Source organism: Macaca fascicularis, chromosome 9, assembly GCF_037993035.2.
Source record: "Macaca fascicularis isolate 582-1 chromosome 9, T2T-MFA8v1.1".
Classification (NCBI taxonomy): Eukaryota; Metazoa; Chordata; class Mammalia; order Primates; family Cercopithecidae; genus Macaca; species Macaca fascicularis.
Window position 1 is genome coordinate 128,583,365 of NC_088383.1, and position 59,793 is coordinate 128,643,157.

The 59,793-nt window shown below is 42.7% G+C and overlaps 1 protein-coding gene, 1 long non-coding RNA gene and 1 pseudogene across 7 annotated transcripts; 2 read left to right on the forward strand and 1 right to left on the reverse strand.

Moving 5' to 3' along the window:
* Positions 1 to 225: 225 nt before the first annotated feature.
* On the reverse strand, positions 226 to 23,353 carry TIAL1 (TIA1 cytotoxic granule associated RNA binding protein like 1). Of its 6 annotated transcripts, none has more exons than XM_005566574.5 (13): positions 23,109 to 23,353; positions 20,076 to 20,137; positions 14,869 to 14,965; positions 9,213 to 9,311; positions 8,923 to 8,977; positions 8,678 to 8,765; positions 6,687 to 6,762; positions 5,484 to 5,592; positions 4,383 to 4,478; positions 4,193 to 4,277; positions 3,824 to 3,947; positions 3,354 to 3,493; positions 226 to 2,556 (listed from the first exon to the last, which is right to left on the reverse strand). In XM_005566574.5, exons 3-13 carry the CDS (start codon positions 14,878 to 14,880, stop codon positions 2,430 to 2,432), a joined length of 1,011 nt encoding a protein of 336 aa, XP_005566631.1. In that variant the 5' UTR covers positions 14,881 to 14,965; positions 20,076 to 20,137; positions 23,109 to 23,353; the 3' UTR covers positions 226 to 2,429. The 6 variants fall into 6 exon arrangements, with proteins under 6 accessions (XP_005566631.1, XP_005566630.1, XP_005566628.1 ...); XM_005566573.5 differs by having other exon boundaries at positions 9,213 to 9,362; XM_005566571.5 differs by lacking the exon at positions 20,076 to 20,137.
* Positions 22,604 to 24,214, forward strand: LOC107130903 (uncharacterized). Its single transcript, XR_001493644.4, has 2 exons — positions 22,604 to 22,677; positions 23,289 to 24,214. It is a non-coding gene; the product is annotated as an uncharacterized lncRNA (long non-coding RNA).
* A 27,795-nt stretch (positions 24,215 to 52,009) lies between these two features.
* Positions 52,010 to 53,273, forward strand: LOC102138460 (cell cycle checkpoint protein RAD1 pseudogene; annotated as a pseudogene).
* The last annotated feature ends 6,520 nt before the right edge of the window (positions 53,274 to 59,793 follow it).

The following is a 59,793-nucleotide window of genomic DNA, read 5'->3' on the forward strand; positions in this document are numbered from 1 at the left end:
GCTACTCAGGAGGCTGAGGCAGGAGAATCACTTGAACCTGGGAAGTGGAGGCTGCAGTGAGCCAAGTTCTTGCCACTGTAGTCCAGCCTGGTGACAAGGCAAGACTCTGTCTTAAAAAAAAAAAAAAAAAAAAAAAAAAAAAACTTAACATGAAATAACTTCCATTAACTGATCATGAAATTTTGCCCTCTTTCAGATTAAGATGAAGGACACTTCAGTCACATGTTTACTGTGGCAATATAACTACTCTGGATAATTTTTATTAAATCATAGAATATACAGTCAGGAAACACTACAGCTATATTTAGCTGTTAGTTATCTCAATAAGCTACTTAATTTACTGGCAGACCAAAACAGGCATACTGAGCATTTTTAATTTTATCAATTAAAAAAAGTCTTCAGCTGTTCGAGTTTCACATATATTCATAAAATTTTTAACTCGGGGGCACAGTTAACATAATTTATTGAGTGTTCTCCCTATAAAATATAAATTAACTTTTCCAAAAACATTCCTCAAAGATACTATAAACAAAAGAAATAAGGGTATGTTTTATAACAGAAGAGTGTAATAGATGACCATTATGGTAAAAACTAAGGTGCCTTAAAAAAATTTGGCCCAACTATGAACTTTAGACCCTATGAATTTTTATGTTGAATACATTTGGCTATATTGCTAAGTGGGAAAAGGAGGAAAGTAATACCAAAATTATTGTGATCATCAATTTATAAAATCATCATTATTTTAAAGCTAATTGTAAGACTTCAAATGTTTAGAAAACAGTAATTTGTAGGTACCAATTGCATCTTACTACGTAACTGTAAAAGGCACTCTTTGGTGCCCAGGCCAGTATTTTGAATACATTGCCAAGACATTTGCACTCCCTAGCTCTGACAATTCAAATACATAGGATTTTATCTATTTTACATTCCTGTTTGATAGAAATTTGAGGCAAATTTTACCCACACAGCCTGAAAAATACCTTGAAAGCAAACCTCAGTCTTCTGCATCTTCCAACTGATTCCTTTACAAACTCTGCACACATACAACTTAAGCCTCTGCTCAGGCTTGTGATACCATGCACACTGCCCACAAGGAAAAAATTAATTGAAAATAAAAGCCACAACTCTGTGTACTATTTAAACTGAATGTCCAATTATAAATTGGTACATTGAAGTGTCTAAATAAGATGTTTTTAGCAATCTTGTTAAAAAAATTATTGGGCAAAATATATCTTAATTTTTAAAAACACCCCAAGATTTTTAAAAAACACTTGTACTATACAACTTATAGTAACCTTGAAATTGGTTTATAAGGTTTTAATCAAGGTATTTACATACCAAGTGATGTAAAGCAAAAAACAAAACAAAACAAAAAAAAAACAAAGCTAATTCCCAGTGACATTTTAGAACATACTAATGCATCAAAGATTTGTATGAAATTAAAATTAAGGCTTTTTCTGCACAATTTGTGTAATTTTAATTTTACATAGTAGCCAACCTTGGAAATGTCAGTCTTAACATTCTGATCAATCCACTGCATTCAATGCAGTGGAGTGTGTTAAGTGTTACTTCAAATAATTACATTGCTGCTACTTCTATGTTGAAGCATGCTTTTTAAACACTGTAGTTATTGAATATTTACAATGTGTATCATTTAAACTTCATGTAAAAGCACAAGTATGACTGTCTGACTTTAATACAAACACCATACTTGGAATTTCCCCCCAAAATGAAATGTAATATACTACAATTTTAATAATCGACACTTTGGAAGTTTTAAAAATATGTTTAACGTGGACCACCGACATTTGCTCAAGTAACTCAAACAATGCTGTTCCTTTTTTAGGGTGCAAAACTTCAGTCTGGCTTCAGTTTCTTTAGGCATAGAGAAAGAAAATATTTCCTCCAAAGCGACTCCAAAATCACGCATTTCTTCTGAATATCACACTTTTTCTCTGCTGACTTCAAATGTGGTCCACCTCAGGGAAGGGGAGGGGAGTATCAAGATTCAGGATGAACTTATATGTGATTCCCAGGTTTTCACGATCCTCCCTTTTTTGCTCTTTTAAAAACACAGTGAGTTAAAATACTGAACAGCAAGATAAAAATGGAATAGTATCTAAGAATCAAAATGTATTAGCCATTTTTCCTATTATATCAAAATTTGTAGTCAGAATTGTCTTTATTGACTTTATTTTAGTTTTTGTACACAAAGAAAAATCATGTTCATATCCATCATGAACAAAAACTTAAAAAGGCAGAACTAGAAGACATGTGTCCTTCACCAAAGCAAATCTGTGCTAAAGGTTCCAAACATTTCAATTTTTAAAATAAATATTTTCATTTTCCGATGTCTACTTTCATGTCTTCAGAGTGTCACAGGGAATCGAAGCCTATCGTGAATTACAATTTTTTTTAAGAGTCCCGGCTCACTGTGTTTGGTAACTTGCCATACCATATCCAGCTTGGTTAGGAGGAGGTATTACAGGGGGAGGAGCTTGTCCTTGGGGAGGCTGAGCACCAAATCCACCCATCCAAGCAGCAGAAGGTGATTGACTTGGAAGAAAAAAAAAAATCTTCAGCAAACACAAGAAAGAAAAAATCACGTATGTATTTACACAAAAATCAAGCAGAGCCTAATCACAGAATAGAAAACCAGAAATCAACACACCTACAACAAATAGATCAAAGAAGTCAATGATATATGTGTTAGTCTTCGATATTTTTAAGATAACCACAACTTAGCACAATGATGTCTAAGGAGTATCTGCAAACTAATTTTTTAAAAATTGTGAATGATTCAATACATCATCTATTACATAACAAATTTTAAAAACACAAGTTCATGTTGGAAAGACTCTCAAAGGAAGAAATCAGAAAATAAAGGTATGGGCTGGCCCTGGGTGGTGGAATTACAAAGGAGGAACCCACTCTCATCAACAAAAAGGAAAAAAAAAAAAAAAAAAGGCAGTTACTTTGTATCACACAAACCTCAGATTTCTCACACATACCACATAGGCATAAAACCATCAAACTTCTGCGTATACCTGGACAAAGATCTTTCACATGCAAAAATAAATAAAAGTATATCACAAATGTAAATCAAATTCTACCAACTGCTTACAGGGATCATAGAGGACACACTAAATGTTATCCCAATCCCTCCTTTCTACCTAGGTAATGAGAAGTAATTCCTTAGCCTCATAAATCATATTTTGTTAGATTTGTTTCTATAATGCTCATAATGCCAAATAGCTCAATGTATATAATTAAAATAGATTCTCCTTAGGAAAACACACTTTTATTTTTTCAGAACCATATGTTTCTATACTGGAAAAACCCAAACAACTTACTCTACTCCAAATCCTTGTTGATTCCATGGTTGCCCGTATACTCCATAAGGCGGTACTTGCCACCCATTTGCCATATACTGTCCATACTGTTGTGGGTTTCCATACACTTGGCTCCATTGGCCCCACTGACTATAGTCGACCTAGGAAAAAGCAAATTATTGTTTTAGGGAACACGTAAGAAACACCGTATATGAAGAAAGAGTGGGAGACAAGGAAGAGAAAAACTAAGTAAGCACCCTTATGTGAATAGGACTCTGTTATTTATCATTGTCTAAGTTTATTGGGGTGGTGACACCTGTGAAAAGAAAGTATTAAGATTCAGTTAATACCGCAAATAATCAATTTTGAAATACAATCAACTGAAAGTAGCTATATGCTTTATTTTATTGTTTATTTTACAGAGTTTCCAAAGCTTTTTATGTGATATGTAAGATGGAAACCTTAAAAAGTGCTATGAAAAATCGAATTACCTGTTGGAAGTTTTTAGTCATATCAGGAGATTCTTTACCCCAATAGCATTTAACCACATGTCCTTCAATCGTAGTACCGTTCACCGAAACAATGGCATGGGCTGCACTTTCATGGGTTGAAAATCTAAGAAAGAAAAATGATAGGTTTTGTTTTTTATTTTTTAAGAACCTAACACAGTAAGTAATATGGAGACTCATCAGTTTATACCTGCAAGTTGGTACTTTTTTCTAAAGTACATTAGGTAGGTAGCTTAAACTTCTATATTGCAAAGAAGCACTAAAATAACAGACACTGATACCCTGGGGAACGTAAGTGAAAAGAACGAATCAAATGTAAGAGTAATAATGATATTTCAAGTAGAGTGTTACCTGACAAATGAATAGCCCTTTTCTGGGAAAACTCTTATTTCCATAATTTGTCCAAATGGTGAGAATGTCTGTCTCATAAGCTGATCTATAAAACAAAACATACAAATAAAACATGGCTGATGTGTATCATGAAATTCATAAGAATAGTGATGAAGCTCCTCAGAGGTGATTAGAAAACCAAACATTGTACCTGTTAACCCAGACGCAATTCCTCCACAGTACACAGTACAATTTTTTGGACTTGACTGGTTTACTACATCTTCAAATCTCAACTGCTTAGTGTTGTCTGTATGCAGAAACAAAACAAAAACGTTGACTGTTACATGGTACTATAAAACTGTCTTTTGTTAATTACTATATACTATTAAGATATGCATAAGGCTGGGCGCAGTGGCTCACGCCTGTAATCCCAGCACTCTAGGAGGCTGAGGTGGGCGGATCACGTGAGGTCAGGAGTTCGACACCAGCCTGGCCATCATGACGAAACCCTGTCTCTACTAAAAATTCAAAAATTAAGGCAGGGTGCAGTGCCTCACACCTATAATCCCAGCACTTTGGGAGACTGAGGTGGATAGATAACGAGGTCAAGAGCTCGAGACCAGCCCGACCAATACGATGAAACCCTATCTCTACTAAAAATACAAAAATTGGCTGGGTGTGGTGGCACACGCCTGTGATCCCAGCCACTCAGGAGGCTGAGGCAGGAGAATCGCTTGAACCTGGGAGGCAAAGGTTGCAGTGAACCGAGATCACACCACTGCACTCCAGCCTGGGTGACAGAGCGAGACTCCGCCTTAAAAAAAAAAAAAAAAAAAAAAAGATATACCTCAATGGGAGAAAATATAATTTTTATTGATGCTATGATTTGACACAGACTTGATCTATAAAATCAGGTGATTCACAGCTCCAAAAATACTTATATCATAGCCCAATTATTTTCAGATAACGAAACATAAAATGAAATTAGTGTCTTGAAACACTAATTAAATACTAAGTCCAGCCTGGACAACATAACCAGACCCTGTCTCTATTAAAAATTTAAAAATTAGCTGGGCATGGTGGCATGTCCCTGTAGTCCCAGTTCCTCAGGAGGCTGAGGTGAAAGGATCACTTATACCCAGGAGTTTCAGGCCACAGTGAGCCAAGATCACACCACCGCACACCAGCCTGGGCAACAGAGCCAGATCCTGTCTCTTAAATAAATAAATCAGAAATTGAGACTAGATGAATACATGATACATGATTTTGTGAAGAATCTATAATTTTAACACATACAGTAGATATATCTTACTTTCTTGTGTACTTTTAGGTGCAGGTGGTTTACGTGTGGCCCAGTTGGTTCGGATTTGACGACCACCCAACCACTGACCTCCCATATGCACAATCGCATTTTCTGCATCCTATGGATAAAAAAGAAAGAAAGCACAATCACAAAGAAAATAGTGATAAATAAGACTCAGCACGATTAAATAAAGCATCGGCACTGCTGGATCCAATACAAATCAGCAGATGAATTCACTAAACATCCTAAACAGAACAAAACTGAACTATTACCAACTAGAAAATGATTTGAACTTGAGTGATTCAATCTAAGCAAAAACAGATACTCTGGCCCTTTATCTTACCACTTCAATAAAATGTAGATGACCTGTAATCCCAGCACTTTGGGAGGCCAAGGCAGGAAGGAGGATCACTTGAGGTCAGGAGTTTGAGACTAGCCTGGCCAACACAAGTGAAACCATGTCTCTACTAAAAATATAAAAATTAGCTGGGTTTAGTGGCACACGCCTGTAATCCCAGCTACTCCGGAGGCTGAGGCAGCAGAATTGCTTGAACTCGGGAGGCGGAGGTTGCAGTGGGCTGAGACGGCGCCACTGGACTCCAGCCTGGGCAACAGAGTGAGACTATCTCAAAAAAAAAAAAAAAAAGGTGATTTAAGTTATTGAAACTGCTTTAAAATCAAAGCCCACTTTATTATTTAATGTTACAGTTAACACAAATGCTTAGTTTGGTACCTCTTTTACAAAGAATATATGCAAAAATCAAGATGAATTGCTTAAATTTTTATTTATATAATTTGCTGTAGTCACTAACATCCCAGTCATATAAGAGTATCAACAGTAATTTAAAAGGAAGAGTTAGAACTGAGATTTTCACGGTTAAAACTGAATATAATTTACCTACTCTCTAAATTCTCAGATTAGCTCATCTGTCCTAGACTTGGGCTTTACTTCTAAATCCATCTGACCTTTACCAATGTACAAACACAATTTTAATAATCTTCCTTATAGTATAATCATTCTTTTTCTAGCTATTTATTTTCGAGTTTATGAAAGAATGAAATTATACTCTATTATTAAAACATACATAACATTACATAAAAGTTGTGTTTGCAGTTAACATTCAAGTATATTCAAATTTCAGATTCAATACATTAAGTAACTAATGACTGAATTTAGTATTAAAAAATATAAATTGAGATGGAAGAACGTACCAGTTTGTTATAAAAAGATACAAAACCATAGCCTTTGGATTTTCCAGTTGCCATGTCTTTAACTACCCGGGCATCCCTGTGAAAAGAAGCACAGCTAAATGAGGGAAGTAAGAGCCACCCTCAAAATAAAAACTAAAAGGAACCACACACACTGTATTGTGAGCATTTTTAAAATAAAATTCCAGTTAGCCCTAATTAACTACAACCATTCCTGAACTCTCCCTAATGCTTCTTTACCTGTTAGAAAAAAGCAGTAGGACAAAAACATGTAATAAACATGCAACCTAATCAAATAGCCTGTGCTTTCTAAACTAAATGCTCAAATTTGAAGATTAATAGGAACAACAGTTTCCCTTTCTAATATTCTATTTACTAGTGTCCTCTAAGGTTTACTGATTCTATAAATTACTGTAACAATACTAACTACTTTACCATGCAATCTCTAAATAGTTAAATGTCTTCTGCCTAGTGATACAAAATATATGAAATATTAAAAAATTGAAAAAGAGGAAAAAATAGGAATTAAAAAGGCATACATGGCCTGTTAACAGATTTCTTTATTTTTCTTGGTCAATTCTCTACCATCATTTTGGAGTTTGGGCAGCTGTAAATTTTGAAAAATTGACATTTTCAGAAATTTAAGAAAGGAGAATAAAAAACTAACAACAATGCTAAGCACACCAGTACGAAAACAACAAATTTACACAGAAATTTTAGTGAGTAAGTTAAATGATTGGAAATATAGAACTCCACTGAATATAGAATGTTAAAATGTAAATACTAAAATATGTATATATAAATAATGTATAATAAGAATAAATAGAAATGAGAAAAAAAATCTACAACTGAGTTCCAGTGTGCACAGTTCCTTGCAGTTAGCCTTCAAGATCCTGTCCATTCTTATGAGCAATTCTGCAAAATAACCAGAATGCTATTACTTTTAATTGTGACTTGGACTTAAGAAAAACTGCAGGTCTCAGGTATAAATAAAGATTGAAAAACAGCAACCTGTATTATTTTTATATTGATTTTTAAAATAGTACTACTTACCACATTTAGATTAAAAAGCAAAGCAAATATCAAAACAGAAAGTTAAGAATTAAATCTTTTAAAGAAATTAAATCTATAGAACAACAAATTGAATAGAGAAAATATTGTTGTTCTTAGTTGAAACACTTTCCTGTAAATAGTACTAAGATGTTTAATTTAAATCTACAGGAAATATACAAAATAAACTGATTTTAATCAGAAAGATAAATTATGATAAACATTTTCTACAATTCATAATCATTTTTAGTTTTCCAATATATTTTTTTTTACCAAGTAACAACAGTAAAATCTGAGCATAAATGTTGTTAAAAATCAAACCACATTTGCCTCTTAACTAGTAGAATCAAATATCACTAACAAAAAACATCTACTAATTAAACCCACATTTATGACTCATACATTGAAACATTTTAATAGTATAACAGTACTTTTCACTTACAGCTAAAATATCAAAAACACATTTATCATAATAAAACATGAACATTTCCAATTTAATCACAATATATTCAAGGATTTACCTACTCTCCCATTTATAAATTCCTCCTATAAAAGTTATTCAACTCTTACACAGTATAAATCACATTTACTTTTGATTAACTCATTATCCTAAACCACCAAATTTTGAAAACACATGACAAAAAAGCTAGACTTTATAAGTTTTACCATTCAAACATCTGCTTCAAAGATAACAAACAATCACTTAAATTTTTTTAACATATTATACACAGGATTAGATGAAAACGAGACCCCAAGACACTGAAATGACATTAACATTTTCAACAACATCCACTACTCAAAACAAACCAAAATAAATAAATAAAAAATAACAAAACAAAACAAAACCATACTAACTAGAGAAAGAAAATCTTAATTCAATTATAAGTTAATCATATACAATTCTGCCTATCACAACTGAGTGTAGTACTGATTATGATACTTACGATATTTTACCAAAGGGGGCAAATGCTGATTTGATATCTTCTGTTGTAATTTCTGGACTCAAATCCCCAACAAACACATGGAAGTGATCTGAAATCAGAGCATTTGGTAATCAAATACTTAAGAAGTCAGCCACTAAAACCTTTTTAAGGCAACTCTAGAGGAGGGAAAACCCCTATTTAAGCTGGTAATGCTTCCTGGATAATTTGAGAACTCTTCCACAGTAAAATGCAGCAGGAGTACTTACTGGAAGTGTCTTTTTTCTGGCTACTTGGTGTGGTTGCCCAGTTTACTTTGACCTCCTAAAAATAAAGATTATATTTAATAAAATTATTAGGCATGTCATGAGTTACAACACTTACCACTTATCAAATCATTTATCAAGCAGGGTTATTTTTGTAAAAGCACTAAGCTGAATAAAGCAAAACCATCACTCAGCAGCCGAGTATCTGTTCAAAAATTTGCCTAGAAAGAATACAAACTAGTTTAACATGCAAATATATGTACTCATAAGGTGCCATCATCCTATTATCTTACCTTTCCCAAAATTTTTCTCCCATTCATAGCAGCTAATGCAGCAGCTGCATCTCTGTGTTCATAAAATTCCACAAAGCAATATGGGTCATTGCTTGTATGCTGCAAAACAGAAAATCCAACAGAAGAGTTGACCCTTCTGCTATCGGGTTGCTGAGAAGAAAATCCAGGAAAAAACATTACTGATAGCTAGGAATGTACAAGGTGAGACTGCATAAGCTTATGAAAGCCTAATACTTTTAAAATAAGATTTAAAGCTAAACCTGACTTTGCACCTCAGAATACTACTGAACTCAAACGGAACTATAAAAGCAGTTGTAGAATTATGAGCATCAGTATTAAATGAAAATAAAGAATTCTGATGAAGTCTGTTAAATATAAAATAGAAGCTGATATTAAACCAAACAAAACCTCAAACTCAGATCTGATGAGGACCACTCCTTACCATTGCTTTCCTTCTCCAACATTATTTTTAAAATATGTTCTACTTATGCATCATAATCCTCTGTAAGTGGTATCCCAGGATACAGAAATACAGAATGAACCAACTTTATAAACTACTCCTGATCAAAATTAGGATCAATACTACAAATGATGGAATTCTATACTGCTACAAAGACTGAATTTTATTGATTTCTTTTCTGGATATGGAAAGAATGAAAATAAAAACAGGAAAATTTAAGCTTTACAACCAGCGACTGAAATGAATTCCCTACCTTCCAAAATAGTCTAATGTACTGAAGATTCTATATACTTTGAATTTGGTCTTCCAAAGATCAGAGAAACAACAGCGGTGATCAAGAAAAGAGGTTCTGAAAATGTATCTGAATAAAATATTCCAAGACAAAGCTACAATTTTACATAATAAAAACACCATATAAAAAATCTATATTAAATATGTTCTGCAACCCTATGCTTGACAGTAGTTACCTAAAACACATTTATAAAGATGTGAAGAAAGTAGTACTACCCAAGCTATAGCAACATTCTCACCTGACAACCAAACTGGAAACGAATTTCTATGAAACTGCAACCTATACTGAAGAGCTGCACAACTGTACAAGTATATATTTTTATGTAAGGCTACAAACAGTTATCATTATTCAATGTAAAATGCCCTGTAAGAATAATATTTAAAATGTGGAATTCTAGTTGGACTTACAAGGGATAAATATACCAGATAAAATAAAGATCTTTTCAACAACCACAGTTTTTCATTCCAGGAAAGTTTTAGAAGAAAAATCCAAAATAAGATGTCTAAACAACAGTGGCAAAGGAACCAGAAGGCATTTCCTTGAGGGAAAAAAAGTGGGATCGTTAATACTGACAACAAAAATATGGGCTCTCATACAAAATCCTACTGTTGCAGCCACGTGAATGCTGTTCTTAAGAGGTAAAGAAAGGAAATGGGGGAAGACTTCAAATTAAAACACACATGTAAATTCTTCTTGTAAAAGAGTTATTACATTTACCATAAATACTCATTGAAGAAAGGACATCAAAATAAATAAGAGCCTAAAATTGTGCCAGTTGAGTTTTCCTTTCACTCCTATCTCTTTTGCCCCAATGATCTCGAAGGAAAACATTGATAATCACAGCAAAACATACAGGGGTCCAACGGTAGATCTATGACAATCCCATACACTTTAGGAAACTAGTCTACTCGTGAACACCAATTTCAAATCTATCTAATAGCAGGCCAGCTCCCAATCAATGTATGCACGTGCATGTACATATACACATATATTCATTGATATCACATACTTCATATATTCACATCACACTGCATTTCACCTAAGATACCATTTATTTCTAAGTCACATCCCAACTATCAGAGATAATAAAACTCTAAAAAAATTTGACTTAGAATCAATAATATATATTTGTATTATATAAGGAAAGCTAGAATCTATGATAACAAATCCAAAGTAAAAAAAATCATAAAACTATGGGGAAAAAGGATTTCTCACATACTGAAATGAAATTTATGAAAGAAAAATAAATAGCTGCTAGATACTCTGTATTAGAGTTTATACCCTTTGGAAGCTTCTTATTTACACCACCAAGTGACATCCTAAAAATCAATTATGGGCTGGGCACAGTGGCTCACACCTGTAATCCCAGCACTTTGGGAGGCTGAGGTAGCTGGATGACTTGAGGTCAGGAGTTCGAGACCAGCCTGACCAACACAGTGAGACCCCATCTCTACCAAAAATTCCAAAAATCAGCCGGGTTTGGTGGTGGATGTCTATAATCCCAGCTACTCAGGAGGCTGAGGCAGAAGAATCGTTTGAACCTGGAAGGCAGAGGTTGCAGTGAGCCAAGATTGTGCCACTGCACTCCAGCCTGGGCGACAGAGCCAGAATCTGTCTCAAAAAAAAAAAACAAAAACAAAAAAAGTGCTCCTGCCTGTAACCCCAGCACTTTGGGAGGCCGAGGTGGGCGGTTCACAAGGTCAGAAGATCAAGACCATCCTGGCCAACATGGTGAAACCCAGTCTCTGCTAAAAATACAAAAAAAAAAAAAAATTAGTGGGGCTTGGTGGCACGCACCTGTAGTCTCAGCTACTCAGGAGGCTAAGGCAGGAGAATCGCTTGAACCCAGGAGGCTGAGGCTGCGGTGAGCCGAGATCATGCCATTGCACTCCAGCCTGGGCAACACAGCAAGACTCCGTCTCAAAAAAAAAAAAAAATCAATTATGGCTGGGTGCAGTGGCTCATGCCTATAATCTCAGCACTTTAGCAGGATAAGGCAGGAGGATCACTTGAGCCTAGGAGTTCAAGACCAGCCTGGGTAATATGGTGAAACTAATCTCTACAAAAACATTTAAAAATGAACTAAGTGTGGTGGTGCTGTCCCAGCTACTTGGGAGACTGAGGTGGGAGGATCGCTTGAACCCAGGAGTTGGAGGCTGCAGTGAGCCATGATGGCACCACCGCACTCCAGCCTGGACAACAGAGTCAGACCCTGTCTCTTAAAAAAAAAAAAAAAAATCAATTATGTCCCTACCTTATTTAGTGTTGTCACCAATTTTTGTTGGATGACATAAATGTCAAGACAGAGAAATATGAGACTTTACAAGTTCAAATCTAAGAGTTCTAGAATACGGAAGTCATGAAAATTCATTTTGAGTCCCTCTACCCTTCAAATAGCTATATGTATACATGGGGTTTTAAAAAATACTGTTAAAATAAATCTTTATCAAATGTTTCTCAAAAATTTTCTGGTGACTCTTTCCCCACTTTCTCACAACGCGTTCTCTCCTAAACCTACTTCTGTCGGCTTCTAAGCCAACCATGCCACTGAAACTGCATGTAGAGCTCAACAATGACCTCTCTGCTGCATCTGTGATCCCTTTTCCATCCTAATCTTTACTTCCAAGCAGAATTCACTACAGCTGACCACCATCCTCCTTTAAACATTCTCTTCTCTGTATCCTACCACACTCAGGTTTTCCTGTTTCCTCACCATAGGATCTTTCTTCCTTTATGCAAACTCTAAATGTTGAGCTGGTCCAGGGCTCAGACCTCATGGCCTCTGTGCTCTTCTTCACCATCATTCTCTCTCTGTGAACTCACCTAGTCCCATGGCTTCAAATACCACTGCAAGCTTCAGCATTGGTCTCCAGAATTCCAAACTACTTTATCCAACTGCCTAATCTAACGTCCACTTCAATGTCTAACTCATGCTTTAATCTAACATTGCCAAAACACAATTCCTGATTAACACCACTCCCTGTGGTGACATCTAACACATCACCCCCATTTTAGCAAATAAATAGCATTACCACCTATGCAACTGCATTAACATGAATCTTAGGGTATTTCCCGATTTCTTCCTTTCCCTATGTCCCACAGCCAACCTAGTCCTATCAATTCTACCTCCAAAATATACTCCAAATCTATCAACCTCTGTCCTTATCTTGACTTCGGCTAGCACGTTTGAGACTAAGCCTCCATCATCTCTTACCTAGACTAGTGAAGCAAATCCAGATGGTTTTTCTCCTTCTGCTCTTGCCCGCTATAATCTATTCTCCATATAACAGACATTCTCTACATAGAGTAGTAAGCTTAAAAATACAAATCTTGGCACCTCATCCCCCTGCTTAAGCCCCTCCACTGGTCTGCCACTGCGACCAGAGTAAAACCCAAACTATGTCATGGCCCATAATGCCCTGTGATTCTGAATCCTGCTGTTAGTTAGACTCATTTCCCTCCATCCCTCACCAGACTCTAGTAATCAGCCTTTGATTCCACAAACACAAGTTCATTACCAACTCAAGACTTTTGTATTTGCTGTTTCCTCTGCCTCCAGCTGTTACCATAGATAGCACCATCTTGTTAGTCGTCTCAGCTCAAAGAGGTGACATCTCTCATCACCTAGCCTATATAGCACCAACCCTCCAATCATCACAGAACTTGGTTTTATTCTCTTCATGGCTTACATCCCCATTTGCTTGGGGAACTCATTTGGCTGTCTCTCCATTATATCTCCAGTACCTTGTATAGTGCCTAGTGCAAAGGAAATTTCTGATCGATGAAAGCACGAATAATTAAAGGCAGGAAAGAAAAATATAATACACCAGAACAAAATGATGACTGTCATTAGTTGGGAAAGATAATCAAAAGGCCAAAGCACTTTAAAGGTTTTTAACAGCTCTCCGTTTCAGAACCAAACAAACTTCTCAGCACAGTTTCTAGCCCTTTCCATACACTCCTGCCATCTCTTCTGACTAATCCCATTTTAAACTACAACAATGCTACAGGTTCTATTTTTCCCTCTCTGCCCTAAGCACTCCTGCTCTCCCTACCAACCTGGATCAAAGTTCCCTTTATTTGGAATCCCTTCTTCCCTCAATTCCTTTCTAGCCAGTATGTACTACTATCCTTTTAAGGTTTCCGCCTAGGCAGTGACTCCTCCAACAAGCCACTCGCTGACCTCAGGCTGCGCTGGATACCCATTTGCTCCCACAGCACTTTAAGTTGTCTGCTTCTGGAGCCTTTATTATCCTATATCCTAAGTGCCTGCTAACTCCTTTGTCTCCCTACTAAACTGTAAAATTCTATGGGACGAGGAATTATCTTTATTCACCAGCGTATCTCTAGCACTTACTGCAGTATCTAGTATAAACAGACAAAAAGAAAAAAAAAAAAAAGCTGATCAATGAACAAAAAGACAAGGAAAAAAAGCCTAAAACATGACTCATCGGGTGCTGCTACAGTCTTAGCAGGAAAGCATAAAAAGGTTAAGTATTTGCTACAGACACAAGAGACAAACAGTCCTGCACACTACACATATAACCTCGCGTTCTCGCACACGAACATATACTGTCCAAATCGTTAACATTCTTATTGGAATTGTATGAAATACTTTCCAGTTTTTCACCACTCTGAAATGAGCTCTAATAGTGTTCTAAAAGCAGAATCACTTCAAGATAACCACAACACAAAGAATGACCGTTTGAGATTAACAGCACAGAAACTTTGCCCTCTCAAATAAAACTCCATCCTAAGCCTAGTTTGTGAGCCAAAGCAAAGTAATAAGTCAACACAACACAAATCTCTCCACCAGAATAACTTGAGGCTTATAACGCAATTTTAAAATCATGCTAATCAACCCATCATGCTAATGTCAGCACATGGAACTGGGAAGATCTTACCTCTGTTATCATTTTACAGCTTTTACAGGGTCCAATCTGACTGAACAACTGAAGTATAAGGACTTCTGTCACATCTCTGGAAAGGTTACCTACGTATCTGCACAAGAAAAAAATACGTTATCAGCAATTTTTCCTTTAGCTCTGGCTCTAATGTGTTATCATTTAATTCATCACCTTTTCTTTTTCTTTTTTTTTTTTTTTTTGAGATGGAGTTTTGCTCTTGCTGCCTGCCCAGGCTGGAGTGCAATGGCATGATCTCAGCTCACTGCAACCTCCGCCTCCCAGATTCAAACGATTTTCCTGTCTCAGTCTCCAGAGTAGCTGGGATTACAGGTGCATGCCACCATGCCTGACTAATTTTTGTGTTCTTAGTAGAGACGGGGTTTCATCGTATTGGTCAGGCAGGTCTCGAACACCTGCCCTCAGGTGATCGGTCCGCCTTGGCCTCCCAAAGTGCTGGAATTACAGGCGTGAGCCATCGCGCCCGGCCACCTTTTATTTCACTTTAACTTCCTCTGTTTTCAATAAAATTTCTCCAATTAAACCTGATCCTATGAAAGTAAGATTAACCCTTATTTAGGAAAATAACAATTGTTCTTAGGCCACTAAAATACCACTCTGAGAGACATTTAAAAAACAAATCAATGTGATCTTGTATACCCCAATGGCATTATTATTCTGTATCCTGGATATAATTTTCTCATCTTATTCTAATTGTTAAAATTTTAAACCGGTCTCAAGATAACTACAATTTCTAATTAAAAATAATTTATAGCACACACACACACACACACACACACACAAATACAACAAATACTAATTCATTAAAACACCTGACTGTAATAGGATATTAAACATAAAGTGAGTTTATCTTAGACTCCCAACCAAAGCAATTACATGAACAAAGAACAGAATTAGAGTAAAGTTACAGTAAAACATACAGAGGGTGGAGGGTTTTTGTTGTTTTGTTTTTGGCTAAGTAAGGTTACTTGCAATGATGTCTTCACTACTTCATTTTAGGAGAGCAGGGAAAAATATAAAATTTCCTAGTCTATAATGCATCAGAATCAACAAAATATATATGCATTTTTCTGAGATGGAGTCTCACTCTGTTGCCCAGGCTGGAGTGCAGTGGTGCAATCTCGGCTCACTGCAACCTCCGCCTCCCAGGTTCAAGCAATTCTCCTGCCTCAGCCTCCCAGGTAGCTGGGACTACAGGCGTGCACCACCACGCCCATCTAATTTTTGTATTTTTAGTAGAGACGGGGTTTCACCATGTTGGCCTGGCTAGTCTCAAACTCCTGACCTCAAGTGATCCACCCGCCTGGGCCTCCCAAAATGCTGGGATTTACAGGAGTGAGCCACCATGCCCAGCCAACAAAATATATCTTAATGTAGATAAAAAAGCAAATACAAAGATTTCTTAAGAAATTCAGAGAAAAATTAAGACAAATCCAGGTATATTTTTGACTATGGACATTTAAAAATTTGGGTTTTTTTTTTCTAATTACAAATTGAATGTATATGTTTTGTGTAAAAGATTTTAAATACAGGAAAGTTTAAAAAAGAAAAGAAAAAAATGCTACTTCACCACGCAGAGATGACCACCTTGGTTTATGTCTTGTTCTATCGATTTATCTTAATTTAGCTCAATAAATTGCCAAACACTTAAGTCTTTCTGGTATTCTATGCATAATTCCTCAAATTTGCATCCATTATGAACAACCTCATAAACCAAACAATATCTGTAAAATTTAACAAAGTTCATTCTGGAAAGTAAATTTCTTTTTCTACTTGTAATATATTACATCTGGAAACTGAGTATTAAGACCAAAATAAGACTTGCAACATAGTTGCCACATTAAATACACAATATGCTTTAAAATGGAATACTCAAAGGGAAAAATAGACTGAGAAAGCTTAGGTTAAGTAAAAAACTGAAAAGATCCAATTAAGAATTAGTAGCAATTTTCCAGTTAAGAATTTTATTGCAATGAATACTAATAACCTTAGTGTCCCTGCTCTAAAATTGAAACACACATCCAATATTACTTAAATAGAGGACTAAACAAGTGACAAACTGGTTTACGTTCACTGTGCCACCTTTTCCTCCTAATTAAAGAGCCGATCCATCAGCAGGCAAATGTAGTGAAATACTTTTTCCAGCAGGAGTAAAAGGTTATTGGGTTATGAGCCAGCCATAGACTGCTTGCCCCTTCTTAACTCGTAGGCGTTTGTAAGCCTGTATCTCTGAAATGATTTTTGTACAGAGTAGACCTACCTGTAAGAAAAATGAACAATTGACCGGGCACGGTGGCTCATGCCTGTAATCCCAGCACTTTGGGAGGCTAAGGTGGGCGGATCATGAGGTCAGGAGTTTGAGATCAGCCTGACCCACATGGTGAAACCCCATCTCTACTAAAAATACAAAAATTAGCCGGGTGTGGTGGCGCACACCTATAATCCCAGCTACTCGGGAGGCTGAGGCAGGAGAATCGCTTGAACCTGGGAGGCGGAGGTTGCAGTGAGCCAAGATCGCATCACTGCACTCCAGCCTGGGGGACACAGTGAGACTCCATCTCCAAAAAAAGAAAAAAAGAAAAACGAACAAGCGATCTTGAGCTTCTAAACATTAGGTTCCTTGCCTAAAGGGCTAGTTGGCTCATTTCTAAGAGAAAAGACGGATGGATAAAACTCAATTTCACATATTGAAGCTAGCTAATAATAAAATTAAAATAGAATTATCACTTTAATATAATACATTTTAAATCGTTTTCTATTTCCATTACTGTTTAAACATCGATTTCTTCAGGAAAAACTGTATGGGCATTAGTTACCTTCTGTATCTAATAGTCACAATAAAAGCTGTCACTGCTTAATAAGATCTTTATTCCGCCAGGTGCGGTGGCTCACACCTGTAATCCTAACACTCTGGGAAGCCATGGCAGAGTGGATCACTTGAGGTCAGGAGTTCAAGACCAGCCTGGCCAACATGGTGAAACCCCGTCTCTACTAAAAATACAAAAAATTAGCCAGGCGTGGTGGCAGGCGCCTGCAATCCCAGCTACTTGGGAGAGGCTGACGCAGGAGAATCGCTTGAATCCGGGAGGCGGAGGTTGCAGTGGGCTGAGATCATGCCATTGCACTCCAGCCTGGATAACAAGAGCGAAACTTCATCTGAAAAACAAAAATAAATCCTTATTCCAAGTCAACCTATTTCCTGTCAGTTACAGATCTTAAAGAATTTCTAGAGGCATATTTAGATACATTAATTTACATTTCTAGCACTGAAGGCAAAGATGAAAATGTTAATATCTAAGTTTAGAATGTCATGAAATATTTATTAAAAGATCCAGTGTTAAGGTTTCCTATTTTTCAAATTATCTTCACTCAAAGTTAAGTGTTAAGCAGCAAATTCAATTTCAAAAACTAACATGAAAGGCCTTCCATAACAACACACACAATATTTTAATTTACCAGGATTAAGAGGCCATGATTCACTATATAATTTCACCTAAACTTTACCCAAATTTCAGACTCCCTTTTCTTTTACTGAGTTCTTGTACCCAAATTTCAGATTGCTTTTTCATTTACATTTGCCTTCATGCATCATAACACTTGAGACGTATTGTATAGCTTTTAAAGTACTGTTCTATTCTGTTGTAAGTACCTTTACATTATCATAAAATAATCTGTCCCAAAGTAAATACTAACAAAAATATTTAAGACAAAGTTCAATGCCTGACCTAGTAAGATCATCTCTTGGTAGTTCATTGAAATGATATCTTTATTCTTTCCAAATTACAGCTTCTACACTTCACTTTCTTTCTGCTCTGGTTATGAAGTAGTCAACCTAAAGTTCCAAGTCTTTAAATATATAATTTCTACCTAAAGAACATATACGAAATAACAGAAAAAAGACAAATGGCTCCAATTTTTGTATTGAGAGGTCAATTCAAAGAGTAAACACTTAGGAAATACCAGAATGATTTTTAACTCAAGGAAAAAATTTAAAAGAGGCATACCTTAGAGTCTATTTTGTCTTCTAAGAACAGGAACTGTAGGAACTGAAGCATTAAAAACTGAAAATGACAACTTTATCCCTAGCATCAGGGTTAAAATCCAATTTGAGGCTAGAAACTTAGCAGTTTCACAGTAGGCAGAAGTTCACATTGCCAAACTACTACTTGTGTCTGACTGGGCAGAATTTTAAGTTAAGAATATCATGCCTTTCAGAAGACTAATGACACTTTTCAACACTGAATGTGCTCTCACTCTGAAAAGAGTAGCCCTACCAAGGCTGAAATTATCAGCATTTTCACACAAAACACTATACCTAAATTTCCGTAACAGTTCTGCTTTTGTTCTTGACAAGTCCTATACAAGAAGAGATTTTGCAATAATATTCTTCAATAGATCTCTAATTAATTGTTCGTCAGTACAGTATTTCATTTTAGGAAGAAGGTATGATGGAAGAGAGTTGCAGGAGGTACAACTAAATTGACCAACTATATATATGAGATATTCACATTTACACACACACACACACACACACACTCACTCTCTTACTTTAAAGAAACAAAGAATATTATTAAATTGAATTTGAATGAGGGGCTTGATTATAGCAACAGTATAGACAAATCCATGGTATAGCCAGTCAATTTTGTAATATTTTATAGAATTTTCTTCTGCTTTGCTCTTATTCAGATTATACTCTAAATCATTAGCTTATTTCCAGGAAGAAAGAATTGCCTTAAAGGAAGGGATTGCATAACATGGTATTACATGAATTCCTAGCAATTTTGGTGCATCAGATAGACGAAGAAAATAAGCTACAATAAAACACTATTACAATTTAGTGTCATATTGTAGGTTCAGATATACCATGGATCAAATCACTGCACTACAAAGCTACACACAACCCAAGCCTGAAACGTGTGTCCCACAAGGCAGGTGTCAGACAGTCCAGTTCCAACACCAGTATTACACAGCATGATCTTGTTTGTTTTTTTAGATCACAAGTTACTCAATGCATTAATACCCCAAAATAAATGTCAAATGAGAATGAAGAACATCAGAAAACAGACCTTTAAAGCAACTATATGACAAATAGAAATTTAGGCTCAACATCAAAGCAATTCTATGCCACTTTAAATACCATCAAATAAATTAGTAATACTGTAGGTAATGAATATTTAAAGACCTACCTAGGCTCTAAACACCATATTGTTTTCTGAAGATAGAACCATATGTCTTAGCTTGTGTGTGTCTGCAGGAAAAAAACCTCACTAGTAACACACAGGCATCTTAAGGAAACAATTTAAGATAAGCTTTGTTAAGAACACATTCTTTTAAAACATACTGGCCACTTGAAAAACCTAATCCATAGCTCACAATGTAAAATATAAGATCTCCATAAACAAAATAAAACCCTACTAGATATCAACGTCTAAAATCATGTTCAAAGTTTTCATCATGTTACTTATATCTAATAGAACCCTTTGAGAATATGTAAAATGTACTCTTGGAAAAACTACTATGCATTATTTGTATTAAACTCTAATAAAAATCCCAATTGTGAAACATTTGTTTTTATCTCAAGATTTTACATTTGAAGGTTTTAAAAAATATATAAAAGTCAACAGACTGCACCACGTGTGACAGTAATGTCTGCCTACAATCTTAGTTCAACCAGGACTTTTAAAAAAGAACTTAATACTAATTTAATGAAAGAAGTACAATCATTGTAGAAACACTGAGTACCTCTTATGTTCCAGGCAGTGAACTAAGTGCTGCAGGGATAAGACCTAGGAAGATGTAGTAGTCCTTCTCTTAAAAAAAAAAAAAAAAAGAAAGAAAGAAAAAGAAAAAGTCCCCATGGGAAAGGGTGGGAGAAGGAAAAAGGAAGGCAGAATAGTAAACACGTACTGACATACAAAACAACAGAGCTTAAGATGTCTATTTATTCATATGAACACATGTCACAGTTTTAGAGAACTGTAAACATAGACAACTTAACTGTTTCAAAGAAAGAACAAGAGATTAGAGAAGGTAGAGGAAGGAAATAAGTGACAAAGAAGTTAGCTTATTAGTCTCAAGGAGAAACTCTGATAGGGATGAAGACAAGGTAGATGCAAAGATAAATAAAAGACATCAAAAAAGCACATTCTTGAGCACTACAAAACCAGACATTCCTCTTGGTAAGGAACAGACAGATACAGTAAATGAGACCCCTACCATGAGTATTTATCAATCATTCAGTGTGTGATGATGACACTTCAGATTTTTAGATACGATGTAACTTTTATCTTTGTTAAATACATGTTAGCTAGTCTTTAAGTCTAGCTTTCCCAGATGCTTATATCAAAGTACACATTGTAACTCAACACCAAGTCTTGGCTTCAACAGATGTTGAAGGACAAATTTCTTTCTTTTTTTTTTTTTTTTAATTGTTTAGACAGAGTCTCGCTCTGTCGCCAGTCTGGAGTGCAGTGGCGCGAGCTTGGCTCACTGCAACCTCCACCTCCTGGGTTCAAGCGATTCTCCTGCCTCAGCCTCCTGAGTAGCAGAGACTACAGGCGCGCACCACCACGCCCAGCTAATTTTTGTATTTTTAGTAGAGACGTAGTTTCACCATGTTGGCCAGGATAGTCTCGATCTCTTGACCTCGTGATCTGCCCGCCTCGGCCTCCCAAAGTGCTGGGATTACAGGTGTGAGCCACCGCGCCTGGCCTGAAGGACAAATTTTAAGTGTGTCCCAATTCTTTCTTCTAGGGAGAGAAGGCAGAAATGGAAGACAACACAAAACACAAAGACGTTCTACTAAACAAGCACTTCATTGAAGCATTTGATGTGCTTCAGTAGGCCTCAGATTCTCAAAACGGGATGGATTCTTTAGTGAGACGTTAGAGAACACATTTATTCCTGTACAAGGCCACACACAAAAAAATCTCTATCAATATTGAACATCTGTCTTCTTTACGGAGCATCCTTTCTTTGGTAGGAGTGAAGAGATGTGAAGCTAGTCAAACTTCTCGAGTGCCCATCCACCTTATCTATTCCCCAAAAAGTAATTTCCCCATCAGACAGCAGAGCCAAGTGGACTATGATCCTATCAATACCAGGAGAGGCAAGAGAAACAAAGCAGCGATCTGACTCCTTGGTACTCAAGGTAGGAGTGCTGAACCTGGAGAGGCCGGGAAATTAGGGTGCCCAACTTAAACATTTAATTAAAAACTATTCAGACTTAAAAAACAAACAAAAAAAAAGATGCAGAAGAAAGGAGTGCCACACTACTCAGAAAGGAATGCAAATGCTGAGTCATCACTCTTCATTGGGAAAGGCAGGAAACCAGAATTAAGTGGTTGTAAGATAGAATTCATTCATTAGATTGGGCTTCAGGTAAAAAGCAACAGCAAGAGAGGAGAAAAAGCGTTCAGAAGACACACATCAAATAGCGGATGAAGACATAATTTTAGCCAACTCTGAAGGTTTCGACGCACAAACAGATTAGGAAGAGGCAACACCTAGAGAGCAAAAGGAGTTTAACAACTGGTTGTCAGTTTAGCGTAGGGAGCGCTCAAAGTAAACTTCTTTATCCAAGAAGGGAAAGATGCTCGGGCAGCAAAAGGTATCCCTTATGCACTTCAAAAGTAGCGGGCGCTAGGCGGGTGTTTCTGACAGCGTGGGCGGGGGCACGTGGGGCATAAAGGGAGAAGGGGCTTGAGTGGTAAAAGAGTGTCCTGCTTCCTCCGAGAGCTTAGCTGGGGAGAAGAGCCGGGAGCGACTAGAGCTGAGGACGTGTAAAGGGTGAGTACTAATTTCTCGGGGCCCGCGGGGCCCACCCCCAATCCCACCCCCGCCAGGCCCTTTCCCCGTGGGCACCGGCAGCTCCAGGCCCAGCCCAGGGTGCCCAACGCGCAGGGGGTGCAGGAGTTCTCCTGGGCCTGACAGCCTCAGCCGTGCAGAAACCCGGCCTAGGGAGGGCATGCAAAGAAGGGCGCCAGAGAAAAAGGTCGAGACAAGCCCCAGACCCCAGGAAGTGACTGTGTTTGGGGGAAGGGAGGATTTCCTTCCCAAGGAAAAGGGGACAGATGAGGAATGCACTTCGCGTCCACGCCGCCCTGGTCAGGGAGCCGCCTAGAGTCCCGGCTTCGACCCAGTCTCTCCTGCTCCCTCCCTTAGCGTCCCGCGGTGCCCGGGCCTCTTGGCGCCTGGCACCCCTCGTCTCGGGTACTCACAGAGTCCGGGGCTGCCCGTCGTCTTCCATCATGGTGGGTGCGACGGAGCGATCCCGGGACAAGGGGGAGGGCAGGGCTGGGGAGGGGAGGGGGTGGGGAAGAAGGGGAGGGGGGCTCTGGGCACCGGCTGGGGACAGAGGAAAAGGTACCGAACCCTGCTCTTGGGCTCTCTCCCCCCAGCCCGCTCCGGACACTGCGCTCCAACCAGGAGGAGCAGGAGGAGGAGGAGGATGAACAAAATGGCCGCCGCCACCAGCCAGGCAGGAAACAGGGCAGAGCGCAGGCGCGACCCGCCAGGTCACTGCTCAGGCCAGCCGCGACAGCCGGCAAGGGGGACGACCGAGGGGAGAGAAAAAAGGGCCGCCGAGGAAACTCTGGGACCCGCTCACGACGGATCACGTCGTCGCTGTGGGCCTCTGGCCGGCCGAAGCCCAGCCAGCTCCAGGAGAGATCGGGCAAAAAGAGAAACGCCGTGAAGCCGAAGTCTCTGGGAATTGTGGTCCTGGAAATGAGAAAGGGAAGCACTTCTGCATAGGACTTCTGGAACCTGTAGTCCAGAGGAACCGCCGGCGACCGCCCGCGCTGGGACACGAAGAGGAGACTTCTGGGTAGTGTAGTCATACGTGAGGACGTGCGACGACCAGGAAGTCGGAGGGCTGGGAGGTGAAGGGAAGAATAAAAGCGACATTGAAAGGCGGGGAGACCAAGTGGGAAAAAGCGCTGTCTGGGAAGCGAACTACAAGTCCCAGAGTGCCTCGCGCCGGGGGCTGTCCTCGGACTGCTCCAGGCATTGTAAGGCTCTTCTGTTGGCCCAGTCTGAGCTGCTGCTCCGCCTTCGTCCAGCCCGAGAGCGGTTTCTTCAACTGCGGCTCAGGGAGCGCTCTGCCTCCGCGTGGAGTCTGAGCCAGCAGGCCCGTCCGGCCCCCCTGTGTTCATCAGAACGGCTGACCCGCGTTAGTCAACCGCCGCTTCGCGCGACAGTCAGGAGAGAGGCTGGGCTGGCGGGGACCCGGAGGGGCTGGGGTGTTTGGGGGACGCGTTTTCCCCACACATAGGTATTTCTAGCCTATTTGTTAAATACAAGCAGGTGGCCTGCTTGCAAATTGCTTTACAAGTTTCAGAAGCTTCCCTATCCAGTATCTCATCGGATAATGGGGTAAGAAGAGCAGTCCTCTATTATAATGACTTGCCCAACTCCCCCCGTATTCTTGGAGTTGAAAAAAAAAAAATCCTTGGGCAGAGACGTGCACAGACATCAGTCATGTGGGCTAGGAACGCAGTTTTGGATGAAGATGAGGGAAACCATGTTCACACTAACTCTGCAGCCCTGTAGAATTTGTCTTCTCACCCCCCACAACAGTTCCTGCTGTGCTTTTTCCTCCTCTAAGTACCTTCAGGAGAAAGTACTTGGTCTTGTAGCTTAGTGAAGAGTGGCGATGAAGAAAGATCTTTCAGTCCATTGCCAGAACTTAACTGTCCCGGTTAGTAATAGCTTAAGAGTTGCTTCTGCCAACATGTACTAAGTGCATGTCGACCTCTGCAAGTGGCGGTGCCTGTGCGTGCCACTGTGTCCTAATCTTGAAAGCCGAATCAACCATGCAGCAAGCCCTTATGTTGTCAATTTTCAGGGGAGGAAATTTCAACCTGAAAGACTTCATAGAGACACGGCAAAGGAGTTGAGCCGCATGAGAGTCCACGGGAACAATAAAAGGGCTCAGATGCCAGGACCCATGGCTAAAATGTATAGGTTGGGGTTGGGGGTTGTGGGGAGGGAACTCAAGCTAGAGGGGACCTTGTAGAACTGTGTTGTCAAGAATCTGTTTCATGCTGAGGAATTTGAGCTTTCTCTTCCAGGCAGTGAGGAGCCACTCAAAGGTTTTGTCTTTTTTTTAATTGGACCTAGGTGTAGAACTGTATTTAATTATAATCCAATTCATTAACCCATGCCTGGCCCACTGTCATAGTTTCCTGTTGATGCTGTAACAAATTACTGCAAATTTAGATACTTAAAACAACATGAATTTATTATCTTACAATTCTGGAAGTCAGAAGTCCAAAATCAGTTACACTGGACTAAAATCAAGGTGTTGGCAGGTCTGGTTCCTTGCCTTTTCCAGCTTCCAAAGGCTGCCTGCTTTCCTCGGCTCTTGGCCCCATCCTCCGTCTTCAAGGAAAGAAGCATAGTATCTTCTCTCCTCTCTGTTTCTGTGCTTACATCGTCTGTCTTGACTGTGATTCTCCTGCCACCCCTTTTCATTTACAAGAACCTTCTGTGATTACTTTGGGCCAAGGTGATCTCATCTCAAGGTTCTTAATCACATCTGCAAAGTCTCTTTTAGCGTAACATTCCCAAATTCTGGGAATTAGGATATAGAAATCTTTGGTGGACGATTATTCAGTTTACCTCACTCACCTTTATTAATTTAGTTTAATTATAGCCACAAACCCACCACACTCAAAAGTTATAATGACACGAGTTTATATCTGTATCTATGCTATGCCTCCTACACACACTAACACACACCCCTGCCTTCGCTTGGGGTAACCATCTTTCTGAATCCTGTCTTTACTATTTCTTGGTTTCCTTCTACAAGGTTTTATTCCACATGTATATAGTCCTAAAAATCATATGTATATACATGTATATTTGAGTTGTTTTTTAACTTAATAAAAAGAATATGCCCACTACACACTAGAATGGTTAAAATGGGCATGTTTACTGGTAGTGAAATTGTTATGGTTAAAATCCAAAGCACTAACACCACCAAGTGCTGATGAGTATGTAAAGCAACAGGAACTGTCATTCTTTGTGGGTAGGACTGCAAAATGTTATAGCCCCTTTGGAGGACAGTTTGTCAGTTCCTTACAAAACTAAACATAATACCTAGGTACTTACCCAAATGAGCTGAAAACAACCTGTCCACAAATGTTTACAGCAGCTTTGTTTGTAATCATCCCAAATTGAAAACAACTAAAATGTCCTTGATATAAGTGAATGGATAAACTGTCCTACAAGGTGGTACATCCATGCAATGAAATATTGTTTAATGATTTTTTTAAAAAGAGCTATTGATATGGTTTGGCTCTGTATCCACACCCGATCTCATCTTGAATTGTTCTCTCATAATTACCGCATGCTGTGGGAGGGACCTGGGGGGGGAGATAATTTGAATCATGGGGGCAGTCCCCCCATACTGTTCATGTGGTAATGAATAAGTCTCACTGGATCTGATAGTTTTACCAGGGGTTTCCGCTTTTGCATCTTCCTGATTTTCTCTTGCTGCTGCCATGATTCTGAGGCTTTCCCAGCCATGTGGAGCTCTAAGTGCGATTAAACCTCTTTTTCTTCCCAGTCTGGCATATGTCTTTATCAGCACTGTGAAAACAGACTAATACAGCTATCAAGCTACACAAAGACATGGAGGAATGTTAAATGTATATCGCAAGAGAAGCCCGTTGGAAAAGGCTGTATACTCTACAACTGTAACTATATGACACTCTGGAAAAGGCAAAACTCAGTGGTTGCCAGGGGATCCGGGAAGGAGAGGGATGATTAGGTGAAGCACAGGGCATTTTTACTGGTAGTGAAATTATTCACTATGGGACTCTAACAGTGGATACATGACCTTATTCATTTGTCAAAACCCATAGAACTGTGCCACATAAAGTGAGTCCTAATGTAAACTATGGACTTCAGTTAATCATAATGTATCAATAGTGGTTCCTCAGTTGTACATTTGTTGGAATTGATGAACCAATATTGATACATTATGATTAACTGAAGTCTATGTATCAATTATCAATTGATACACTTGTTAACACTAATATAAAACGGTAATAACAGGGGAAACCATGTTTGTAACGGGGGAGAGGGCACATGGGAACTCTGTACTTCATGCACAATTCTTCTATAAACCTAAAACTGCTCTAAAGAGTAAAGTCTATTACAAAGGAAAAAATTATGTCCTTGTAATCTTTTGAGACTGCTTTTCACTTAATGTACCATACATAAGATTCAGCCATATTTTATGGATATCATTCATTCATTTAGACTATTATATGATATTCCAGTGTGTAAATATACTGCATTTGTCTGATTTCTCATTAATGGATATTTGGGTTGCTTCCAGGTTTTTACTACTGTGGATAATGCTGCTATGAACATTCTTTTTCTTTTTAACCTTTCTCTCTTTTTTTATTTTATTATTTTTATTTTTGAGATGGAGTCTTGCTCTGTCATCCAGGCTGGAGTGCAGTGGTACAATCTCAGCTCAGTGCAACCTCCGCCTCCCGCATTCAAACTATTCTCCTGCCTCAGCCTCCTGAGTAGCTGGGATTACAGGCGCCCATCGCCACGCCCAGCTAATTTTTGTATTTTTAGTAGAGACAAGGTTTCACCATGTTGGCCAGGGTGGTCTCGAACTCCTGACCTCAGGTGATCTACCCACCTCGGCCTCCCAAAGTGCTGGGATTACAGGCGTGAGCCACCGCGCCCGGCCAGCTGTGAACATTCTTGTACGTGTCTCCTGTGATAGATGTGGAAGAGCCTTTCACCCCTCAGCCATTAGACCACCAGGGAGTGCAAGAGCTTTTGTTTGATCTATTCGGATCTATACCTAAAAGTGAAATTGTCAGGTAACAGGGTATATGAACACTCAATTTTGGTGGGTAACGTCAAACGTTTTTCCCAAAGTGAATACACAAATTTGTATTCCCATCAGCATCGTTTAGGAGGCTCTGTGAGCAGATCCACATTTTCTTCAATACTTAGTTTTGTAGTCTGACAATCGAAGTATTAGCTCAATGTGGTCTTAATTTTTACTTAATCAATAAAGTTGAACATCTCTTCATATTCTGTTAACCATATGTGTTTCCTCTTCTGAAACATGCCCGTTGATATCTTTTGCCTATTTTTCTATTAGGTTATATGTGCTTTTCTCAATTTTTAGGAATTTTTGATGCTAATTCTTTGTTACATATGTATATTACAAATATCTTCTCCTAGCTTGTAACTTGTCCCTCTCTTTTTAAAATGCTTTTGATGCCAGGCATGGTGGCTCACACCTGTAATCCCAGCACTTTGGGAGGCTGAGGCAGGTGGATCACCTGAGGTCAGGAGTTCAAGACCAGCCTGGCCAATATGGTGAAACCCCGTCTCTACAAAACTCAGCCAGGAGTGGTGGCATGTGCCTGTAATCCCAGCTACTTGGGTGGCTGAGGTGGGAGAATTGCTTGAACCTGGGAGGCAGAGGTTACAGTGAGCCAAGATCGCTCCACTGCACTCCAGCCTGGGTGACAGAGCAAGACTCCATCTCAAAATAAATAAAGAAAATAAAATGGTTTTGATGAACAAAAGCTTTTAATTTTAAAATGGTCAGGTCTCTTTATCTTGAGTGTATGTGTGTCTTTGTTTAAGAAATGTTTCCCGGCCGGGCGCGGTGGCTCAAGCCTGTAATCCCAGCACTTTGGGAGGCCGAGACGGGCGGATCACGAGGCCAGGAGATCGAGAGACAATCCCGGCTAACACGGTGAAACCCCGTCTCTACTAAAAAATACAAAAAAACTAGCCGGGCGAGGTGGCGGGCGCCTGTAGTCCCAGCTACTCGGGAGGCTGAGGCAGGAGAACGGCGTAAACCCAGGAGGCGGAGCTTGCAGTGAGCTGAGATCCAGCCACTGCACTCCAGCCTGGGTGACAGAGCAAGACTCCGTCTCAAAAAAAAAAAAAAAAAAAAGAAATGTTTCCCTACCTCAAGGTCTAAATTATACATTATAAAATATACTCATCCATAGAAACTAAGAGTTTTAAAACTTTGATATTTTCAGGGAGCCCAGGAGGATAAAAAATATATAAATAAAAAAATGCAACTTTGAGCTGGGTGTGGTGGCTCACACCTGTAATCCCAGTACTTTGGGAGGCTGAGGCGGATGGATCACTTGAGATCAGGAGTTCAAGACCAGCCTGGCCAGCATGGCAAAACTCCATCTCTACTGAAAATATAAAAATTAGCCAGGCATGGTGGCACACACCTGTAGTCCCAGCTACCCAGGAGACTGAGGCATGAGAATCGCTTGAACCTGGGAGGTGGAGGTTGCAGTGAGCCCAGATCACACCACTGCCCTCCAGCCTGGGTGACAGAATGAGACCCCGTCTCAAAAAATAAAATAAAACTTTGATATTTTGAGTCATTAATCTACCTGGAGTTAAATTTTGCATATGTGTAGGGTAGGGATCCAATTTAATTTTTTTCTATATGGATAAGCATTATTTTCAAGCTCTATGGAACACCCTCTACTAAGTTGATATAACATGCTTCCTGTGTTATTGTGCAATTTGAGTCCTTTAAGAAGAAGAACACAAGAAATTAGATGTGTAAGAGATGGACTGAAGGAAAATCTTGTAAAGAAATGAAAGGAGGAGGGAAATGGAATAGTCAGGATGCCCATAGGTCAGGTTGGACACCTGTGAAAAGAGAGAAGGCAGGAAGGAGGGCTGAATGGGAATTGTCTCAGACTTGGTGTGGCTTTGAGAAAGCCCTGGCTAGCCCAGTGGGGAGCCCAGAGCAAAGACTGCCCCCTAGAGGAGTCCCACAGATTCTAGCTCCAGTTACCTCCACATTATCAGTCATTGGCTGAAAGCAGTTCTGGGAGAGCCTGCTGTGGGAGAGTAGTCACCTGAATACTGCCATGGACATGAAGACGCAGCACTTGGAGGCTGTCCACTAACTACACTCCTTGCAACAGGTTCTCTTGGAGGGAGGTCTGAGCAGCACAGCTTCATAGCCATGAGGGATACCAGAGTTTCATATATACTGAGTTTATTATTATTATGGACTCTGTTCTAGTCCATTGGCCAACTTGTCTATGCCTGTGCCAATACCAAACTATAGCTTCATAATAAGTTCTCATCCTGGTAGGGTATGTCTCCTTCTTGCTCTTCTTTAGAAGTGTCCTGGCTATTCTTGGTCCCTTGGAGTTTTTTTTTTTGGAGGCGGAGTCTCGCTCGTGATCCACCCACCTCGGCCTCCCAAAGTGCTGGGATTACAGGCGTGAGCCACTGCGCCCGGACTTTTTTTTTTTTTTTTTTTTTTTGAGACGGAGTCTTGCTCCGTCGCCCCGGCTGGAGTGCAGTGGCCGGATCTCAGCTCACTGCAAGCTCCACTTCCCAGGTTCACGCCATTCTCCTGCCTCAGCCTCCTGAGTAGCTGAGACTACAGGCGCCCGCCACCACGCCCAGCTAATTTTTTGTATTTTTTTAAGTAGAGATGGGGTTTCACCGTGTTGACCAGGATGGTCTCGATCTCCTGACCTTGTGATCTGCCCGCCTTGGCCTCCCAAAGTGCTGGGATTACAGGTGTGAGCCACCGCCCCCGGCCGAAGTTTACTAACTCTTTAAGATGAAAGTTATATAGGAAAGGAAAAGTAATTATGTTGCATTATTTGGCTCAGCTGTGGATAGCACTTACAGAGTCACAATAACACACATGAGGCCAGGGCAGGCCAATCACTTGAGGTCAGGAGTTTGAGGCCAGCCTGGCCAACATGGCAAAAACCTGTCTCTGCTAAAAATACTAAAATTAGCCATGCTTGGTGGTGGGCGCTTGTAATCCCAGCTACTCGGGAGACTGAGGCACGAGAATCTCTTGAACTCGGGAAGTGGAGGTTGAAGTGAGCCCAGATCATGCCACTGCACTCCATCCTGGGCGGCAGAGTGAGACTCTTGTCTCAAAAACAAAAACAAAAAAAACACGCATGGACCATTGAGCTAATCAAAATTGTAAAGTGGCACACACTGGAGGATGGGTGGACAGGGAGTGTGAGTTCGTGTGGTAGATGAGGAATGAGAGAGAGAGAAATTCTTACCTTTTATGATGGGAAGTCAATAATACCTAAGGTTGAGAAATCAAGTTGTGGCAATTATTTAAAGATAGGAAGATGTACACTAAAAATCCAGTTAAGAGTTGAGAGTAGTAGCCAGGCAGCATGGCTCAAGCCTATCATCCCAGCACTTTGGGAGGTCAAGGCTGGAGTATTACTTGAGCCCAGGAGTTCAAGACCAGCCTGAGTAACATAGTGAGACCTGGTCTCTACAGATAATAATAATAATAAAAAAAAAAATTAGCTGGGCACAATGGCATGTGCCTGTAGTCCCAGCTACTCAGGAGGTTGAGGTGGGAGGATCATTTGAGCCCAAGAGTTTGAGGCTGCAGGGAGCCATGATCATGCCACTGCGCTCCAGCCTGGGCAACATAGTTAGAACCCCGTCTCAAAAAAAAAAAGAAAAGAAAAATAGTTGAGAGTAGATTACTCTAGGGAACAGGAAACAGGAAATGGAAGAGGTTCCAGGAAAAGAATTTCTGGTTCTCCTAACAAAGCCCTGTAGATCTACTTGATTCTTTAAACTAGATACATAGACCTGATAAAATTAAAAGTAATCTAAAAAAAGGAGAAGTGTTAACATGGCTGCATTGGTGGGAAAACTAACTCCTCCTGTCATACCATGCTTCATGCTGGCCCCCCTTTCAAAAACTCAGGCAACTAAAACACAAATGGCGAAAGGCGGGTCTAAATTTTAAATAAGAAAAGTGAGCGTCATAGACATGTCGGAAGCACAGCCTATAGCAGTCTCAGCTTCTGCTGTCAGAGGCTGTAGTATTCAAGTCATTTTGAATGGTTTAGAAAAATCACAAATTTCTGATCTACGTGACAAGCAGAATCCCCACATCTGTGGTCTGTGATGATTGGGGACTGGAAATCTGCTAAATCCTTAGAAGGTCTTAATGGGCTCCTTCCTATGGTCCTTCAACTGCTCTCTGATTTCAGTCTGTTAGACCAGGAACCTAACAGCATCATCAGTCAAAAAACTCTCGACCCTGCGCGGTGGCTCAAGCCTGTAATCCCAGCACTTTGGGAGGCCGAGGCGGGCGGATCACGAAGTCAGGAGATCGAGACCATCCTGGCTCACACGGTGAACCCCTGTCTCTACTAAAAATGCAAAAAATTAGCCGGGCGTGGCGGCGGGCACCTGTAGTCCCAGCTACTTGACAGGCTGAGACAGGAGAATGGCGTGAACCCGGGAGGCGCAGCTTGGGTGACTAAGCGAGACTCCGTCTCAAAAAAAAAGAAAAAAAAAAAGAAAATCTCACTGGGCTGGGCACAGTGGCTCACGCCTGTAATCTCAGCACTTCGTAATCTCAGCACTTCGAGAGGCTGAGGCGGGTGGATCACCCGAGGTCAGGAGTTTAGGATCAGCCTGACCAACATGGCGAAACCCCATCTCTACTACAAATACAAAAATTAACTGGGCATGGCGGTGCATACATGTAATCCCAGCCACTTGGGAGGTTGAGAAGGGGAGAATCACTTGAATCTGGGAAGCAGAGGTTGCAGTGAGCCAAGATCGTGCCACTGCACTCCAGCCCGGGTGACAGAGCAAAACTGTCTCAAAAAAAAAAAAAAAAGAAACTCTCACTGGCTACCTTGGTTTCTCACCTCCTTATCCTTTACCACAAATCCCTAACCTTAGTTTTTAGGGTTTCTTGTTGTTGTTGTTGTTGTTCACTCCTTTGCACTGGCTGTCAAGAACTGCCAGAGAAAAATTGGGTAACCTTGCCAACTGGCACCATTACAAACCTAAGAGTTTCTGATCTCACCCGGACCCTTCAGCTTAAGAAATACTGTTCAGTGTTTCTTTAGTCAGTCAGTCTCCTCCTCTGTCACATATATAATGGCATCATAGGATTGTTGTAAAAATTCAGTGGAATAATATGCTTGGTCCAGGGTCTGGTACAGGGACAGAGTGGATATCAGTATTACACACAAATTGTTCTCTAGTCTTTATCTCTCCATTTCTTTTATTATTATTATTATTATTATTTTGAGACAAAGTCTCCCTGTGTCGCCCAGGCTGGAGTGCAGTGGCACCATCTCAGCTCACTGCAAGCTCCACCTCCCGGGTTCACACCATTCTCCTGCCTCAGCCTCCCGAGTAGCTGGAACTACAGGCACCCGCCACCACGCCCAGCTAATTTTTTTTTGTATTTTCAGTAGAGACAGGGTTTCACTGTGTTAGCCAGGATGGTCTCGATCTCCTGACCTTGTAATCTGCCTGCCTCGGCCTCCCAAAGTGCTGCGATTACAGGCGTGAGCCACCACGCCTGGCCTTTCTCTCCATTTCTTGAGCTCCATACTTGAATTTTGAATAGTCCCCCTGGGCTGTTTAGCCCCCTCAAAATTCTGCCCAGGCATTCCCTAGATTGATGAATGAGACATCATTCTCACAAACTAGAAATACCAGCCGTCTCCACCATCTGCCTTCTTCTCTACATTCATTTCATCACAAAGTCCTGCCCATGTCCCCTCTCGTTTGTCAGATAAATCTGTCCACTCTCCATCTTTACTTTTACTACCCTGGTCTACTGGTCTATAATTTTCACTGATTATTGGAATGCCTTTCTTTCCTGGTTCTTCATGCCATTATTCTTCTTCTTTTTTTTTTTTTTTTTTTTTTCCTGTGACAGGGGTCTCACTCTGTTGCCCAGGCTGGAGTGCAGTGGTGCAATCTTGGCTCACTGCAACCTCCATTTCCTGAGCTTGAGTGATTCTCCTGCTTCAGCCTCCTGAGTAACTGGGACTACAGGTGCGTGTCACCACACCTAGCTAATTTTTGTATTTTTAGTAGAGACGGGGTTCCACCATGTTGGCCAGGCCGGTCTCGAACTCCTGACCTCAAGTGTTCCTCCCACCTCCACCTCCCAAACTGCTGAGATTACAGGCATGAGCCACCACGCTTGGCCATGCCATTATTCTCTTCCCATTCCAAAATAGAATCCATATTGCCACTAGTCTTTCTCTCCTTTTCCCTTAAAAAAAAATGGACTGCGGGTGCACAAAATTGGTTTTATCACAATCCTTGGATTGCAACATACTGTCATCATTAGTCCATGTGTGGCCCTTTTTTAACTTCATTCGTGTTTTAATGAAAAACAAACAACTGTTCCATGAAGGCGACTGTATATTCAAAGTGAGCCCCGAACACAGACGGAGCAGAGATACCAAAGAACAAGGCAGACAAATCCAGTTTGTTGCTAAAAGTTGATTTGTTTGGGTAACTTATGGATGGAACTCTGGTGGTTTTTCTGTTTGTTTTTTCCTAAGACAGAGTCTTGCTCTCTCACCCAGGATGGAGTGCAGTGGCACGATCTCGGCTCACTGCAACCTCTGCCTCCTGGGTTCACGCCATTCTCCTGCGTCAGCCTTCCGAGTAGCTGGGACTACAGGTGTAAGCCACCACCCCCAGCTAATTTTTGTATTTTTAGTAGAGATGGGGTTTCGCCATGTTGGCCAGGCTGGTCTCGAACTCCTGACCTCAGGTGACCCACTCGCCTCGGCCTCCCAACGTTCTGGTATTATAGGCGTGAACAACCATGCCCAGAGAGACTGAGTAATTTTTAAAGAAAAGAAGTTTAATTGACTCACAGTTCCGCATGGCTAGGGAGGCCTCAGGAAACTTACAACCATGGCGGAAGGCATCTCTTCCCAGGACAGCAGGAGAGAGAGTAAGAGTCAGCAGGGAAATGCCAGATGCTTATAAAACCATCAGATCTTGTGAGACTCACTCACTATCACTAGAACAGCATGGGGAAACCGCCCCCATGATCCAGTTACCTCCACCTGGTCCCGCCCTTGACATGTGGGGATTGTGGGGATTACAGTTCTAGATGCGATTTTGGGTGGGGACACAACCAACCCATATCACCGGGCAACAGAGCAAGATCCCATCTTTAAAAAAAAATGTCTCGGCCGGGCGCAGTGGCTCAAGCCTGTAATCCCAGCACTTTGGGAGGCCGAGACGGGCGGATCACGAGGTCAGGAGATCGAGACCATCCTGGCTAACACAGTGAAACCCCGTCTCTACTAAAAAATACAAAAAACTAGCCAGGCGAGGTGGCGGGCGCCTGTAGTCCCAGCTACTCGGGAGGCTGAGGCAGGAGAATGGTCTAAACCCGGGAGGCGGAGCTTGCAGTGAGCTGAGATCCGGCCACTGCACCCCAGCCTGGGCGACAGAGCGAGACTCTGTCTCAAAAAAAAAAAAAAAAAAAAAAAAAAAAGTCTCTTCCTTCTTTTTTTTTTTTTTTTTTGAGACGGAGTCTCGCTCTGTCGCCCAGGCTGGAGTGCAGTGGCGCTACCTCGGCTCACTGCAAGCTCCGCCTCCCGGGTTCCCGCCATTCTCCTGCCTCAGCCTCCCGAGTAGCTGGAACTACAGGCGCCCGCCACCTCGCCCGGCTAATTTTTTTGTATTTTTAGTAGAGACGGGGTTTCATTGTGTTAGCCAGGATGGTCTCGATCTCCTGACCTCGTGATCCGCCCGTCTCGGCCTCCCAAAGTGCTGGGATTACAGGCTTGAGCCACCGCGCCCGGCTCTTCCTTCTTGATAAATAATAAAAACAACAAAAAAATTCATGTTATTGCATGTGGCTGTGGTTCTAAGTACATCGGATTATTTCCAGTTTCATGCTATTATGAATAATGATGCTGTGAATATTACATAAAGTATAATAAAGTATTTATTTTATTAATCCCTTTCCTGAAAATCTTTGATTATCTCTATCGCCTGTAGAATAAAACTCAATGTGACTTATTTGGCTGCACCTATAGGTTCTCTCATGCTGTGGCTTCTGTCTGGGTCCAGCCAATGAGGAGGACTGGCTAGGCTTGCCAGAGAGACACAGGACTCCCAATTCAATCTGAATTGCGGAAAAACAACAAGCATTTTTTTTTTTTTTTTTTTTTTTTTTTAGCGTAAGTATTTTCTATGCAACCTGGCTGTTCTAGTACTGGCAAGAAGGAGGGAAAAGAGAGAGGACAGTATTTATTCCCCCAGCTTCCTGCCTGCTGGGTGGCCACAGTGGGCTGGCAGGGCACCCATGTCACAACCCCTGCATTCGCCATTATACAGCTCACCACGTTCTAGGAAGGTCCTTCCCTTCCCTGTCTTTATAGAAAAAGAAAAGGCCGGGCACGGTGGCTCGCGCCTGTAATCCCAGCACTTTGGGAGGCCGAGGTGGGCAGATCACGAGGTCAGATCGAGACCATCGTGGCTAACACGGTGAAACCCCGTCTCTACTAAAAATGCAAAAGAATTAGCTGGGTGTGGTGGTGGGCGCCTGTAGTCCCAGCTACTCAGGAGGCTGAGGCAGGAGAATGGTGGGAACCCAGGAGGTGGAGCTTGTAGTGAGCCGAGATCGCGCCACTGCACTCCAGCCTGGGTGACAGAGCGAGACTCCATCTCAAAAAAAAAAAAAGAAAAAAGAAAGAAAAAGAAAAGGAAAAAGAAAAAGAAAAAGAAAAAAAATCAGGCAGGTGTATTGGCACTTGGCTGTGGTCCCGGTTGCTCAGGAGGCTGAGGTGGGAGGATCGTTTGAGCTGGGGAGGTTGCAACTGCAGTGAACCATATCACGCCACTGCTCTTCAGCCTGGGAGACAGAGCGAGGCCCTGTCTCAGAAAAACAAAAACAAAAACAAAAAGTGACTGTGGTACGTCATCTAAACAATGGAATAATATTTAGCAATCTATAGGATGCAGCCAAATAAGTTTTATCCTGTAGACAATAGTGATAACAAAAGATTTTCAGGAAAGGGATTAGTAAAATAAATATTTAATGTTCACAGCAACACGATCCATAATAGCATAAAACCAGAAATAATCTTATGTATTGTTCACACCATGGAATATGTGATGGAACTAAGAGTGGTAGTTAACAGCTCCAGCTCTTACTAATCTCAGAGTGCTGGGCCAGCCCTCCCTTGTTGCTGGCCTGCCTGCACTTTGGTACATAGACCCTTGATTACATTCTTTTCAGTTCCCCAGTCTGAGTGTGCTGTCCATGTCCTGCTAGACACCAATGAGGCTCTTCCCAGCTTTTGAGATGGACGTGTAGCTCTGCTGTGGTCTGGCTCTGTGTCCCCACCCAAACCTTGAATTGTAATAATCCCCATGTGTCAAGGGCAGGGCCAGGTGGAGATAATTGGATCACGGTTTCCCCCATACTCTTCTCGTGATAGTTAATATGTCTCATGAGATCTGATGGTTTTATAAACGGGAGTTCCCCTGCACAAGTTCTCTTGCCTGCCACCATGTAAGATGTGACTTTGCTCTTCATTCGCCTTCTGCCGTGATTGTAAGGCCTCCCCAGCCATGTGGAACTGTGAGTCCATTAAACCTCTTTCCTTTATACCTTACCCAGTTTTGGGTATGTCTTTATTAGCAGCGTCAGAACAAACTAATGTAAGGTCGCTCCTTTTCTTACACACTGTGTAAGGAGCACAGCAATCTGTATACACACCCTCGTAGCTCCTCAAGAGGGGTAGAGTGTGAGGCCTCCCTCACGGGCCCATCCTATCAGATCCAGGTAGGTCCCTCAGAGCCTTCCTTTCTGCCCATTGGGGGTCACTATTATCTCCTTTGGGACAGGAAAAAACTGTTCTCAGGACCTCATTCCTTCCTTTCCCCTCTGCACCCATGGCATAAACTGCACTCTAAGTCATCCAGGCTTCCTGTAGTTGTTCTCTGTAACCCCCAAATACCCATTTGTTTCTCCAGTCCCCCAACATATGTTCAACAGTTTCCCACCCATTCTGTCTGTTATATAAACTACACGGCCCAGTGCGGTGGCTCACACCTGTAATCCCAGCACTTTGGAAGGCCAAGGCAGGCAGATCACTTGAGGTCAGGAATTTGAGACCATCCTGGCCAACATGGTGAAATCCCATCTCCACTAAAAATACAAAAATTATCTGGGTGTGGTGGCATATGCCTGTAATCCTAGCTACTCGGGAGGCTGAGGCACGAGAATCGCTTGAACCCAGGAGGTGGAGGTTGCCGTGAGCCGAGATCGCACCACTGTACTCCAGCCTAGCAACAGAGCGAGACTCCGTCTCAAAAAAACAAACAAAACAAAACAAAAAAACAACTACACACAGTGCCCCACTTATGATTCTTCGACTTTATGATGGTGCAAAAGCAGTAGCATTCAGGACACGCCTCAGCTTACAATGGGGTTATATGGGATAAACCCAGTCAAAAATATTGAAAGTTGAATTCCTATATAACATATGTTCAATGTTCAATGGGTTTATCGGGAGGTGGAGCATCCCGATAAACCCATCAGCTGAGGAGCATCTGTACCATAATTTCTGTTTTCCTCACTGTACCCTGAATGATATACGGATCCATTATATCCTCTTTAAAGAGAAGAGTGAGGCTCAAGGAAATTAAGAAGCACGCCAAAGGTCACTGCTGCACCGGGCCCTGGCTGACTCTCCCGCCTTTGCCATACTCCATATTATCACTATTAAGCTACATATCAACAGACGTTTGTCCTCTACGAGAAGCAGATAGTCACAGGTTATGATGACAATTATTTGAAGCTGATGTTGCTGGGGGAAGGGCTCTGTTCTGCATCCTGAAGGCTGTGACTGGTGAGCCAGCAGAGGGAGCTGTGTCCCTAAGGAGACAGCCTCCAGCCTGCTGGCCCAGCGGGGAATAAGGGCACCTCGACACCCTTCGTGATCAAAAAGTTTGGGTAAGCTCTTCGTCCTAGAGAAGGTAGGCACCTTGAGGGGAAGGGAAAGAAAGCAAGGAAACGTGTATTATAGGCTCCAGGAACTGTGGTAATATGATTTTTAAAATGTTAAACGGGAACTGCCTTGTTTGAAGCAGGCTGTCCTCCAGGAGCAGGAATACAGGGCCCCTTCCTGTCCTCCTCCCACCCCATGCCTGATTTCAAGTTAAGGGGAGTTCCTCTGAAGTGGGCTACACTGGCCACCTGACAGTTACTGAGTAAAAGGGACCTCGGATGAGGGTGTGGCTCTCCACCCTGGATCCCCTGATGCCACCTCACAGGAACACTGAAGGGCAGCTGGCACCCTCGCTCGAGAGTGAGCGTCCTCCTTCTCCCTTCTCCTCCCAAGACCTGCACCAGCTCTGCCTTGGCTCCAGGGGATGTGTTGTTCTTGGTCTTGCTCTCTGCATCCATTCTTCCAAACGATGGCGGATCCCTGTAAAACTGACTTGTCCCATATCACAGACCAGCATCTGAGACTCAAATCTGAGCATCAGGGAAGTAAACCCTCAACCTTGGAACCTGTACACAGTCCTCACAGCTTGATCAACTCAGGCACAGCGGGCAGCTGTGGGTCCAGCCCAGCCTATCCACTCTCTCCAGTGGGGTTTGGAGGAACATTCCACAATCCCTTGGCTGGCCTTCCATTTACCCTCCATTGCCTGCTTTGGAACTAGGTCTAGGTAGATGTGATTGGCCAGAGGTAGAATATGGCCCTTCCTTTCTTTCTTTCTCTTTCTTTCTTTTTATTTTTTTTAATTTTTATTTATTTATTTATTTATTTATTTTTTGAGACGGAGTCTCGCTCTGTCTCCCAGACTGGAGTGCAGTGGCGCAATCTCGGCTCACTGCAAGCTCCGCCTCCCGGGTTCACGCCATTCTCCTGCCTCAGCCTCCGGAGTAGCTGGGACTACAGGCGCCCGCCACCACGCCCGGCTAATTTCTTTTTGTATTTTTAGTAGAGACGGGGTTTCACCGTGTTAGCCAGGATGGTCCCGATCTCCTGACCTCGTGATCCACCCGCCTCGGCCTCCCAAAGTGCTGGGATTACAGGCTTGAGCCACTGCGCCCGGCCTCTTTTTATTTTTTGAGATGGAGTTTCACTCTTGTCACCCAGGCTGGAATGCAATGGCACAATCTTGGCTCACTGCAACCTCTGCCTCCTGGGTTCAAGTGATTCTCCTATCTCTGCCTCCCATGTAGCTGGGACTACAGGTGTGAGCCACCACACCCAGCTAATTTTTGTATTTGTAGTAGAGACGGGGTTTCACCATGATGGCCAGGCTGGTCTCGAACTTCTGACCTCAAGTGAACTGCCCACCTCAGCCTCCCAAAGTGCTGGGATTACAGGCATGAGCCACTGTGTCTAACTGAATATGGGCCTTTCTGATTCCCCTAAACAAAATGCTATTTCAAAACAAGATGTAATATGTTACTCATTATATATATACATATAAAACATATGACATTGTCAAGAATAAATTGAATTCTTAGGAATTCACCACCCAACCTAAGAATGAATGTATCACCCACACTTGATATCTATATGTTCCTTCTCTCTCTTCTGTTTCGCCACCAGAGGTTCTGAGTTTGTGCTTCTATTATTTTCTTATTTAAAATACTACTTTATCGCAATTATATTTATTTATTTTGAGACAGGGTCTCAGTCTGATGCCCAAGCTGGAGTGCAGTGGTACAATCATGGCTGTCTGCAATCTTCACCTCCTGGGCTCAGGTGATCCTCCCATCTCAGCCCTCCAGTAGCTGGGATTACAGGTGCGTGTCACCACGCCCAGCTATTTTTTTTTTTTTCAGAGATGGGGGTCTTGCCATGTTACCCAAGCTGGTCTCAAACTGCCTGCAGTCCTTCTGCCCTTGGCTTCCCAAAGTGCTGGAATCACAGGCATGAGCCGTTATGCCCAAACAATTGTATTTATTATTTAATTACATGAACACTTTTTTTTTTTCTTTTGAGACAGAATCTTGTTCTGTTGCCCAGGCTGGAGTGCAATGGCGTGATCTTGGTTCACTGCAATCTTTGCTTCCTGGGTTCAAGTAATTCTGCCTCAGTCTCCCAAGTAGCTGGGACTATAGGCAGGCGCTACCACACCCAGCTAATTTGTTTGTATTTTTAGTAGAGATGGGGTTTCACCATGGTCAGGCTGGTCTCAAACTCCTGACCTCAGATGATCTGCCTGCCTCAGCCTCTCAAAGCGCTGGGATTACAGGTGTCAGCCACCGCACCCAACCACCTGGCTAATTTTCTATAGCTATGGGGAATTTCACCGTATTGCCCAGGGTGGTCTCAAATTCCTGGCCTCAAGTAATCCTCCCACCTCAGCCTCCCAAAGTGCTGGAATTAGGCATAGCCATTTCACTTGGCCAAAGGTAAGATTTGAAAAAGAAATGAAACTTTAAAAATGTAAAACAATTGTTTAAACAAACAAAAAAACACCAAATTTGATGCAGATATTGAGAAGATGAGTGAACTGGAGGAGAGATCTGAAGAAATCGCCCTGCCTGCAATGGGGACAGGAAGGAGGTGGGAAACACATAAGAGGTCATGGGGCAGGGAGGAGAGAATAAGTTTAATATTCATTAGATTGCAGGCTAGGAGAGGGCAGAGAAAAAGAACAAGAGCCAAACAGCTGAAGAGGAAATATAGCCAAAGAGAAACAGCTGAGAATTTTCCAGAATGTAAAAGACACGCATCCTTAGATGCATCCTTACATTACAGAATGTAAAAGACATGCATCCTTAGATATCAGGGTATCCATTTGCCAGCACTGAACTAACAAAGCACCACAGACTAGGTGGCTTGAACAACAGAAATTAATTTTCCTACCACTCGGGAGTCTAGAAGTCTCAGGTCAGGGTGTCAGCAGGGTTGGTTTCTTCTGAATCTCTCTCCTTGGCTTGCAGGTGGCCGTCTTCTCCCTGTGTCTTCACGTGTTCTCCCCTCTGTGTAGGTTTGTGCCTTAATCTCTTTCTATAAGGACACCAGTCATGTTGGATTAGGACTCAGCCTACTGACCTCATTTAATCTAATTACCTCTTTAAAGACCCTATCTCCAAATACAACCACATTCTGAGGCCATGGGGTTAGGACTTCAATAGGTGAATTTGGTGGTGGGAGGGGAACACAATTCTCAATTCAGCCCATAACAATAGGAATAAAAATACATACTAGGTGAAATAGATAAAAAGAAATCCACACCCAACACAATATAGTAAAGCCAGAGAACACCAAAGACAAAGAGAAGGTCTTCAAAACAATCCGAGAGAAAAGTCACACCCTGCTTAACAGTGGAATGGCTCCCTACCTACCACATATATTTCTTTCTTTCTTTTTCTTTTTTCTTTTCTTTTTTTTTTTTTTTTTTTTTTTGAGACAGAGTCTCACTGTGTCACCCAGGCTGGTGTGCAATGGTGCAATATGGGCTTTCTGCAACCTCTGCCTCCCCGGTTTAAGCAATTCTCCTACCTCAGCCTCCTGAGTAGCTGGGATTACAGGTACCTGCTACCATGCCTGGATAATTTTTCTTGTATTTTTAGTACAGATGGGGTTTCACCATGTTGGCCAGGCTGGTCTCAAACTCCTGACCTCAAATGATCCACATGCCTCAGCCTCCCAAAGTGCTGGGATTACAGGTGTGGGTCATCACACCTAGCTTTTTTTTTTTTTTTTTTTTTTTTTTTTTTGAGACAGGTCCTATTCTGTTCCCCAGGCTGGAGTGCAGTGACATAATCATAGCTCACTGCAGTCTCAGTCAATCCTCTTACCTCAGCCCCCCAGGTAGCTGGGATTACAGGCACATGCCACCATGCTTGGCTAATTTTAAAAAATTCTTTGTAGAGACAGGGTCTTGCTACGTTGCTGAGGCTGGTCTTGAACTTCTGGGCTCAAGTGATTCTCCCATCTCAGCGTCCCAAAGTACTGAGATTATAGGTGCAAGCCATTGTGCCTGGTGCCCCCAACCACCTATATTTCAAATAATCACACTGGCATTTATTTATTTATTTATTTATTTATTTATTTATTTTGAGACAGAGTATTGCTATTGCTCTGTCACCCGGGCTAGAGTGCAGTGGCATGATCTCGGCTCACTGCAAGCTCTGCCTCCCAGGTTCATGCCATTCTCCTGCCTCAGTCTCCTAGGTAGCTGGGATTACAGGTGCCCACCACTACGCCCAGCTAATTTTTTGTATTTTTAGTAGAGACGGGGTTTCACTGTGTTAGCCAGGATGGTCTCAATCTCCTGACCTCATGATCCACCTGCCTCGGCCTCCCAAAGTGCTGGGATTACAGGCATGAGCCACTGTGCCCAGGTGATTTTTTATTTTTTTGATACCACAGCTCTACCCCTTTTCTCCTTGTGAAAGACATAAGCTTCTGACTCCATCCAGGTTGATCCAGTACTGTTTCCTGAACACTCCTGAGTGTGTGTGTGTGCGGTTTTTTTTCATGTGTTGGATGCCCTGCATCCTCAAATCCAGCTTTTAAAACATATGTCAAAGCTCAGCCCCAGGCCTGCCTCTCCAAGGTGCTTTGTTCAGGGGTTTGCCTTCTCTGAACTTACATAGCACTTGTTTAGTCCCGAGCCTGTGATGTAGGCGTTCTGTTCTCCTGCATCAGAGGGTTGCTGGCAAAAATCACCAGGTAGAGCTGGACCTTAAATATCTATTCTACCATAGGCCAAACATTAAAAATCCATTTGGGACTGGGTGTGGTGGCACATGCCTGTAATCCCAGCTACTCTGGAGGCTGAGGTGGGAGAATCGCTTGAACCTGGGAGGTGGAGGTTGTGGTGAGTAGAGATCATGCCACTGTACTCCAGCCTGGGCGACAGAGGGAGATTCTGTCTTAAAAAAAAAAAATCCATTTGGGTTTTAGCACCTCTTTAAAAAGCAGGTGTAGGCCAGACACGGTGGCTCACGGCTGTCATCCCAGCAGTTTGGGAGGCCGAGACAGGCAGATCACTTGAGGTCAGGAGTTCCAGACCAGCCTGGTGGTCTTGAGCCTGGCCAACATGATGGAACCCCGCCTCTACCAAAAATACAAAAATCAGCTAGGCATGGTAGCTGGGATTACAGGTGGGGGGCGCCTGTAATCCCAGCTACTCGGGAGGCTGAGGCAGGGGGATTGCTTGAACCTGGGAGGTAGAGGTTGCAGTGAGCCGAGATTGCGCCACTGCACTCCAGCCTGGGCGACAGAGCCAGGCTCTGTCTCAAAACAAACAAACAAAAACAGATGTGTGTTGCGGGTAGGTAAAGCTGCCAAAGAGGTCTGGGTATATTCAGCGTGGGAGATGGCATTGGTCGTATTCCTGTCTGGGGAAAAGAAAGGTGGTATAGACCTTTCCTATACCAGGTGATTATACAGAGTTCTGCCAAGGGTTCCAAAGACAGGTGTCGGCGGTGATGACAAGTCATCTCTGCTTCCTCTAACTCTAGTGCTCTTGGTCACCAATGCCGGAGGCCTGGCATTTTATAATTTAATTCCTCATGTGGGGATGTTTGGTCTCTCCAGTGAGACAGGTGTCTGTCTTAATGTGTCCCATAACCCCTATTGCACCAGACATTTGCCTCTGCACCGGGCAGTTGCCTGAGAGATCATTGGGGAGTGACTTAGTTGAGAAGCCCTGGAGAACTTTTGTGTTCTGGAGCCTACCAGAGAAGCCTACCGAAGGCTCTGGCCTGCCGGAGGTGACTGATAACAGCTGTAAATCTGTTGCTGCAGCCTCTGCCTCCACCAGCATCATCTTTTGCAAGGGAAACTGCAGTCTTCTCCATTGGCCTCCCTCCTTTCAATGCATTCTCCACACAGCAGTCAAGTGATCCTTTTGAAAAGATAGGAATCAGGCTATGCCACTGTGTTCTTAATGTCTTCTGTGGCCTCCCATAGCATTCAGAATGAAATCCAAACTCCTTGCTGTGGTCTATACAACCCTGCAGGATATGGCCTATTGCCTTAGTTTCTTCTCCTTTTCTCCGCTCTGATTTAGCCTCCCGGGTTTTTTTTTCTTTTCCAGTTCATCAAATATACAAAGCTCTTTCCCACCCCAAAGCCTTTGCCCTTGTTCTTTCTGCTTTCCTTTCCCAGAGCTGGGCTGTTCTCATCTATCAAGTCACTGCTCAGCGGTCACCTTCCTCATCTCCTATGGAAAGTGGATTCCCCTTATTCCCCTTGTTACTCTCTATTTCATCACTGGTTATTTCTTTCACAGTGCTAATTATAAACTGACATGGTTTGGCTCTGTGTCCCCACCCAAATCTCATCTCGAACTGTAATTCTCACATGTCAAGGGAGGAACCTGGTGGGAGGTGATTGGATCATGGGGGCGGTTTCCTCCTTGCTGTTCTCGTGATAGTGAGGGACTTCTCATGAGATCTGATGGTTTTAAAAGTGGTAGTTTCCCAATTAGCCGGGCGTGGTGGTGCATGCCTGTCATCCCAGCTGCTGGGGAGGCTGAGGCAGGAGAATCTCTTGAACCCCGGAGGCGGAGGTTACGGTGAGCCAAGATCGTGCTGCTGCACTCCAGCCTGGGCAACAAGAACGAAACTCTGTCTCAAAGAAAAAAAAAAAGTGGCATTTTCCCCTGAGCTCTCTCTTTCTCCTGCTTTGTCACAGTAAGATGTGTCTGCTTTCCCTTCAGCACATCTGAAGTGCTGAAGGGGGCCAGTGGCTCACGCCTGTAACCCCAGCACTTTGTGGGGCTGAAGCAGGAGCTTCACTTGAGTTCAGCAGTTTGAGACAAGCCCGGGCAACATGGTGAGACTCTGTCTTTATAAAAAATAAAAAATTAGTTAGGTGTGGTGGTACACACCTGTTGTCCCAGCTACTGAGGTGAATGAGATGGGAGGATCAATCGGAACTGTGAGTCAGTTAAACTTTTTTGTTTGTAAATTACGCAGTCTCAGGTAGTGTCTTCATAGCAGTGTGAAAATGGACTCATACATAAGCTCTATCTGTTTTGTTTGCTTGCTTGTTTGTGTCAGTCTCCCCAACTAAAATCTAAGCTCCACCAGTCTCCTGTTGTCCATTGTACCTCTAGGTCCCAGCACAGTACCTGGTGCATCCAGTAGGCATCATAGTAACTGGTGAAAGGCATGCCAGGTGCTATTCGGCCTAGGCCGCTGGACCCTGTAGCATGCCTCTTTGTGAAAACCCAAAGCCCGGCAGAATTACCACAGCTGTACCTGTGACCCAGTGCGGCTCAGCTCCCAACCATCCAGTCTACAGTCACAATTTCAACTGACCCCAGCAGCCAAAAGGAGTGGAAATGCAGAGCTAGCAAGAGTTTACCTCCATAAATTTGACTCCCTGTTGCTCCTGGTATTAACTCTGGTTTCATGCACTTCCACTTCAATTAAAACTTGGCGCATTTCAAAATACCTCTGCACAGCAGGACACTGATTGAATTCGAGGTGCTGGGAAGCCAGTTGGAAAATACAATAGTGAAATCACTGGTCCCTTTATATTGTAGTTAAGAGCTTGAACAAACAACTATTACACCTCCTTTAATGTTCCATTCTGTTCCAAATGAATCTGGAATAAGTATAGTAACTTATACTGCTTTTAACCTGCCCCATTAGATTTGTCCATTTTGGCCCACGGTGCTTTTGATTCGAGGTTCCAGTCTGTCTCTCAGCAGTGCTGTTTGTACATAACGTAGGTCCAGTTTGTAACATTTGTAAATTTTGAAAATGTGTTTGAGTTATTCAAACGGTTGTTTGCCTGTATTTTCAACTATAAAACCTTTGAGCAAATATGTAATTATGTATTTTAAATGTTCCCCTTTGGTCATATAAATTACGGTATATCCATTCAACAAAATACTGCCCAGTTATTTTAAGAGTGTGGGGAATTAATAGGCATTAACATGCTCAAGATTATTGTTAAGTGAAAACGGCAAGTTGCAGAGCATTAAGTATAACATCTCGCTGTGTATGAGTGTTCTGTGCAAATGTGTTTCTTGTAAACATGGGTTATTTTTGGAAAGAGACTCTAAGTCATCTCTGGATGTACAATCGGTATAATGGTAATCACTAACATATATCAGATGTTTGTTCTGTGCCAGGCATTGCACCAAGTGCCTTTCCTACCCTCCATTTAATCTACATAATAACCCTAAGAGGAAGGTATTACTATTATCTTCCATTTATAGATTAGGAAACTGAGGCCAGGAGAAGTCAAGTGACTCAACTTCAGCATTCTATACTATTCGTGGTGGGTTTTTCTTTTTTAAATGAATCTGCATTACTTCTAAAATAAAAATAACACTATTAAATATTTTAAAATCTTCCTTTCTTCTGGAATTTTGAAACCAAGAGAGGCAATAGAAGTGTTCAGTGCCAAGTTCTATTGTGGCGGCGAATGAAAACCCAGGTTGTGCTAGGTGCAGTGGGCCAGTGGCTCACGCCTATAACCCCAGCACTTTGGGAGGCTGAAGCAGGAGCTTCACTTGAGTTCAGCAGTTTGAGACAAGCCTGGGCAACACGGTGAGACTCTGTCTTTACAAAAAATGAAAAATTAGTTGGATGTGGTGGCACACACCTGTTGTCCCAGCTACTGAGGTGAATGAGATGGGAGGATCACTTGAGCCTGGGAGATGGAGGCTGCGGCAAGTTGTGATAATGCCACTGCATTCCAGCCTGGGCAACAGAGCAAGATCCTGTCTCACAAAAAAAAAAAAAAAAAGAAGAAGAAGAAGAAACTCAAGTTGTGTCACTTCTAGGCAGGCACCCTTTTTCTCACAGTTTGGTGTTGAGAGGTGGTTGAGAAGCCTCATAGGCAGAGCTCAGTAGAAGCAGGAGTAGGAAAGGTCAAGTTGGAGGCCCTCAGGTACTGCTGCCTCTGGTTTTCTGAGTGTAATTATGGATGGGCTGACCCCACTGTCCACCATGGTGACACTAAGGGGAGCCTCCAAACTGAAGGGCAACACTACTGACGCCCAAGTAACAAGAAAAATCAAGGTCAGTTGTTAGCTGCAACCTTTTATCCAACAGCATCTGGAGGCATCTGGATAAAATCCATTAAAATACTCATTGTGATGCCAGACCTCATATGTACATTCATTTGACACCCACAACTACCCATAAGCTTGACTGTCCCCATTTAAACTTGGCACTTTGTGAAATTAAGTGGTATAAGTCTCACAAACAACTGCAAAGTTAGGACTGACTTGAACTCAGGACTGTCTGGTGCTCCACTAATTCCCATGCTGGGGCGCTAGCGGAGGAGCTGATGGCAGCCAGATGTCACAGTTTTTGCATGTCGCACCCTCCCTTATTAAGCATCCTTCACCCAAACTGTGTGATATGACTTGACTGTGTCCCCATTCAAATCTCAACTTCAACTGTACCTCCCAGAATTCCCACGTGTTGTGGGAGAGACCCAGGGGGAGGTAATTGAATCATGGAGGCTTGTCTTTTCCGTGCTGTTCTCATGACAGTGAATAAGTCTCACGAGATCTGATGGTTTGATCAGCGGTTTCCGCATTTGCTTCTTCCTCATTCTGTCTTGCTGCTGCCATGTAAGAAGTGCCCTTCGCCCTCCGCCATGATTATGAGACCAACCCAGCCATGTGAAACTGTAAGTCAAATTAAACCCCCTTTTCTTCCCAGTCTCAGGTATGTTTTTATCAATAGTGTAAAAAAGGAATAATATACTGTGCAACATATAAAAAATGAACAGCCTGTAATCCCAGCACTTTGGGAGGCCAAGACGGGCGGATCACGAGGTCAGGAGATCGAGACCATCCTGGCTAACACGGTGAAACCCCGTCTCTACTAAAAAAAAATACAAAAAACTAGCCGGGTGAGGTGGCGGGCGCCTGTAGTCCCAGCTACTCGGGAGGCTGAGGCAGGAGAATGGCGTAAACCCGGGAGGCGGAGGTTGCAGTGAGCCGAGATCCGGCCACTGCACTCCAGCCCGGGCTACAGAGCAAGACTCCGTCTCAAAAAAAAAAAAAAAAAAAGAAAGAAATTGGCTGAGTGTGGTGGTACATGTCTGTAGTCCCAGCTACTCAGGAGGCTGAGGCAGAAAGATCACGTGAGCTGCAGAGTTCAAGGCTTCGGTGAGCTGCAGTCATACCACTGCACTTCAACCTGGGTGACAGAGCAAGACCCTGTCTCTGAAAAAGAAAAAAGAACAGAGGCTCCTGCTTCATGGACCAGCCTTCAAAAGGAGCCTCCGTTGTGCTCCCGAGTCATTTTCACACTGGAAGAACAGTCAGCAAGGTGGCATCTGTTATCAGATCAGCCCACTGATACCTGCCTAATGACCTCCAAAACTGCCCTGAAACTCAGAGACGTTCCAGGATTGATTGCTGTGTGTCCTGAAGTTTCCCTCTGGGCTCAGGTTCCTCAGCTTCCATGGACTGGCTGTTTGGACACCTACTGAACCCTAATTCTATTAGTAATACTGCAACCCCACTATAATCTAAAGATTAGAAGTGCGAAAGATTGACCTCTGCAAACCTTGGGAAGACTCACTGGGCTCTGAATCTTACACCCTAGAACTCTGGTGTCTTGCCGGGTCCAGTGGCTCATGCCTGTAATCCCAGAACTTTGGGAGGCCGAGGTGGGCGGATCACCTGAGGTCAGGAGTTCGAGACCAGCCTGACCAACATGGAGAAACCCCGTCTCTACTAAAAATACAAAATTAGCCGGGCGTGGTGGCACATGCCTGTAATCCCAGCTACTAGGGAGGCGGAGGCAGGAGAATCGCTTGAACCCGGGAGGCGGAGGTTGTGGTGAGCCAAGATTGCACCATTGCACTCCAGCCTGGGCAACAAGAGCGAAACTCCATCTCAAAAAAAAAAAAAAAAAAGAAATCTGGTGTCTTGAACCTAAGATTTTGGGGCAATTTCTGAAGGACTTTCTGATGCTAAAAATGATGGTAAAGGACAAAGGTATACCCAGCTAATCCCTGGGCACTCCCTTTCTTGTTCTTGAATACTGGGCTGGCTAGACTCAGATACACATGCATGGACACGCACACACACACACACACACACACCTGTTCCATATTATTGGGTCTCTGCTTGCTCTTAACCCCTGCTTCAAATATCCTTTCCACCTTACTGCACACAACTGACTGTTACTTAATTATGGAGATTCAGCTCAGGGATCACTTCCTCAACCCCAAGCTGGGCTAATGTTTTCACAGCACCAGGGTTGAGCACCATCCTAGCCGATTACATAGAAATGGCCTGGTAATACATCTCCTCCACTGGACCAAAAGTCTCTAAGGATGGGGCCCACGTTTGGCTCCCTGTTGTTCTCAGAGTCTCACCGGATGTCTGCAGCGCCACAGGTGCTCAGTGCAGGTTTGTCGTTCTGTCCAGTGATTGTGTTCTCAGCCTCCAGGCAGCCTCTTCCTTGTAGCATGGCCAGGTTCCCATCGGGCAGACTCATTACATCCGCGCCAGGACTTGTAAGTTTGCCGCTTATCTGAGGTTCATCTGCAAGAAGCTGTAATTGAAACAGCTTCCAGGATGGAAATATCACTTCTAGAATTTAATTTTCAAGCTTATACCCTGGATCCTTCAAGCCGATTACAGGAAACGGTTGGAGTGCTGGTGCTCCCCGTGTTGAATCCAGATGGGTGTGTTTACTAGGCTGAGAAATGTTAATCCTAGAAATGGCCTAGAAATGTCTGGCATTCACTTTGGAGGGAAATAGAAAAATAAAGTAGTACAGCCAGCCAGCTCAGTTATAGTTCCCTTAAATAATGCTTTTTTTCAAAACAAGGTGGGGAGAGGGTCTGCTGGGGGGACATTTGCTCCAAAGGAGATAGTGTGCAACTGTCATTGATTTTGAAAGTTCAGAAGAAACATTCTGAGGAGTTAGTCTTTAGTATCATTACAAGGCTAGCCAAATAACCATGGGCCTGAATGCTGACAGGTGCATGCTTGGGGCTAAGGAACAGAGATCTGAATCTGTTCTCCTCTGAAGGCCATATGTAAGTGCACATGAAGCCAAATGACAATGAGAAGAAGGGCCTACACGTTTACTGAGCCCTGGCTTCTTGCCAAACACTATACTAAGCACTTCACATTTTTTATATCGTTTGATCCAATAACTCTGAGGTGGATACCACTACTACTAACCCCATTTACAGTTGAAGAAACCAAGATTCAAAGAGAGGCTTGCCCAAAGTAGCAGGGCTCCCATATGCTTTGCAAACACTTTTATAACTTTAAATGATTTTTTTTAACCCCACAATGTGCTGGCACTACAACCAGCCCAGCTGGCGGGTGGTCATTCCTGTCCTGTGTAGTGAAGACCCAAGATCCTCTGGCAAGTGCTCCCAGGCAGCACGGCAGTGGGGCCCATTTGTCCCTAATAAACGTTTCTTCCATGCAATGCTCAAACCCCTCAAGAAAGCAAAATACAACAGCTTCAGTAACTAAATAGGCGACCAGCAACCTGCCTGCCCAGAGCTCTCTGAGACTTTGTTTTTTTGTTTTTTTTTCTGAGACCGAGTCTCGCTGTGTCACCCATGCTGGAGTGCAGTGGCACAATCTTGGCTCACTGCAACCTCCACCTCCCGGGTTCAAGCAATTCTCCTGCCTCAGCCTCCCGAGTAGCTGGGGCTATAGGCGCCCGCCACCATGCCTGGCTAATTTTTGTATTTTAGCAGAGATGAGGTTTCACCATGTTGGCCAGGCTGGTCTTGACCTCCTGACCTCAGGTGATCCACCCGCCTTGGCCTTCCAAAGTGCTGAGATTACAGACGGGAGCTACCGCACCCGGCCTGAAACTTTGTCTTCAGTTACACGTGCAGTGAGTGATGAGGGAAAGGAAGAGAGCTTTTTGAAGCCGTGTGACCCTGGCATGTATTTCTGTGCCTCCCGTAGCACCTTCCCACAGATGCTAGAGAGACAGGAGAGGAGGAAAGAGCCTCTCTGTCTCAGTCAAGAGTGCCACCTTGTGATGCCAGCACCAGAAAAGAACTGAACATCGCTCTGGCCCCTGAGCTCAGCCCTGTGAATCATCCCCATGGCTCCTCCCTGGCAGCAGGCTCTGTTTGTGGTGCTCTGTAATTAGTTAATGAACTATCTGAATGATATTTCTGTAGTCATTCAACCAGCCCCATCCTCAGGGTGGTAATTGTATTTGAGGTTATTTAAAAAACATTATTGTATCCAAATAGAGTTTACATCAGCAGACAGCATGATTAGTAATCCTGCTATCCCTGGTGTTTCTAAATTGTGCTAAAAACTGCCTGGTGAGTCGTGCAAAAATGACTGCACCAACAGAGAACAGTGGGGCTTCTCTGGCAAAAACCACCAACTGTCTGAGGGGAGGAGTAGTAAAAGCAACTTGTGGCTAGAACCCAGTTGACTTCAGTTTAGAACAGATTGTTTTCAAGAGGCCCTCCACTAATTTGATCATTATCTTTGGATGAACTAACTCTTCATTATCTTTACAAGAAAATGCTTGAACGGGAGGTGGAAGGCTGATCCGAAGAGTGGCAGGAGCTGCTTCACTTCCTCTGCGGTTTCCTGGAGCTCTTGCCCCTCCTCAGGGAATTTGCCGGGAGGGGCTCTCCAGCGTCCAGACCCCTCTGCAAAGGTGTTTTGCAATCTTCAGGAGCAGGCCCCAGGAGCATCCCTCAGGGCTGAATGTGCAGTGGGCGATGCCCCTCCTGACCCAACAGATCCAAGACGAGAATGATCAGTACAGCCTTGTGGCCAGCCTTGACAACGTTAGGAATCTCTCCACTATCTTAAAAGCTAGTGATTTCCGAAAATGTGGCACACATTTCACAACTAAAAATGGAATCAAAGTAACAATGGAAAATGCAAAATGTGTGCAAGCAAATGCTTTTATTCAGGCTGGAATATTTCAAGAGCTTAAAGTTCAGGAAGAGTCTGTTGCTTTTCGAATTAATTTAATTGTCCTTTTAGACTGTTTATCTATTTTTGGATCAAGTCCTATGCCAGAGACTTGAACTGCACTTCGGATGTGTTAGCAAGGTTATGGCGACCCTTGGATGCTGTTCCTGGAGGAAGGAGGAGCGGCGGCAGTCTGCAAAATCAACACACAGGAACCTGAAGGGACCTGGACTTTAATTTCTACAGCACCAACGTTACTGATAAAATTCTGCAGTCAGAGGGGCTCCATGAAGCTTTTTCTGAATTGGATATGACGAGTGAGGTCCTACAAATTACCATGTCTCCTGACAAGCCTTGTTTCAGGTTATCTACTTTTGGAAATGTAGGAAGTTCCCACCTTGACTGCCCCAAAGATTCTGATCTGATGGAAGCATTTCATTATCATCAGACCCAAGTCAACAGATATAAGATTTACTTACTGAAACCCTCTACAAAGGCATTAGTCCTGTCTTGTCAGGTATCTATTCGGACAGATAACCAAGGCTTCCTTTCATTACAGTATATGGTTAGAAATGAAGATGGACCAATATATTTTGTGAAATATGACTGCTCCCCTGATGAAGAAGTTCTTGAATCTGAGTCTCGAGTATGACAATTCACTGTTATTTATGTGGGTATTGATAGATGAAGTTCTCATTCTGAGTACAGTACTTTTTTTTTCTTTCTTTTTTTTGAGACGGAGTCTCACTCCGTCCCCCAGGCTGGAGTGCAGTGATGCGATCTTGGCTCACTGCAACCTCCGCCTCCCAGGTTCAAGCGATTCTCCTGCCTCAGCCTCCCAAGTAGCTGGGATTACAGGCGTCCGCCACGGTGCCTGGCTAATTTTTATATTTTAGTAGAGATGAGGTTTCACCATGTTGGCCAGGCTGGTCTTGAACTCCTGACCCCAGGTGATCCACCCACCTCGGCCTCCCAATGTGCTGGTATTACAGGCGTGAGCCACCGCGCCCAGCCTTCAGTACAGTACTCTTTATAATTTCATATTGGATTTCCTATAGAGAAGAAGCATGGCGAAAATAGAAACAAAGTCCGTGTACCCTAATAGTTGCTATGTGTTTTGTAAATACATTTTGTAGAGGACGTGTAAATAAATGTTTTCATGTAGTCATAGATTATTCAGGACTGTCCTGTAGTTCTGTCTTTTGAACTCATGGGAACGATTGTGAGCCAAGATTAATAAATTATATGTTCTATTTCAGTAGAACATTTCAAGGGTCTAAAGACTTCAAGTTTGATGGAGCTACCTGAAATGTTCTTTTATTTATTTACTATTAGAAAAAGCAAAGGCATATGGGCACTGCTTATTAGTTTGAATTCTACAGACTAAGTCTTAAAGCAGTGCTTCTCAAAGTGTTGTGCCCACACCAGCATCAGAACCACCTGCAAACTTGTAGCAAACTCTGGGGAGGAGGCCAGCATTCTATCTTTTAACAAGCTTCCCTCAGGAGATTCTGACGCATGCTAAATTTTGGGAACCACTGTTTTAAAGGAAACTTTTTTTTAAACTAACATTTAATTGTATTGAGATGATTGCTTTTACCTGTGATTTCTTTGCAAATGTTCTGAAGTTGAGGCATCATCAAACAAGTCTAAACAATTCTTTATGTGATTTATTTTTAAAGTAGACCTTTTGAAGAGATCTATGAATGGGATGTAAAATAATTTTCAGGCCGGGTGCAGTGGCTCATGCCTGTAATCCCAGTGCTTTGGGAGGCCAAGATAGGCAGATTGCCTGAGGTCAGGAGTTCGAGACCGGCCTGGCCAACATGGTGAAAACTCATCTCTACTAAAAATAAAAAAATTTGCCGGGTGTGCTGGTGCATGCCTGTAGTCTCAGCTACCCGGGAGGCTGAGGCAGGAGAATTGCTTGAACCTGGGAGGTGGAGGTTGCAGTGAGCCAAGATCGCGCCACTGCATTCCAGCCTAGGCAACAGAGAGAGACCCATTCTCAAAAAAAAAAAAAAGAAAGAAACAAAAAACCATTTTCAGAGTTACAGGTTTTCTTCTTGTTCTCAAAACTGTTCACTCCAGTAAGTAACTGCAGTAAGTACTTATTAGATACCTTCCATTTACTTATGAGTTTCTTGACAAATCAAGGTGTAGAAAACCAGTTATTAAATGATTTTGTACTTTTCTGGTAGTCGTCACCAAATACATTTTGTGGCATTTTTTTTTTTTTGAGACGGAGTCTCGCTCTGTCGCCCAGGCTGGAGTGCAGTGGCGCGATCTCGGCTCACTGCAAGCTCCGCCTCCCGGGTTTACGCCATTCTCCTGGCTCAGCCTCCCGAGTAGCTGGGACTACAGGCGCCCGCCACCTCGCCCGGCTAATTTTTTGTATTTTTAGTAGAGACGGGGTTTCACCGTGGTCTCGATCTCCTGACCTTGTGATCCACCCGCCTCAGCCTCCCAAAGTGCTGGGATTACAGGCGTGAGCCACCGTGCCCGGCTTTGTGGCATATTTTTGTATTTAATAAAGTACGATACTAAAAAACAGAAAATACATGGACACCAATCTTTGCCTTTCTTTACTATCTTTTTTGCAGATAATAGAGTGATACAGTTAAAAGCATGGGAATGGCTTAATGAATATCTCCCAGCCTCCATTTCTTTATCTGTAAAATGGGGATTATGGGCTGGGCGCTGTGGCTCACATCTGTAATCCCAACACTTTGGGAGGCCGAGGTGGGTGGATCACAAGGTCAGGAGTTCAAGACCAGCCTGGCCAACATGATGAAAACCCATCTCTACTAAAAAGACATAAAAAATTAGCCAAGCGTGGTGGTGCATGCCTGTAATCCCAGCTACTCGGGAAGCTGAGGAGGAGAATCACTTGAACCCAGGAGGTGGAGGTTGCAGTGAGCTGAGATTGCACCACTGGACTCCAGTCTGGGCGACAAAAGTGAAACTCCATCTCCAAAAAAAAAAAAAAAAAACAAGCTTTTAGTACAACACCCAGGACAAGGCCACTACCCAGTCCCAGGGGTTAGGGCTTTAGAAGTTTCTGCATAGTTTTACTTATTTCTGTATATCTTGTTTTTTTTTTCTATAGCCTCACAACAGAGGTGATATTTATGTACATGTTTTAATGCTCCTACTAGATTATAAATTCCCTGAAGGCAAGATTAATGTTTGCTTCCTTTCTATGTCTTCACATTTCTTATACATGGTAGGAACTCAGTAAATATTTGTTGCATAAATGAACATATTGATCCTATATTTAAGTTAAAAAAACTGCAAAATATGCTTTATCTGGGCATTAATGCAAAAGTTCTCAAGATAAAGATAATCTGTAGCTGTAACTATATCTGAGATCTAGAATAATATATCTATGTCAGTTGCTAAGAGGGTCAAATGAGATGTGTGACATAGGGCCAGGCACTGTGGTTCACGCCTGTAATCCCAGCACTTTGGGAGGCCGAGGCAGATGGATCACAAGGTCAGGAGTTCAAGACCAGCCTGGCCAAGATAGTGAAACCCTGTCTCTACTAAAAGTATAAAAATTAGTCGGATGTGGTGGCAGGTGCCTGTAATCCCAGCTACTTAGGAGGCTGAGGCAGAGAATTGCTTGAACCCGGGAAGGGAGGTTGCAGTGAGCCAAGATCGTGCCACTGTACTCTGGCCTGGGTGACAGAGTGAGACTTCATCTCAAAAAAAAAAAAAAAAAAAATGTTAACATACAGCCAGGCACAGTCACTCACACCTGTAATCTCAGCACTTTGGGAGGCCGAGACAGGTGGATCACTTGAGGTCAGGAGTTTGAGACAAGCCTTGCCAACATGGTGAAACTCCATCTCTACTAAAAATATAAAAAAACTAGCTGTGCGTGGTAGCACATGCCTGTAATCCCAGCTACTTGGGAGGCTGAGGCAGGAGAATCGCTTGAACCCAGGAGGCGGAGGTCACAGCGAGCCGAGATCGCACCACTGCACTCCAGCCTGGGCAACAGACTGAGACCCCATCTCAAAAAAAATAAATAAATAAAAAATGGTAACACAGCAAAGCTAGGTAATGTGTTACTGGTTTATATAATATACATATATTATATATATATATATATATATATATATATATATATATATATATAGTGTGTGTGTGTGTGTGTGTATATATATATATAGAGAGAGGGATTTCTTCTTCTATGCTTCTAGTGGAGCAGCTGCTAATTCCAGGGCATAAACTGCCCCTAGTATGTAGTCGGGCCTCCAACCACACGTCAGCAGTAAGCAACTAGCAAGTGCTTATACACAAGCGAATACAAAGAATTTTTGTTGAAAAGAAACAAAAAAGTATATTAGTTATCTATTGCTGCCTAATACTTTACTCCAAAACTTAGCTGCAGGAAACAGCAAACATCATCTCACAGAGTTTCTGTGGGTCAGGAATTTGGGAGCAGCTTGCTGAGTGGTTTTAGCTTGACTGGGGCGGGAGGATCCACTTCCACAGTGGCTCACGCACACGCGTAGTAAGCTGGTGCTGATTGTCAGTGAGGGCCTCAGCTCCTCCTGGATGTGGCCTCTCCACAAGGCTGCTTGAGTGTCTTCACCACATGGTGACTGGCTTTCCTCAGAGGCAGTGATTCAAGGACCACAGCAGAATCTGCAGTATCTTTTATGATTTGTCTTGGAAGTCACAACCATCTCGTCTGGAATATCCTATTGGTCATGCCAGTCTACCTTATTCAGTGTGGGAGGCTATAATACCAGAAGGCGATGGTCATGGGGCCATCTTGGAGGCCGGCTACCACAAAAGGGAACTGATCTCAGAAATCAAGAACGGTAGCTACAGCCCAGCCAGGCTTCCCAGAGACAAGAGCTGGAGGGCATCCCGGGAGCCAGGGCAGCTCAAGGCACTACAGTGGCAGCCATCCCCACGTCTTCACTCCTCCTGTTCCTTCCTCTTCATGTGACTCAGCGACGCCCCTTCTCTCTTCTCCTGCCAGTTCTTCCCATGTCTCTTAGTTCACACGCCTAAAAGCAGAATCTGATGGTTCATCTTTTTTTTCTCAGGTCATCACAGGTCACATGCCAGCCTATGGGTTGGCTTCCAAGGATTCACTGTAAGTCCAGGCATAGGGGAAGCAAGGTTCACATGGTCCAAAACATGGGCACCTTACCCCAGGGCTGTGGTCAGGACAGTCTTGCTGAGATGAAATAATAGGTGGGACACAGCTTGGGAAGTGTGGCCTCCCCCATATGGCTACTGCTCACCAGGCATCGTGCTGCATGGAGGGGCCACAGATAGGGCAAAGAAAGAAAAACGGGCGGGGTGCACTGTGGCTCATACCTGAATTCCTAGCACTTTGGGAGGTCAAGGCAAGTGGATCACCTGAGGTCAGGAGTTCGAGGTCAGCCTGGCCAACATGGTGAAACTCTATCTCTACTAAAATACAAAAATTACCCAGGCATGGTGGCGCGTGCCTGTAATCCCAGCTACTCGGGCGACTGAGGCAGAAGAATCGCTTGAACCCAAGAGGCAAAAGCTGCAGTGAGCTGAGATCGTGCCACTGCACTCCAGCCTGGGTGACAGAGCAAGACTCTGTCTCAAAAAAAAAAAAAAAAAAAAAGAAAGAAAGAAAATTGAAGACAATAAATTGATCCCTGGCCTCTCTGTTTAGCGAGGCCATAACCAAACAATTTGTGCATGATAAGGCTGTACTAGATCACTCATGGCACTGTGGGTGTTGATTCCCTCTACCTGGGGTCCATGGAGAAGTCTCCCCAAGAAACTTCTGTCAGGGCCTTGAAGGATGAGCTGGAGTTTACCAGATGAAGAGAAGGGAGAACGGCATTTCTGGCAGGAAGGAACCTGCACAGGGTATTTTGGCGGAAAGTGAGACACTGTAGGTGGGACTGGGGAGCAGGACAGCTGGGAGGAAAGCTGGCAGGGCTGGAAGGGTGATGCTGTGATGAGCTTGGTGGGACCAGCAAACAGCTTGGGCTCTACCCAAGAGCAGTGGGGAGACCTCTAAGGATCTGAAACAGGAACGACCACCGTGGATGACTCCAGGGGTGACAGCAACTCAGAAGGGAGGCCAGATCCACGGAGGCACCCGAGCGTCCTCCCCTCTTCAGAGTCCAGTTCATGAGGAGCTGCCTGTGATTTTTTTTGGAAAGCTGTATTCTCTATTACAAAAAGACATCTGAGCTTGTGAGGAACTAACAGCCGCCCCTCCACTGGGTCCCTTGAATAGCAGTCCCTTCAAGTATAATTCCACAGGCATCCAAATTAAGCAAAGCTTTATTAAGCACCAAGCCGGCCACATCTGCATAAAGAAAATATTTCATCGGAAGCCTGAGAAAACTCTCCCTGTGGACTCCTTATCAAATAACCCCTCATCGTCCTACAAATACCTACCCAGCCAATTCAGAAAACAACATCTGGAAAAGAAACCCCTTTTTTCCGTTCAGGCCATTCCAATGAGCAGCTTACAGCAGACTCGGGATTTCTACCTAAGAGAGTGAAGGCTGAGTACACCAGTCTGGAAGGTTTATGATTTAAATGTTCTCAGGTGGGGCTGGACATGGGCACTCATAGCTGTAATCCCAGCACTTTGGGGGGCCAAGGCAGGAAGATTCCTTGAGCCCAGGAGTTTGAGACCAGACTCGGAAACATAGTGAAATCCTGTCTCTACAAAAAAATAAAAATATTAGCCAGGCATGGTGATGTACACTTGTGGGCCCAGCTACTTGAGAGGCTGAGGTGGGAGGATGGCTTGAACACATGAGCTGTGATCTCACCACTGCAGTCCAGCCTGGGTGACTGAGCAAGACGCTATCTCAAAAAAAAAAAAAAAAAAAAAAAAAAATCCTAAGGCTAATTTTATATGTTGCTGACCATGTTTGTAGAGTGACTTCAGAGGAAAAACTAAGCTCCTGGGCTTTTTTTTTTTTTTTTCCTTTGAGGTAGAGTCTCACTGTCTCCCAGGGTGGAGTGCAGCGGCACAATCTTGGCTCACTGCAACCTCTGCTGCCCGAGTTCAAGTGATTCTCGTGCTTCAGTCACCTGAATAGCTGGGATTACAGGCACATACCATCACGCCCGGCTAACTTTTATATTTTAGTAGAGACAGGGTTTCACCATGTTGGCGAGGCTGGTCTCGAACTCCTGGCCTCAAGTGATCTGCCCACCTTGGCCTCCCAAAGTGCTGGGATTACAGGC

Coding starts and splice junctions, on each gene's coding strand:
- TIAL1 (XM_005566570.5), bottom strand. CDS start 23,140: ATGATGGAAGACGACGGGCAGCCCCGGACTCT. Junction 14,966..23,108: donor GACGGGCAGCCCCGGACTCT/GTGAGTACCCGA, acceptor TTTCTTGTGCAG/ATACGTAGGTAACCTTTCCA. Junction 8,978..9,212: donor GGAGAAAAATTTTGGGAAAG/GTAAGATAATAG, acceptor CTTTATTTTTAG/GAGGTCAAAGTAAACTGGGC.